We start from the raw sequence: 72,089 nt of genomic DNA on the forward strand, positions 1-72,089 counted from the left end.
AACTTGAGCTGCATCCACAAAAGACCGACCAAGAGGCCACACTTACCTCATGGTGTACGGCAGCCTTAGTAGATCAATTAGTTATTTTTTCAGATATTTTTTACTCATGGGGTATTGAATTGCGACAAGTGGACCACCCCTGTTATCCTGGACCACTGAGGGCATCAAAGCCCTGCAACAAATCAATATTAAGAGGGGCAATGGGAGCCGTAACACTAGCAACGACCCCGGACAATCTAATGGTAGTGAAGCATGTGGGCGACCCAGATTTCGGCTGTATCCTTTGGGCCTCAAAAGAGCTTCTTACCCCCAGCTCTCAAAAACATCCCTGACCATGACCAACAGCGAGGAGATTGGGACTCTCGAAGCTCATACATTAACATCAGCTCATGGAATATACATGGCATCAAGTCAATATAGCAACATCCAGAGGCCCATGCCTTTCTTCAGGATCACAATATTATCCTTCTCCAGGAAACCTGGTTTTGAGATCTGATTGTGGTATCAGGGTATACCACCTTTTACACCCCAGCCAAGAGCTCAAGCAAATATGGTCACACAACAGGAGGCATAATAACCATGATCACCTTGGCCTTCATAGGACATAAAATCGCAATTGACACAGAGTCCCACTTTATACAGGCAACTAAAGTCACACTCAGCAGTCAGCAAAACAGTCAATTATATTTAGTCCTCATAAATGTGTACATTCACCCCAAAAAGGCTCAAAGGGGAGGAAAAGTGGAAAAATTAGCTGAAATAATCAAGCTCTTACAAAGGCAACACATCAAGTCCATGTTTATTGTCAGCGCTGACTTCAATATTAACCTACTCTCAACAAAAGGAGGAACTGCGAAGACCAGATTGGCAAGTACCCATAGGAAATATCTGGATCTTTTCGGTCTAACACTATTAAACGGTAACAGTGAAAAGGATTTTCCAGCAGCAGTAACCTTTGTGAGCGGGAAAAAAGTTCAAACACCGATTTCACCTTAATAAGTAACTCCGCAATACCCCCTGTGCACTAAAATAAAATACAGAGCAGAGAGCGATCGTTTTCCTCAATCAATGGAGCTGACTGTAGGAAAGTACCATCTTGCCTGGTATGTTACCCCCATTTTTACTTAAATGTCAGTTTGTTTTTGCCTGTCTCACTGGGATCCTGCTAGCCAGGACCCCAGTGCTCATAGTTTGTGGCCTGAATGTGTGTCCCTGTGTAGTGACTAACTGTGTCACTGAGGCTCTGCTAATCAGAACCTCAGTGCCTATGCTCTCTGGGCCATATTTATACTTTTTGACGCAAAACTGCGCTGACGCAGTTTTGCGCCAAAGAAATTAGCGCCGGCTAACGCCATTCTGAAGCGCCATGCGGGCGCCGTATTTATTCAATGACGTTAGCCGGCGTTAGCCGCCGGCGCTGTCTGGTGTGCGTTGAAAAAAACGGCGTACACCAGGCAGCGCCGGCGTAGGGGGAAAATGGCGTATGGGCGTCCACAAATGGTACAAGTCAGGCTGAGGCAAAAAAATTGCCACAACCCGATTTGCGCCATTTTTTTACGACGCCCATCCCCCATTGAAATGACTCCTGTCTTAGCAAAGACAGGAGTCATGCCCCCTTGCCCAATGGCCATGCCCAGGGGACTTCTGTCCCCTGGGCATGGTCATTGGGCATAGTGGCATGTAGGGGGGCACAAATCAGGCCCCCCTATGCCACAAAAAAAATTAAAAAAAATACTTACCTGGACTTACCTTAATGTCCCTGGGGTGGGTCCCTCCATCCTTGGGTGTCCTCCTGGGGTGGGCAAGGGTGGCAGGGGGTGTCCCTGGGGGCAGGGGAGGGCACCTCTGGGCTCATTCTGAGCCCACAGGTCCCTTAACGCCTGCCCTGACCCAGGCGCTAAAATCCGGCGCTAATGCGGGTTTTTTAGACCCGCCCACTCCCGGGCGTCATTTTTGCCCGGGAGTATAAATACGACGCATATGCATCGGAGTCATTTTTTAAGACGGGAACGCCTACCTTGCATATCATTAACGCAAGGAAGGTGTTCACGCAAAAAAATGACGCTAACTCCATGAACTTTGGCGCTAGACGCGTCTAACGCCAAAGTATAAATATGGAGTTAGTTTTGCGTCAAATTTGCGTCGAAAAAAACGACGCAAATTCGGCGCAAACGGAGTATAAATATGCCCCTTTGTCTTTAAAATTGTCACTGTGGGCTAGTGACCATTTTTACCAATTCTATTTGGCTCACTGGAACACCCTTATAATTCCCTAGTATATGGTACCTAAGTACCCAGGGTATTGGGGTTCCAGGAAATCCCTATGGGCTGCAGCATTTATTTTGTCACCCATAGGGAGCTCAGACAATTCTTACACAGGACTGCCACTGCAGCCTGACTGAAATAACGTCCACGTTATTTCACAGCCATTTTACACTGCACTTAAGTAACTTATAAGTCACCGATATGTCTAACCCTCACCTGGTGAAGGTTAGGTGCAAAAATACTAAGGGGCATATTTATACTCCGTCTGCGCCGAATGTGCGTCAAAAATTTTGACGCACATTCAGCGCAAACGTTGCCCCGTATTTAAACTTTGATGCCCGAGCCCGTGGACGACAAAATTCCGCTGTGGGTGCCATTTTTGGGATGCGGCAACCCACCTTGCGTTAATGATATGCAAGGTAGGCGTTCCCGTCCAAAAAATGACTTAAACGGCCGTGCGTCGTATTTATGCTTTCTGGCAAAAATTAGGCACGGCCGGGAGGCGGAGGCGGAAAATGACGCACACCCCGATTTGTGCCAAAATTTAACGCCTGGGTCAGGGCAGGCGTTAAAATGGGGCAAACACACCTGTATTTAATCAGAACACACAGAACAAACAGCAGAGCAGCAGAGCAGCAACAGGGAGACATTGAGGTGATTCTAATCCAGCGTACACGCAGATGCAGAGCCCAGCAGCAACAACAGCAGCTACAACAACACCAGCAGGGACCCCAAAGGCAGCGCAGAAGGCAGGAGAGGATATTCCGCCCCAGAACCACCCTTCAGGGCCTCAGGGAACACAACATCATCCAGAGGTACCGGTTGAACTGGCAGGCCATTCAGCAGCTGCTGCCCAACATTTAACCGCAGTTGGCACCCACTTTGCTGACACCCCGCACCATCCCAACAGAAACCAAGCTGCTTGCCGTACTTCATATGCTGGCAAGAGGCTCTTTTCAAACAACTGGTGCCCTGGTTGCCGGAATATCACAACCATAATTCGCCACCTTTTTGCCTTTTTGCCCAGCGTTGTTTCTTAGGTCACCATTGAACCTGTCACACATCGGAAATTACTGTACAGCCTAATGTTAAGACGTCAAAGATCACAACGTGTGGAGTGGGTTGCCCAAATGTCACCTTGCAAAATGTAAGTGTCCCAGTGACCTTTACATTAATCCATTGCAGAAGTCTAAAGGAATGGGGTGTCCAGGATACATTGATATGAACGTGTTACCACCACTGTCAATTTTAACATGTGTATGGAACTATCATCTCACCCCAGTGAAGATACACGGACACCTGTATCACAAGTCACAATGCTAGGGAGGGCACACTGTACTGCAAATCCCAAGACATACTGCTGAAAACCGGTCAGCAGCCAAACACTCGTTCAGCCAAGGAAACAACACAATGCAGATGGTACATCCTACAAGCCTAGGATGCTACATTATAACACAAAAGAGTCACAGACAACAAAAGACAACAACTGCCATGAAAGGTCATTTCAATAGGGCCAGCTACATCAACATGATCCCAATCATTTCCCTTACAGCTATTCAGGGGTATGGCATACAGCCATGGATTATGACTCCATTTGGCAACCCGAATACTGCTGCAGAGCGTACCTACAACGACGCACATAGGAGGACACGGAACATTGTCGAGAGGACCTTTGGCATCCTCAAGTCAAGGTTCCGGTGCCTCGACATCACTGGTGGTAGCCTCCTATATTCGCCGGAGATGGTCTGTAGGATCATCCTAACATGTGCAATATTGCACAACATTTGCATCAAAAGGAACATTCCCCTCCTGGAACCAGAGCCACACATGCCTGAAGAGAAGGAAGAGGAGGATGCTAGCCTGCAACATGAGGGGGAACTACAGAACACAGCCGCTGGTATATGCAGGCGGCAACAGATCGTCAACAATTTCTTTTGAATATAATCACCTTCACCACTTTAGTCAACTAATTTAAATAAACACCTATAATAATCACCATATCATGGTCTGGCTATTCATTTTTGCACACCTGCATCTCTACTTATCAGAATAAGAGTGTTGCCTCATGGAGCATTGCTGAGATACTGATTAGGACACTGAACATCCCAGAGCTAATGTGATGCCTAACATACAATGGTCACATACACACACACTGTTAATGACATATATCATGTACATTTCTCCTTTGAAGGCCAATTGCAGAGGACCACAACTATTTCACACATACATGTTGAAATCAAGGTCCAACGCAGCATATGGCACACAACTAAGACACCATCACTCAATAAGGGGAAAACAAGCCTCATACATGAGGCAGTCAATGTGCTTTTGCATCAGTAACAGGAATGTCTGACCAGACACTTGACAGCAGTAAGTCCAAGTGCATCCAATATTTGCAAGGACCATCTGTGACCAGAGTTCCATAGAAGCAGAACATAGACAGCGCAAGTGCCACACATATGAGCAGCATTGCACACATGACATTCCATGTACATGTCAGCCCATTTCCTAACTCCTTACACACCCATGCACCTGGTCACAACCCACCTGTCGGAAGAGGTTCCTGGAATACTAAGATGTGTACCCTGATATTCCCTCCTCTACACACACAGACCAACATTAGCAATCCAGTGTGCTACACCCTTTTCTATGGTATGCCATTGTCATAGAACATCTGACTGCATGGACGTCAGGTTAATTTATACACTGTCTTCTAGTTTCAAAGCCCTGTTAGCACCTGTAGATTGCTTCCCGTGTGAAAATGTCTGTTGGCCCTTAGACTGCAAGTCTCACCTACAGGACTGGTGAGAAACAGATGCAGCCCACACCTGTGATCACCTCCATGCACACCACCCATTTCAAAAAGCACTGCCCCTGCTGATGCCTGGAACAGCATAGGAGTTGCCATTTAAGTCAATTACACTGTTAAGCATTGATACTAATTAAGCTGTGTAACACATCCCTTGGGTTCATTTGTCACCTTCAAAAACACAGGACATACACAGTTTGACATGTCAACTCTCTAGTTTGTCCTCCAAAGAGTCTGAGTCAGACCACTGATTATGTAACTTGTCAAATTGCTGGATCTTGAATCACCCTGCATTCTGTCAGCCTGACTGGCATCTGTCTGTGCGTCACACTAAAGTATCCCTGTGTCTACATATGTACCACACTTGCGTTAGCAAACCTCTCATTCATCAGGGGGTATTGGGCATGGGCTTCTTCAATGCATACACAAATACATTGTATAGCATCATCTGCCTTTTAACTGTACCATTTGAGTTAAATCCTCTGGGAAAAGCAAAATTCATGGCCCCTCCTTTGTCTGGGTCGCATTTAGTGTGACAGTGTCCCAGGGCCGTAGGCAGGGATTGGGTACGGGGCTTTTAGCACAACCAGCAACCTCTGATAATATCCATGAAAAATACACACGTCAGGACCATGACAGTTCACAAACAGAATCACAGTGCTCACAACATAGTGATGGGCCGTGTGTGGTGAATAGCTGCGAGAATAATCAACACAGAGGCTATGATGTTCCCAGATGCAGTGGGAATTGCAGAGGCTAACCTGTGTACAAATGTTGTAATGACACTTGCCGGAACATGACACCTGAGACATTATCTCACTCAGCACACCAAGGTTGCCCTGTTGACTGTCTCATTACACGTCTTTAGTGACAGGGTGGGACCATCCCCATGTAGGTTCACATGTCCACATCCACTTTACTCACATTGATCAACCAAGGATACTCTGTAGATACAGGAATAGCTGCCAGTGACTCATGATGAGTCCTGGACCGAACTGTGACAAATTACACCCCAAACAATATACAGGATCATCATTGGACCACACACATGAACAAGACACCTATGTGCAATTGATCACTAGAAATATATGGACAGGTGCTGTCTTGTATGCTGGTCCACCACAGCCACTTGATAGTTAGGGCTCACTTCTATGGCCTCAACTGTGGTGTCATCATACATTTGAGATTCACCCTTGTCTGCCTGTGCAAACAACATGGTACCCACTTCCTCAATGCATGTGTATGACTCACTGCGGGATTCACCAACTAGTGCCTAGGAAGCTGTTACCAATACTCTAGGACATAGGATGTAGAAAATGTGGACCATTGACATGAACAAGTGTCTGCCATCTATCTGGTGCATGCTATGTCACATGTGGTAATCTAAATGTGGGGGTGAAGTAAGAGTGATAAGGCGCTCCTGCCTCCAAGGATAAAGCAACAAATAATACTTTAGTGCACGGTGCCAAATATTGGGGTTGCACCCTCCAATCTCCCCGAAAGAGGTAGCCTAATGTTACCCGTAATGAACTATAAGGTATTCGCACACATGCATTGATTCAAAGAAAATAAACACAGGTCTGTGGATAATCACAAAAATTAATTGCATACAGTTATATATATACCGAAAACAAATTTATAGTACATCAGAAATTACGATAATCAAATAAGAATTCCATCACATTGATACTATACATTTAAAGTTCATGAAGATTATTCTTATCCAATTGTCCTGATTTCCACAATGAAATGTCATAGCTCCGCAGTTGCACAATTTGAATCCCAAATATTCATAAATGTCCAATATTAGTGCAATCCTATTCAAAGATAATCCATAAATGAATGTCCTTCACATCGTCCCGTTGTCGACACGTGTTTCATCCCGGGAGTACCCATGGATTTCCTCAGGACCTCCTACAACAATATTTACAAATATACTCTTGTAGTATATCTTGTAATTATGAATTATTACATAAGTGTCACAATAGGTGTGCTGTGAGAACCCTTAACATTCTCAAACCCCAAAATATGTGTCTAGGTAATTTTAAAACATCCAGGTGAGCAAACCATTCTCTGTGATTCAAACCACTCCTGTAAACAAACAAGTTTCTAAGTGATAGTCAAGGGTAACCATTACCTCCTACTACTAGAGTGATGCCTAGTATACCACTCATGTGAACTCAATCCATGCATCAGTCCTACCTGTAGAAAATTGCTCCACTTTTTGTATTGTGAATATATCCCTTGTCCTCTTATTGCCTTAATCTGGACCTTTGTCAAGACAAAATTCAAAATAAGTTCTCCAATTATCCGCTAATTTCATATTTCCAGATGTCTAAAGATAAGCTCCAATTCACTTCTTACCGCTATTATGTAATATTAGACCGTCAAGCGAGTACGCTAATCACTCCGTCTCCCGATAACTAGAAGCCGCGGCCCCTCGGCTGCCCGCATTATATACAGCTATATGATGCAGAAATCGAAAACGGACATTCCCGTAAAAGCGTCCGTGTGTTTGCCAACAGTAAAAATAGAAAACGGACAGCAACCTGAAAGCGTCCATGTGTATCTCTAAGTAAAAATAAAAGACGGACTCCAGAGTTCGGAAGGTTTCCACTATTGTAAACTGATATCAAAGCTCCACATCGTTCCTATAATTAGGAAAGGATTGTATCTTAGTTAATAAATAGTATATATCAAAACAACAAAGTATTATTCTTTCTCTTAGCATGAAACTATAATTAGTCCTATAATTGTTCGTATCTCAATACTTTCCATAGAGCCCTATATTATATAACCAAATTCTAATAAAGTATAATTTGATAAATCAAGTTGGACTCAAAACAAATACATTATATTATGGTGTAACCCACCCACTATCTGATATGTATTGACCTCAAACTATTCATTAAGTATCTCCCAAGAAGTACTCCATTTCACAATCTGTATTTAGACCCTGCTCTACAGCTCTTAATCTCAAAATCCAGTATGACTCCTTTCTCCTAAGGGCTAATTCCCTATTTCCACCACAGGGGTTAACTGCACACTGGTCAAAGCCAAAGAATTTAAATGTTTTGTATTTATCCTTTACTTGGCATACCTTCATATGAGAAGCTATGGGGTAGCGCTCATCCCCTAAATTTATTGCCCTCCAGTGTTCGGAGATTCTGACCTTTAACGGACGTATCGTGCTACCTATATATATCTTATCACATTTACATGTGATCATATATACCACAAACTTCGTATTACAATCTATATGTGATTTAATGGCCACTAAGTTACCATTAAAATCCACAAATTCCTTCTTGGGCTGCCAAGCCCATTTGCATACCGTACTGCAACCACATTTAAAAAAACCTAGATTGCGCTTCCCTAACCAATCTAACTGCTTTTTCTCCAACGGGTAGCTGGGGCTCAATATATTATTAAGGGTGTTGCCCCTTCTATAAACAACATCAGGTCTATTACCGATATACTTCTTGAGTATGTCATCCTGAGTTAGTATTGACCAGTATTTCTTCATACTCCTAATCAGTCTCTTAGACTTTTCCGTGTAATCTAAAATAATCCTAATCTTATGCATTTTATCTCTAACTTGGGTGTCACCCTCATGTGTATCCTGCCCTAATGTCTGTCTGCGTGAGATTTTCCTCACTTTCTGCATGGATTTTCCAATAATGTTTTCAGAATATCCCCTGGCTCGAAATCTCCGTCCCATATTCTCAATTTCCTCAAGGAAGTCACTATTTTTACTGCAATTTCTTCTTGCTCTAATAATTTCTCCAAAAGGTATTGCCTCAATCTGATGCTGTGGATGAGCACTGGTGGAATGCAGTATATTATTACAAGATGTCGGTTTACGATACAGTCTACTCTCTATTTTGTTATCATCGACGAACAGTTCCACATCCAAAAATTCCAACCGTGTCTCACTATATTTATATGGGAACTTGATATTCACATCATTGCTATTCAAATATGTACAGAATTCTTCCAGTGTACTAACATCTCCTGTCCATAACATAAAACAATCATCGATGTATCGTCCCCAATATAAAATATGGGTGTGCCATTTCGCTGCATTTGGGCCCCATATCCATATTTCCTCGAACCACCCCATAAACAAGTTGGCATACGAGGGGGAAAATTTTTGGGCAGCCCAAGAAGGAATTTGTGGATTTTAATGGTAACTTAGTGGCCATTAAATCACATATAGATTGTAATACGAAGTTTGTGGTATATATGATCACATGTAAATGTGATAAGATATATATAGGTAGCACGATACGTCCGTTAAAGGTCAGAATCTCCGAACACTGGAGGGCAATAAATTTAGGGGATGAGCGCTACCCCATAGCTTCTCATATGAAGGTATGCCAAGTACAGGATAAATACAAAACATTTAAATTCTTTGGCTTTGACCAGTGTGCAGTTAACCCCCGTGGTGGAAATAGGGAATTAGCCCTTAGGAGAAAGGAGTCATACTGGATTTTGAGATTAAGAGCTGTAGAGCAGGGTCTAAATACAGATTTTGAAATGGAGTACTTCTTGGGAGATACTTAATGAATAGTTTGAGGTCAATACATATCAGATAGTGGGTGGGTTACACCATAATATAATGTATTTGTTTTGAGTCCAACTTGATTTATCAAATTATACTTTATTAGAATTTGGTTATATAATATAGGGCTCTATGGAAAGTATTGAGATACGAACAATTATAGGACTAATTATAGTTTCATGCTAAGAGAAAGAATAATACTTTGTTGTTTTGATATATACTATTTATTAACTAAGATACAATCCTTTCCTAATTATAGGAACGATGTGGAGCTTTGATATCAGTTTACAATAGTGGAAACCTTCCGAACTCTGGAGTCCGTCTTTTATCTTTACTTAGAGATACACATGGACGCTTTCAGGTTGCTGTCCGTTTTCTATTTTTACTGTTGGCAAACACACGGACGCTTTTACGGGAATGTCCGTTTTCGATTTCTGCATCATATAGCTGTATATAATGCGGGCAGCCGAGGGGCCGCGGCTTCTAGTTATCGGGAGACGGAGTGATTAGCGTACTCGCTTGACGGTCTAATATTACATAATAGCGGTAAGAAGTGAATTGGAGCTTATCTTTAGACATCTGGAAATATGAAATTAGCGGATAATTGGAGAACTTATTTTGAATTTTGTCTTGACAAAGGTCCAGATTAAGGCAATAAGAGGACAAGGGATATATTCACAATACAAAAAGTGGAGCAATTTTTACAGGTAGGACTGATGCATGGATTGAGTTCACATGAGTGGTATACTAGGCATCACTCTAGTAGTAGGAGGTAATGGTTACCCTTGACTATCACTTAGAAACTTGTTTGTTTACAGGAGTGGTTTGAATCACAGAGAATGGTTTGCTCACCTGGATGTTTTAAAATTACCTAGACACATATTTTGGGGTTTGAGAATGTTAAGGGTTCTCACAGCACACCTATTGTGACACTTATGTAATAATTCATAATTACAAGATATACTACAAGAGTATATTTGTAAATATTGTTGTAGGAGGTCCTGAGGAAATCCATGGGTACTCCCGGGATGAAACACGTGTCGACAACGGGACGATGTGAAGGACATTCATTTATGGATTATCTTTGAATAGGATTGCACTAATATTGGACATTTATGAATATTTGGGATTCAAATTGTGCAACTGCGGAGCTATGACATTTCATTGTGGAAATCAGGACAATATGTCACATGTGGTGTCTACGTGACCCTAAATCTTGGAAGTCCACTTTACGGATGTTGCTACATGTATGACTAACACATGCCCTCTCTCATTTCCACAATGACTTGCATCTAAGGATTGGACACATGGACGTCACATACATACAAGCATATGTACAAATATGCTTCATGTGACACACACACACTTGGTCAACAAATACATTAGTTGCCAAAGCACACACTTTGAGCCAAAGGCATTTAGGTATTGTACATATGTGCATCACATTACTATCCTCTCCTTATGCCAAACATGCACAATTTGTGCAACACATATATGGAGGCCACACTTATGAACAACTATTGCGTCAGCCAACCGTACAAATACTGTGAAGGGAGTAGCGGATCATGGTCCGCTGCAGTATGATGTCACACATTTGAACATACACCATCAACACCATAGTGTCTTCAATCAGCCTATCTCTGATGTGTCCCAAATGTAACATAACAAAAAAACAAGAAAAAGTGCCCAAATCCATTTAATGCCCTGAAATTTTGACGTTCCTAGCATTATGCGTCATTTTTAGTCTACCAAAACTGTATTTGCGTCATTTTTTTTGACGCACAGGAGTGAAAATTAGCCCGCATCCAGATATTTGTACAGGCCATGTACTATTATGTGGATGCGGGCTAATTTTCACTCCTGTGCGTCAAAAAAAATAACGCAAATACAGTTTTGGAACACAAAAAATGACGCATAACGCGAAAAAGGCAGGACTTTTCATACAGAAAGTGATGTAATAGGATATCCTGTTTACAGATCATGTACAGTGGGTGTACTTTCACTTTCACTTTGCAGTCTATGATCCTTCTAGACTGTGTGGCTGTGTAGAGAGTGGTGTCCTGAGATTTTGTGCTTTTTTGTCCTGTGTGCTATCTGTAAAGTCCATTTGTGAAATAAATATTGTTGCGGTATACTGTACTACTGTGTTTTGTCTACATTTGTCCATTTATCTTGTGTTTCTGTTGTTTGTGGGAGTCTGTTGTGGGTAGTGTTAGTTTGGGGATAGTTGGGCTCTTTTAGTGGTTAAGCTTACTTTTCATCTGTATTTGTACCCCTACTTTCCCCCTTTTCCCCTTTCTATTTCTTTTAGACCTATTCCCTTTCACTTTTCAAGTATGTCTGGTAGGCCACGTCTTAGCAGGATGGGTGAAGAGGAGTTGGGGGGGTTCATCTGGCTTGTGTGCCATTTCTTGCCACTCATGATCCAGGCAGGGTGATACAGGGGTATCCAACAGAGGCGCGCAGAATCCGGTGGGGAACGGTGCTGCATCACCTGCAGCGTATGTATGCCAGCCAGAGGAGTGACCACCAGCTGAAGCACCGGTGGGCTGACCTCATCACCAGGGAGCAGGATCTCTTGGACCACCTGGGAATCATGATTGGTGGCACTGTTGGTGAGTACTAATCATGTAAATGTACACAATTATATGCTCTTTAGTGACATAAGAGGATTTGTACAATGTCTGCCAGCTAACTTGCTGACTGTGTGTAATGCTGGGGAAACATAAAGGGATAATTGATGCACTATGGCAAGGATCACAATTGCTAGCTGTCAGGTAGCACGTGCTCAGCAAACTTACAGGATTCTTTTCCATGAAGTAAATTGGTGCAGCCTTTGTGTCAGAAAACCAAACAAAATAGGAGCCAATCATGTCTATATAGGGTACTATTGACAGAGAAGTAAAGATGTACCAACATATTGGCTAACTTTGTTGAGACAATAGCTAGACTGACTTTAAAATCACTACATGATGCTGAAAATGAGTGCTGCCTTCACATCAATTGATAATAGCAAAGTGGCTCAGACATATGTCTCATGTGAGTCTGGTAAGTGTGGAAGGAAAGCGTTCACAGAAGTACTATGAATGTTTGGGATTATTGTGTTCCTTGATCTTTTTGGATACATATCAGATCTGGATCTGAAAACATTGTGAAAAGGTGTAAGGTGCCCTCAGCTAACATCTTAGAATGTTTGTTGGAGTTAGTTGTGCCACATTCCAAATATGGATGGCAGTCCAAGTGTATGAACATGGCTTCACATCTCCATGGTTGGTGCAAATCACCATAGCTGGGCCACATCAATTGAATCAAATGTAACAACAGGGGGGCTTACAAAAGTCCCTGCCCCTCCCTCTGTACATTGTACCTAAGTGTCATTAATGTGTCATGGCCACAAGGCATGTTTGACTGGTAATGCTGCAGTCCTCAAGTGACCAGGCTTTGGATGTCTCTCTTGGATGCACATGATGAGACGATTACCCTCCATATTTTTTTCTGATTACCAATTACGGGGCATGTTTACAACCACATGATAGTTAGGGCCAATGTATGTGTGCAGATATGTGTGTAACTGTCACAGGAGACGCATGCTATGTACAAGTTGGCCGTGATATATCAGATGCAGTACCATCATGTCTGAATGGCTGCCATTTCCTTATTCAGCCTACACATTGTATATGTTTATGAAATGGTTGCACTGTGCACAGATTTTGAGCACATTTCTTCCTTCCATACCTTACAGGTGGACCGGCACCCTACACTGTGGGAGAGGTGGCGACATTTGAGGACCCCGACCACTCCAGTAAGTGTTGATATGTCTGTTATGTGTTGTGTTTGCTAGTTATGGACTCGTGTGAGTTCAACGCTTAGCAAGGTGTGATGCGTTGTGCAAGCTTTTCTCTTGTTCCATGAGTGGGAATTCAGTTTCTCACATGTTTTGAGTTGGCCAATGCGTATCCAATGGTATTATGTAGGGATTGTAGGCCATTCCTGTAGCCCCGACTGTGAGCACAGGGGCTAGTCATGTGGACGACACTTGTATCAACAAGAGTGGCACTGGAAGTCAGCTCCGATTTAGTCAGCCTGTCAGACCCACATTCTCCAAGACTGGTACAGCAAATTGCTTTCCAATAGACATCTGCTTCCCTATTTACCAACGTAATTATGAAACAGTAGGTAGAGCCTCCTAGCAGCATGTACTTCCACATGTAGTGCTACAAGTATGTGGAACTTGAGTGCAATGGCCTAGGTGTGCATGCAATTCATGATCATGGGTGTTCTTGCAACAGTGTGTCTGATGTAAGTCAGGCCTTACTGGAAGTATATGTTGTGTACCAAGTTCTGCATTTCCTGACATGTGTGGCCCTATGATTGCTCTAGGGTTTGCTGACTCCTAATTGTTGATAGACCTTACCTGTGGTGTGTGTGTAGAGCCAAACACGTGTGGAGTTTTCTATACACTCCTCGGTGTACATGTTGTTGGAAATTGATACTTGTTTATCCACCCCCCCACCCTCAAACACGGACATGGGTTTGTGAATGGGGTACCTAGTACTGATGCTACCAGTATGTTACACATACATGTGAATAAGTGACGGTTTGGTTGCAACCTAGTTTACACACTCAGGTTTGGCACTTGGTGCTATACTGGCAAGTCCAGTCACAACTTGCAGACCATGTGGCTTTAGTTTTGCTTTCCGTACACTGACATTTGTAGCCCAGGTCTTGGCGGAGGATATACAGCATGATTCTTAGCTGATAATTGGTAGAACTCAGATTGCAAGTCAAAGCCAGTTGTTACCCATCTTGTAGGTTATGGATGCGCTATGTGTGATGTGACCTTTGTAGGCTGCCTTGCCATGTACTTCCTCAGGTATATTCAATAATCTGTATTGTGATATGAGCTGTTACAAGTACAGTAGATGTATTGTCTGATTACCTTCTTGTGCCATTTCACACAATGCAGTTACTAATGTAGAATATCTGCATTTGTCTTCACATCTGCAAACATGACTCCAGACCAGGTCCGTGAATTCCAGCGCCGGGCCATGAGATACCAGGACATCCTGCTGGTGGAGTCGGGGTTCAGGAGGATGGCCCGGCGATATCGCCATGAACGGGCCTCCGGGGCATGGAGAGCCTTCCCACAGGGTGGCCCTACTTTGCCCACCACCAGCACAACCACCAATCCAAGCCAGGTGGCCCCACCCACAGCTGGGACTGTTGGTCCTACATCTGCTGGACTTCCAGGCCCCAGCATTGCTACCGGTGCAGGACAGCCCACCAGGCCTGGCACCACACACACACAGACCTCCTCCACCGGTACCCAGACTGCCACAGCTCCATCTGTTGACCCTGCAGCCTTCCACAACATGGAACGTAAGATGGACCGTGTGCTGCACAACTTGAGCCAACTGAGCCGGGATGTGCGCCACATTAACCGGCGTGTTAAGTCTATTAAGAGGACCCTCCGGCGGGCCAACCTCTAGACAGTTTTTGATGGACATGATTCCCTCCCCTCCCTCCTCTTTCCTTGTTCTTATAGTTAGTGGGCTTAGGGGGCTTAGTGTTAGGTTAGTGTAGGCTGTTAGTTTAGTTAGTGTTAGTGGGTGGGGGGTCCAGATTCTTGATATTTTTACTTATTAAGTGTGTGGGTGGGTGGGTGGGGGGCTATGTTGGGGTTCCTGTGTGTTTAAATAAATAAAAAAAAAAAATATATATATATATATATATATATATATATATATATATATGTATATATATATATATATATATATATATATATATATATATATATATATATATATAAATATATATTTGAAGAAAAAAAGAAAATATATATATATATATATATTTGTTTAGGATAGTATAGTATGTGTTTAGGTTAGTATGTGTTGTCCTCCTTGTGTCCCGTCTCATAAGGGGGTTGGTTGTAGATGTTTAGAACGTTTCGTTGCATGTGATAAGTGTAGCTTAGGTTAGTTAGGGACAGTTGTGGGTAATGAGTAGTCAGGGTAGATTAGGGTAGGTAAGATTTTTCCCTCAGTTTGCTCTTCTGTGATTAGCATTTAATAAATATTTGGTTAACCCTTAATAGTATGTGTTGAATGGTACTTGATTGTGGGTTTGGATTCAGTGTACATACATTTTGTACTATTACATTTGTGCCCTATGCTACAAACAAATCCCAACTGAGCTGTACGACTGGCAGCTAGCTCAGAGCTACCTTGCAAAGTGTTGACCCTTCGTTGCAACCACCAATCACAGTTAATATGGATGACAATGTGTTTCTGTTAATAAGTGTGTTTTGAAAGTCACAAACAGTGCGTCCAGACTTGGTATTGGGGAAACAGTTTTAGGTCTGACTGCAGTGTGATGATCATGGACACCCTTATAATATGAGTTCTCATTGGCAATCTTGTATTCTTGTCTTCATGACTCTCATACATCATTTGTGACACAGTTCAGCATGATTACCTATTTGTATGTAAACTCAGACACCTTCATTTATGCAGTTTTTGTAGTGTTTGCTTAGATTAGTGTGCCATGTTATTTGTGTTATTTTTGCATGTTGACAACATTTTGCGGCCACTATTTGATGACTTAGTTATCCCCTGAGGAAGCATTCTTCTGTCCAACACAGCATGATGGTGTATGGTTTCTCACTTCATCAGATTTGTCCCTCAGGATGGGCAGAGTATGATGCAATCATGGGCACTGTGCAGATTTCTCTGACTACATATTATCAGGACAGTTGTATTGACAAGCTACGTAATTTGACAGTAGGCACATTTCAGTTATCTACTGCACAGTTAATATGTCATATTACCCAGAGACAGATTTGTTGAGTAAGTGCTATTTATTGAAAAGTGCTGTAGTGCTATCTGTACATTGTCCATGATTGTGAGTCCATTATAGTGACATCTTACATTGTGATCCAACACAAGGGTTTACCAAAATGCTTTTGTCATGCTGGGGTTGCTGTTTCAGACAGTGCGGAGGGACAGAATTTGCCAATGAGTAGGAGAGAGACAATCACTGGGCTGGGTGACAAGATATACAGTGGTTTGCAGAACAGTGCTTGAGTACAGTTGTTGCAAGACTGGCAAGTTACAAAGCGCACAACCTTGGTAAATGTTGGCCATGTGGCAGGGACTAGTGCTTCCGGGTCATTTTCCTTGTGAATGTGATCTGTTCCATGTCTTCTTCTTCTGATGTGTGTGTTGCCTCCTCTGTCCTTGTTGTTGTTGGTTGTGAAGGGGCAACACACACCTCAGTGTTAGAAGATGTGGAGTCAGACATCCCTGTCGCTGCTCCCTGTGAAGGTCTTAAGGGCAGTACTGCAGCAAGCAGTATCTGCTGGTTCTTGAGAATAGCAGCCACATCACGATGGTAGGCAGCCAGGTCGGCCCTGAGGGGTTCAATGTTGCATTCGTGCACGCGTTGACAGGATTGCTGTTGTAGGTGTTGGGTCAACTGTATTACAGCTGTGATGATTTATTTCTGGGTTTTCTGCAGTTCCTGCAAGTTAGATGTTAGGGCTTGCATAGCTGCTGCCTGATCTGCAGACGACATCATGCACGAACGCATCCCCTCAAGGCTGGCTGCCATATTTTGCATCCCCACCCGCACCTCCTTGGTAGCTCCCGCTGTACTCCAACTACAGTTCTCTCAAAGCTGGTGCCAGTGTCGTCTGAGTGCTCAGCTGTATTGGAGCTGGCAGGTCTTACAATTGGGGTGGTGGGTGGATCCTCTGTGATGGCTGCTTGTTCTGTGCTCCTCCTTGTGACTGAAGGTGGGGTCTGGAGGGTTTCAAGGACCTTTTGGATAGTCTCCTGGGGAATGTTTATCGGCTCGTCATCCATGTCATCAGGGAAATCTGGGACAGGCATATCTGCAGGAGATCCATCTTCCTCTGCAATGAAACAGGATACAATTAGTGTGTCTGTGTTGTGGCAATTTTGATGTGACGTGCCTGCCTTTTGATGAATTCACTTTGTGATCTTGTTTCGTGTTAATTGCTCCAGTCCTTCAGATGAGCATTCTTCCAGGCCTATGGCCCACCTGCATGTCACATGTATGTTATTGAGTTATTAGACTTGTCAGCATTATCTCCTCTAGGTGTTGGTTTAGGCCCAATAGAGAATTGCCACCTTCTTTTCCTACTCAAGCCTCCGTCTACATCCATTCTCATGTAGAGACCTTTCACTGGCTGTGGGTGTTCTGATGGCCCTGGCAGCACACTTAACAATCTGGACCTGCCCCAATCTCTGATCTTTCACATCCACTTAAATGTATTTGACATGTAGCACATCCTATGCATGGCAATGTTATGATCTGATATGGATGTTGACATTGGTAATGTGTACTGCTGATGTTGGGGAATGTGTGTTACATTGGATTGCCCTGATAATCGTATCAGTGTCCTATTTCCTCCTCTGACTGTGCAGGTGTATTTCAGTGACCAGTTACATGTGTCCCCCCTCTCAATGCTGTTGTCTGAGAAGTATGACATTTGGGATGTTGCATTGTTACCCAGGCACAGGATGGACCCTGACATATGCAGCATGGGTGTGTCCTTAGTGCTGTGTAGCTCCTATTGTTGTTTACATTGGCTGATGTTTGCGACAACTATGGGCATTGACATTTGAGAGTACTGGGGCCTTTGTCTTGTTTCTGGGGATTGTTGAAGTTGTCATCCTCACCCCCTAATTTAGGTGTGTATGATCCATGGGGAGGTTACTGCCATTGGCTACTTGAGCTGCACACAGAGCGGAGGTGGTAGTGGCAAATGTTGTCGCAGTTACATTCCAGTTGTCGGTATGGCTAAAGGTTGTTAAGAGGGCCCTAGTTAATGTAGGGTTATGGTGGCTGACGTGTGCCGGGATGTCAGTTTGACGTTGTGGCCTTCCCTCCTGGCGTGGCTTTCCCTTTGCTCCATCATTGGCATGGCAGCATGCCCCCATGGGACTGTTGTTGGTGTTGTGTAATGGTGTGCCCCAGGTCTTCTCAGAACGGGCCATGCCCCCCTGGCATGCCCCTTTACAAATGCCACTCCATGTATAAGATGACTTCCATGCATTTTGTGGTCAGTATCCCCCCCGGTTGTAGATGACATTAGTGCATTATAATTCCCCATGCGACTTACCCTGCATGTGCGTTGTCTTCTGGTAGTCTGCGCTGTCCTGTCCTTGAATCCCTGTGACGATCTCCTCAGGGATGATGGCTGCGACCATCTCCTCCATGTGGTCCAGGGCCTCCTCGTGTGCTGAACTCCCCCCTCCAGTCTGCAGTGCTGCCTTCCTGTTCCTGGCCATCTTTTCCTTGGTCCTGCGCTTGCAGTCATGCCAGCGTTTCTTGCACTCGATGACTGTTCTGCATACTTCAGCCACACTGTTAATCTTGTCGATAATTTGTTGCCATATAGCCTCTCTCCTACTGATTGGCAACTTTGAGGTGACAAACAGTTGGTGCTGGTGTTCCGTCACCTCTTTAACCAGAATTTCCTGCTCCTCTGCACTAAAGCGACACTTTCTTTTCTTCTTAAAAGTGTCCTGGTTCCTGTGTGGGTCATCCTGGCTGGTTCCTTGTCTGCTGTCATCTTCCTGGGGTCTGTAGCGGCATCTGGGATCCATTTTGGCTCTCCTCTGCTGAAATGGCAGTATTCGCGTTTTTTTTTTTACGCTATTGCGTCAAAAAACTGCGCATATCCAGTTTGCGGGGTCGTAAATCGAACCACAGTCATTTCCGGCGAGTTAACGTCGTTTTGCTTTACGACTTGACGCTGCGGTGTGCGTCAAAAATAATGACTCCTACCTGTGGTTTGCGCCGCCATGCGCCAAAGTATAAATATGACACCCGCACAGCGCACCAAAATGGCGTTAGCCGGCAGTAATATTTTTGACGCAAAACTGCACCGGCGCAGTTTTGCGTCAAAAAGTATAAATATGGGCCTAAGTGTGAAGGGCACCCTGGCACTAGCCAAGATGCCCCCACATAGTTCAGGGCAATTTCCCCAGACTTTGTGAGCGCGGGGACACCATTACACATGTGCACTACATATAGGTCAATACCTATATGTGGCTTCACAATGGTAACTCCGAATATGGTCATGTAACATGTCTAAGAGCATGGAATTGTCCCCCCATGCCAAATCTGGTATTGGAGTGCCAATCCCATGCATCCCCGGGGCTCCAGCATGGACCCCGGGTACTGCCAAACCAGCTCTCTGGGGTTTTCACTGCAGCTACCACTGCTGCCAACCCACAGACAGGCTTCTGCCCTCCTGGGGTCTGGGCAGAACAAAGGATTTCCTCTGAGAGAGGGTGTTACACCCTCTCCCTTTTAGAAATATGTGTTGAGGGCCTGAGAGGAGTAGCCTCTCCTGGCCTCTGGAAATGCTTTGAAGGTCACAGATGGTGCCCTCCTTGCATAAAGCAGTCTACACCGGTTCCGGGAACCCCCTGCCCTGCTCTGGCGGGAAACTGGATAAAGGATAGGAGAGTGACCACTCCCCTGTCCATCACCACCCAAGGGGTGGTGCCCAGAGCCCCTCCAGTGTGTACCAGACGTCTGCCATCTAGAGGTGTGAGGGGACAATGGAGGCCTCTGAGTGGCCAGTGGCAGCAGGTGATGTCAGAAACCCCTCCTGATAGGTGCTTACCTCACTAGGTGGCCAATCCTCCTCTGAGGGCAATTTAGTGTCTCTCCTGTGGGATTTTCCTCAGATAACAAATGCAAGAGCTCACCAGAGTTCCTCTGCATCTCCCTCATCGACTTCTGCCAAGGATCAACGCTGACTGCTCCAGGACTCCTGCAAAACTGCAACAAACTAGCAAGAAGACTACCAGTGACATTGTAGCGCCTAATCCTGACAGCTTTCTCGACTGTTTCCTGGTGGTGCATGCTCTGGGGGCTGTCTGCCTTCACCCTGCACTGGAAGCCAAGAAGAAATCTCCAGTGGGTCGACGGAATCTTCCCCCTGTTACCACAGGCACCAAACTTCTGCTTCACCGCTCCTCTGGGTCCCCTCTCATAGTGGCGAGCATGGTCTCTGGAACACAGGTGCTGGATCCAAATGACCCCGACAGTCCAGTGGTCCATCTGTCCAAATTTGGCAGAGGTAAGTCCTTTCCTTCCCTCGCCAGACAGTAATCCTGTATACCACGTGAACTGCAGCTGCTAGGGCTTCTGTGCTCTTTTGCAAGGAATCCTTTGTGCACCTCACAGCCGAGGTCTCCAGCACTCCGTCCTGCATTGCCCAACTCACTGAGTTGACCACCGGCTTCATGGGACCCTCCTTTGTAGTGTTGAGATGACCGCTGTGCTCAGTTTTCTTGAACCCATGTTCAAGTTCTTCAGCGGGTGCTGCCTTCTTCTGCATGGGCTCTCTGTATTGCTGAGGGCCCCCTCTGTCTCCTCTTCCAAGTGGTGACCTCCTGGTCCTTCCTGGGCCCGGAAAGCACCCATTTTCTTCAACTGCAAACTTTGCAGCTAGCAAGGCTTGTTTGCGGTCTTTCTGCAAGGAAACAACTCTGCATCATCCAGCACGCTGTGGGACATCTTCTGTGCAAAGTAGAAGTTCCTGGCACCTTCCGTTGTTGCAGAACCTTCAGCTTTCCACCTGGAGGCAGCCATTTTGCACCTTCGTCTGGGGTTTAGTGGGCTCCTGCCCCCCCTGGACACTTTTGTGACTCTTGGACTTGGTCCCCTTCCTTTACAGGTCCTCAGGTCCAGGAATCCGTCTTCGACGCTTTGCAGTCTGTTGGGGTCCTTGCAGAATCTCCTATCACAATTTTAGTGTGTTTCTTGGGAAGTAGGGTCACTTTACTCTTCAAGGTCTTGGGGTGGGGTATCTTGGACACCCTTAGTGTTTTCTTACACTCTCAGTGACCCTCTGTACACTACAGTAGGCCAGGGGTCCCTAAGTGGTTCACATTCAACTTTCTTAGTATATGGTTTGTGTTGCCCCTAGGTCTTTTGCATCCTATTGTACTCTACAGCATTTGCACTATTTTTCTAACTGTTTAATTACCTGATTTTGGTTTGTGTGTATATTTTGTGTATTTTGCTTACCTCCTAAGGGAGTATATCCTCTGAGATATTTTTGGCATATTGTCACTAAAATAAAGTACCTTTATTTTTAGTAACTCTGAGTATTGTGATTCTTATGATATAGTGCTATATGATATAAGTGGTATAGTTCCTAGTCTCCTAGTTCAGCCTAAGCTGCTCTGCTATAGCTACCTCTATCAGCCTAAGCTGCTAGAACACTACTAATCTACTAATAAAGGATAACTGGCCCAGGCACAAGGTGGAAGTACCATCAGGTACCCACTATAAGCCCAGCCAGCCTCCTACACTGACCTCTAAACCTGAGAAACTACAGACCTTGAAAGACCTACTCTCAGCCCCAGCAACATTCAACCTTAAGAGACTGAAATGGTGCCATACAGGGATTGTGGCAGTGATGAAGAGGTGTATCAAATGGCCGGGTCTTTAGAGAAGAGAACAAACATAGCAGTACCAAACAGACCCCACTTTCAAAGTGAAGTGGATTGATGCCTGGACCGAGCTCAGCAGCGGGCTTCTTTCAAAATTTCAAACTGTCCATAAAGATCCTTCTCAGTAGCTGGCCCTTGATTCTAAAAAGACCTGAGACAGTCAATCCTGATTTAATAAAGCCCTGCGCCTTCAGAAAACACACATCGTGCAGCAGGCCAGGAAATTGGCAAACGCCATTAGGTAGGGTGCTCAAGGCGACATAGCCTCCCTGAGGTCCTTGAAAAAAAAGTACCACACAGACTGCTGGGCCGCAAAGAAAAACTTTCTAGAAGATCACTGGTCCAAGTTACACTGGGCGAGCAAAGCGAAAAACAGCAAAGCCTTCTGGAGTATGGTGAATTACCTGGCCCTGGGAAAAAATCACCTTCTCAGTTACGGGCTCAATCCTGCCATGTGGGAAAGTCATATCTGCAGCCTGTATGGCCTGGCAAACAGGAAAGGAATCATCCCATTTAACCGGAAAGGGGAGAAATTGCCCTTGAGTCATAACAACACAGTAGGCCAACAAGCACTGACCATCACCGAGAAGGATCCCTGGGGCCCAGTCTGGAAATCGGACCAAATAGTCCGCCTGATTAGGAAGATGAAACCTGAGGGGGCCGCTGGTCCAAACGGGCTCCCAAACGCAATCTTCAAAATCCACCCAGAGTATTGAGCACAGTACTTTCTGCCCCTCTTCACCACTACCGCCTTGGCCAGCTGCTTTCCAGATACATGGAGAGGTAGCATCCTACACACCATCTTCAAAAGTGGAAACCCAGCCCTTCCCATGGACTATAGGCTAATAGCACTCATTGACATGGAAGCCAAAGTGTACGGCTCCTGCCTGTTACAACATCTGCAGGCCTGGGCCAATGAGAATATGCTCCTCCCAAGATTTCAGACGGGCTTCGGGCTGGCCTGGGAATATCAACAAACCTCATTGTGGAAAGGGCCAGTCACAAGAAATTGAGCCTTTATGCATGCTTCATTTACCTCAAATCAGCCTTCGACCGGGTCCCCAGGGAAAGACTCTGGTACAAGTTGGCCCAATGGGGCATTCCTTCCAACTTGTTAAGGGCCATTATGACAAATACACTGACACCTGGGTTCAGGTTAAAATCGGAGACGGCACAAGACTCACAAAAAATATCCCCACAAACTCTGACTTAAAGCAAGGTTGTGTCCTGGCCCCACTCCTCTTTAATTTATAACTGACTGACCTCGCCGGAGTGTTGGCAAAAGTAGACAGTCATCCTCCAGCCCTCGGCCTAGAGAAAATTGGATGCCCATAATATGTGGACAACATCTTGCTTTTGAGTTACACTCCACAAGGCCTGCAAAAGAGCTTACCCTAGGGTCGTATCTGCTTCCATCCCCTCAACGTTACCTAACTGAACAATTTTCCTCTCGAATAAAACAACAATTCTTGCTGTATCGATTGGGCCTTTTTGACACCAAAGACGCTCACCCATCCTGGAAAGAGCAGCACCTAATGCAGAACTGTCTCCTTTGTGGTTACCACTGCTGCACCTGCCCAGCTCTAGACCGTGAAAGACTGAAGCTGTTAAAACCTGCCTTTCTGACAAACCACAATCGTTCTTGCACATTAGCGGTCAATACCTGGCTTAAAGGCAACTCAATCCCATTTTGTTGCAGGGGGGTTAAGTTTTTAAAACTAGTTCAAACGAAACTGACCAAGGTTGATCTGGGACAGTAGCCATGACATTACTCACTCACATGGTTCCAGGGTTTTACCTTATTTTTTTCAAATGAACGTTCAGATTTTGTACAACATTGCAATGGTTTTAATTAATTGAGCAATAAAGATTATCTTATCTTATCTTATCTTATTATAACTTTTGAAGTGATGGAGCCAGAATGAACCATGGTTCTGGACATTTTCTGTAGGAATTGGTATGTTATGTTATGTAATGCTGTGTTCTGTTATGTTATGGTAGGAAAGTGGAGTATTATATAGTGATGCTAGTTATTCTTCACTGTGCAATACTCTCAGAATACCCCAAAGATGGTTCTTTGGATTCAAAATAATTAATCCTTAGCTCAGTCCTCAAAGTGTGGCCAAGAACAGTCAGGTTTTACTAGAGGAACATGTGCTAAGCATTTCAGAGTACCAACTTGGGGATATGTAATTGACGCGACTTGAAAGCAATCTAACACCAATTAAAAAAAATAATTTGATTTTTATAATAATTTAGACACCAAAACAAAGTAAGTCAGATACGTATAACCGGCATTATGGCTTTTCAAAGGAAAAGTAAGTCAATGCAGTTCAAGCTGTCAAACTTTTACCACAAACACTAATGACACTCCATCACTTGCAGGGTGCGTTCAAGGGAACCCACTGGTAGTTAAGGTTGTATGGGTCCCAAGACAAAGCTGCGACAGTCAAACCAATTTTATCTGACTCATGGGACCCGGGTGCAGAGGTGTCCTGACTGTCCGTGGTGCTGAACGCAGGAGCTGCGGGTGCTGAAAAATGGTACTTGTGACACTCGGTCACTAACAAGTCGAGTTTGTGGGAACCTACTGAAAATTAAGCTTGTGTGCACTTCTAGACCAGGGATCACCCGATAGAATAACTCCACCTAGCTCGAGCGTCTTGGGTACAGAGGTGTGCTTTGCTATCTGTGGTGCTGAAAGGTAGCTGTAATAACTGTTTTTACCACTGAGGCGGTGCCAGTGAGAGAACAAAAGCAAAAACTCATCAACTGAGCCAATGGTGGTATCAGAAACAGGTGTTGCGGTGTGCCATCAGGTGGCAATGTTGAGAAAAGGTGATGACTGGACTGGCCACCAACAAGCCTTGGCAGTGGTAAGGTGGAGGAGAAGCTGTATTCCCTTCTGGAGGTCCTGGGGAAAATGGTAGCCAGCTGTGATTTAGTGAAGAGATTTGGGCTCGAACACCTGCTTTTACTCGATCCATCGGAGTGCCTGATGACCAGCACCTCTTCGGCATGTGCTTTTTATCTGTGATGGGCAGGGGACTAGTGCTACTAGTCCAATGGAGTCTAGTCTTGCCTTTGGCTCACAAAGAGTTCCCTCCCGCTCAGAGCTTTGGTCTTTGGTCCAGGACAAGCCACAGTCAAACAGTTTCAGGGAGGTTGCCACACGTTCATGGTATCATGCCTGTGGCTTGTGTAGGTTCCTGTTTTCATTGATGCAGGTCTTCTCTTGTCCTTTCTTCACAAGTTATTACAGATCTGAGGTTCTGGTGCCGGGGTGCCCCTTAAATCCTAGATTTAAGAGCGTTAGGGGTGTGGGTAAAAGTAGTCAATATGCTACTAGCCCCAACGGCTACTCTGCCCCTGAGGTGACAACATCTGATGGGTTGTGGCACTTTTTCTTCCAAGAATCCTCTATTTTGCCACTTTTCAAGTTGGCAGAAGTCTTCCTTTACTGCACAGACCAGGCTGCCCACCCTGGAGCTGTGGCTAGCCTTCTGGGGATGTCTGCCTATTGACTAACTAATTTTCCCACCTGCCCACATGCAGATGTGTTTGAGGGCAGGGAAATGGCTTTATGCTCCGTTGGGGGACAGCTTGCTTGCATATTAGAGGTGGTGTGCCCTTTGAACTAGTCTTTCTGGGAGGGAGGAAGGTGTAACCTCGTTCCCATCCAGGCCATTGTCCTGACTCCTGGGAGTGTTCACACTTCTGGCCAGGGGGTCAGAATTTTGTCTTGGTGGCAGCAGCTGTTATCTGGCAGCCAGAGCATAGGAAAACTAGAGCAACTCTGTGGCCAACCTCTAAGGTTGCTCTCTCGGTCCATGCCACATCACCCTCAACACGAGATTCATGTCGGGGGTAAGAAGGCACATTGTTTGATACCAAACATGACCCATTTCAGCAGTACTATAATGTACATAGCTATCTCGAGTTTGCCGGGTGCCAGACCATTTTATCCTATGGACCGTCATTCACTTATGGTAGCCTGTAATGGAAAAGGTCACTACAAGCACATATAAGCTTGCACTTATATGTCCACGCCTTTAATATATTGCACCCTGCCTTCTGGGCTCCAGAGGCCTTCCTTAGGGGTGCCTGACATATGTTAAAGATAGTGCTTGGTCTGTGCCATAAATGGGTTGGGCACAGTCAAGTTTGAGCAATTCACACTGCTCCTGCAGTATGAAATGTCAGGCCTGCTGTCAGTAGTTTACTTGGGTCACCAAAGGTGGCAGAAACAGTGCTTCAGGCCCTGACCCCTTTTAACACCCATGCCTTGGGTACCATTGATACCATATATTAGGTACTTAAAAGGGGGTTAAAGTACTTGTCAATTGGAGACACCAATTCACATTCACCCAATTAGGAAGAGAGCACTAGCACTAGGCCTGGTTAGCAGGCTCCATTTCACTTTCAGAGTCATAACATTAACTATGGCCCTATTAACAACCCCTAGTCATACCAACAACCGTAATGTAACTGCGACAACAGTTGCCACTACCACCTCCGCTCTGTGTGCAACTCAAGTAGCCAATGGCAGTAACTTCCCCATGGATCATACACACCTAAATTAGTGGGTTGAGGATGACAACTCCAGTAATCCCCTGAAACAAGACAAAGGCCCCAGTCCTGTCAAATGTCAATGCCCATAGTTGTCGCAAACATCAGCCAATGTCATCAACAATAGGAGCTACACAGCACTAAGGACATACCCACGCGCAGACTACCAGGAGACAACACACATGCATGGTAAGTCACATGGGAAATTAAAATGCACAAATGTTAACTGTTAGCGGGGGTGGACATACCTACTACACAATGCATGTAAGTCATGATATTCAGGGAGTGGCATGGGTAAAGGGGCATGGCACGGGGGCATTGGCTGTACAGAGGAAACCAGGGGCACAGTACTACACTACACCAACAACCTTTGCATGGGGGTATGCTGCCATGCCAAGGATGTTGGACAGGTAAAGCCAGGCCAGGAGGGTAGGGTACAACGTAAAACTGGCAGCCCGTCACACGTCAGCCAATATTCTCCCTACGTGAACTAGGACCCAATTAACAACATACAGCTCAGACAACAGCATTGAGGGGGAGGACATATGTAACTGGTTACAGAAATACACCCGCACAGTCAGAGGAGGAAATGGAACACTGCTAGGGCAATCAGTGCAATCCAATGAGCTACACATTCCCCAACATCAGCAGCACACATTACCAATGCTGACATCCGCATCATGCCATACCAATGCTATACATAGTACATGCTAGATCTCAACAATGTATAGGTGGATGTGAAAGATCAGAGACTGGGGCAGTTCCAGAATGTTAAGTGTGGTGCTAATGCCATCAGAACACCCACAGCCAGTGAAAGGCCTCACCATGAGAATGGAAGTAGACAGAGGGTTGAGTAGGACAAGAAGGTGGCAATTCACAATTTGGCCTGAACCAACACCTAGAGGATGTGATGCTGACAAGTCCACAAACTGACCACAATACATGTGACATGCAGGTGGGGCATAGGCCTGGGAGAATGCTAATATGAAAGACAGGAACAATGAACAGGAACCAAGATCACAATGTGAAAATAATCAGAAGGCAGGCATGTCACATTACAAATGCCACAACACAGACAAACTAATTGTACCATATCTCATTGCAGAGGATGATGGCTCTCCTGCGGATATGCCTGTCCAGGACTACCCTGATGACATGGATGACGAGCTGACAAACATCAGCCAGCAGACCCTCCAAGATGTCCTTGGAACCCTCCAGACCCCACCTTCAGTCACAAGGAGGAGCACAGAACTAGCAGCCATCACAGAGGAGCCACCCACCACCCCAATTGTACGACTGCCAACTCCAACACAGCTAAGGACTCTGATGACCCTGGCACCAGCTTTGAGCGAACTGTAGTTGGAGTACAGTGGGAGCTGGCCAAGGAGGTGCAGGTGGGGATGCAAACTATGGCAGCCAGCCGAGAGGGGTGCGTTTGTGCATGATGTAAACTGAAGAACAGACCGCAGCTATGCAAGGGCGAACAACAATCTTGCAGGAACTTGAAAAAAGGTTGAAGGAAATCAGCACACCCGTAATAGAGTTGACCCAACACCTACAACAACAATCCTGTCAACGCATGCACAAATGCAATATTGAACCCCTCAGGGCCGACCTGGCTGCATACCACAGTGATGTGGCTGCTATTCTTAAGAACCAGCAGCTCCTCCTTGCTGCAGTACTGCCCCTAATAGCCCCACAGTTGGTAGCTACCGGGATGTCTGACTCCACGTCTTCAAACACTGAGGTGTGTGTTGCCCCTTCACAGCCACCACCACAAAGGGCAGAGGAGACAACACACACATCAGAAAATGAAGACGTGGAACAGATCACCTTCACCCGTAGGAGTACCTGGTAGCACTAGTCCCTGCCACATGGCCACCTATTACCAAAGTCCTGTGCTTTGTAACATGCCAATCTTGCAACAACTGTACTCAAAAACTGTTTTTCAGGCCACTGTTTATCTTGTCACCCTGCCCTGTGATTGTCTCTCACTACCTCATTGGCAAATCCTGTCCCTCTGCACTGTCGGACACTTCACCCCACCATGTCCAATACATGTCCTTTTGCACTTGTGTAGGATCACAATGGAAGACGTCACAATAATGGACCATGTACATATAGCACTACAGCACTTTCAAATAAATAGCACTTACACAACAACTTTGACTCTGTGTAATTTGACACATCAACCGTGATGGCCATCAGTGATGTTTACCTCAGGTCAATGATTGTCAAACACCTGACCTGAACGAATGTTGGCTGATAACTATGCTCAGTGGTCTGGATTGTACCATCATCTGCCCTTCCTGAGGGTTATTTCTGCGGAAAATAGAAACTATACACCATAATGCTGTGTTGGACAGAATAACGCTTCCTCAAGGGATGTCTAAGCCAGAAAATAGTGCCTTCAATTTTTTCTTCAAGCCAAAACCTACGTATGTGACATTTGCCCCAATTTTTACCTAACACACACCATACAGCATGAATTTTTTTTTAAACCCCAACATTGTCCGTCACTCACCCACCCAAACACATAATAAAAAACAGATATAAAAAGGATCATCCCCATCCCCCCACCCACTACTACTAACTAAACTAACAGCCTATACTAACCTAACACCAAGTCCCCCAAACCCACTAATTAAAAGAACCAGGAAAGAGGAGGGAGGGGAGGGAATCATGGCTGAGTATAATGTCTACAAGTAGGCCCTCCGCAGGATCTTTTTGATGGCACGCACCCTCCTATTTACTTGTGCCACCTCCTGCTGCAGCCTGGTCATTTTCCGCAACATACGGTCCAAGTTACATTGCATCTCTAGAAAAGCTGCTGGGTCTATGACTGCAGCACAGGTGGTCTGTGTGCCAGTGGAGGAAGTATGGGCCCTTGTTGGTGCTATGTCTGTAGGAGGAGGTGCAGGTGGTGCTGTGACAGATCCTGGAGCTGTGGATGTTGATGGTCCAGCAGAGGTGCCTGCTAATGTTGGTGCCATCTGGGTGGTAGTGGTGGTGCTGGTGGTGGTGGTGGCTGTGGTGGACACGGAAGGGCCCCCTTGGGCAAATGCCCTCCATACTCCGGAGGCTCTTTCATTGTGTGATAGGGCTCCAGAAGTAAATCAGACAATACATCTAATGTACCAGAAACAGGCCATATCATCATACAGATCACTGATTGTCCCTGAGGCAGTACATGCCAAGGCAGCCTACAAATGTCCTATCATCAAACAGCACAGCAAAACTCTAAAAGATGGGTAACAACTTGAATGACTTTGGTATAATTGTTCAGCCATTTGTCAGGTAAAAATAATGCTGCAAGTCCTCCACTACTGACAGGCCAACGAATTACTATGTTCTTGATGACAATCAAGGGCCACAAGATGTGTGAGTTGTAAATGGAATTGCCAGGATAGAATGCAGTTGCTAATCATGAGTGGGTATCCTAGGTTTGGACAAATGACTTACAGATTTACATGTCTGTGTACTAAACTTGGATCATCAGTCCTAGGTACACTATTCACAACCCTACTCCTGTGCCTGGGGGCGGGGGGTGGACAAGCAACAAATACTTTCAAACAACAAGGACACCCAGGAAGCTTTGAAAAGCTGTACGTGGGTTTGGCCAGCACACCACAGGTAAGGAGGAAGTCCAACTAGGATACACCCAAACCTTGGACAATCCCATCCACACTTATGTTTGGAAATGCAGACCATTGTCAACATCATTTCCTACCAGTAACCCATGACTTACAACAAGCAGATAGATGCAAGCACACATCTGGCCATGAGCTGCATGCACACCTAGGCCATTGTACTCAAGTTCCTCATACTCGTAGCACAACATGTGGAGCTACATGCTGCTAGGAAGACAAACATACAGTCAAACATGTTCATTAGTGAATAGGGAAGCTGAGGTCTGTGGGTAAGACTTTGGCATCCCTATTCTGGGAGAATCAGGGTCTGTCTTGCTGACTAAATCACTAATATGGTCCTCTGCTACATTTTCTGAATTTAAGTTTTATCCACATAACTCATCCCTATTCACATGGCCGTGCCTACAGGACTGACCTACAATCCCAAATTATGACAATACGCTAATGATTGGCCAACTCAAAGATGGGGAAAAAATGATACTCCACTCAAGGAACATATCCGATCATTGACCAGCGCATCACACCTTGCCATGTGTCCAAGACACAGGAGTCAATCACACATCATCAGCAAACACAACACAGAAGAGAAATATCAACACTTACTGGAGATGTCTGGGTCTGCAAATCGAGCCACCTCTCCGATAGTGTAGGGTGCAGGTCCACCTGTAATGCATGGAAGGGAGAAATGTGCTCAATGTCTGTGCACTGTACAACACTTCCAAATACAAATACTATGTGTAATATTAACTCAGAAAGTCAAGCCTCTCAGACATGATGATACAGCATCCTACATACCACTGCAAACATGTACAGATCCGGGGACTTCAGTGAGTGGTACACACATATCTGCACACATGCAGTGGCCCGAACTATCATGTGGTGGCAAACATGCTCTTTCATTAGTTATCAGACTAATTCATGGAGTGTGTTCCTCTCATCATGTGTATCCATGAAAGACATGCTAAGCCACTTTCCGGGAGGACTGCAATACCAGTCACCCAGCTATTGTGACTAAGACCAATTTAAAACACACAGGTACAATGTACAGAGGGCCAGGGACAGTTGTTAGCCCTCAATTTGTATCATTTTCTTCATTTGATGTGCCACAGCTATGGTACGTTGCACCAACCATAGAGATATGAACCCATGTGCATACCTTTTGGCATCCATCCCTAATTTAAATGTGGCACTACAAACTCCAAATATCAGTCCAAGATGTTACCTGAGGTCAGCTGTAACTTGTTACGTATGTGTCAGAATCCAGTTCAGACATGTAACACAAAACATTGAGGAACACTATATTTCCTGTAAAAATATGGATTTAAAAATGCAGGATTTATTGTATATCTCACAGGCAACTGTGGCCCATATTTATGAATTTTTTGAGCCGCATTTGTGCTGCTTTTTGACGCAAAAGCAGCGCTAACTTACAAAACACAATTGTATTTTGTAAGTTTGCGCTGCTCTTGCTTCAAAAACATGACCCAAATGCGGTGCTAATAAAGTAGAAATATGGGCCTGTATTTTTAACTTGCATTCCACATGTTCAAAAACATGGCTTGCAGCATATGAACAAATCAGCTACTGACATTACAGAGCATTTAAATGTGCACATTACTATGATTTGTACTCACCAACAGGGCCACCAATCACAATCCCCAAGTGGTCCAGCAGGTCTTGCTCCCGGGCAACCAGGTCAGCCCAACGGTGTTTCAGATGGTGTCATTGTGCGGTGTGTTCTAGATTCGCTGTAGATGGTACAACACCTTTGCCCACCGGGGCCTCCTTGTCTCCGTGTGATAGCCCTGTATCACATGACCACCTGCTTCAATCATTAACGGCAGAAAGTGGCACACCAGCCAAATAAAGCCACCCAGCTCCTCCTCTCCCATCCTGCCAAGACGAGGCCTACCCAACATGCTTGCACCAAAAAAAGGGAATAAAGGGCTACAGAGGGGAATAGAGGGAAAGTAGGACAGGGATATGCAAAATAATGAACTGAACACAGCCCAACTATCCCCTAACTAACACTACCCACAACAGACTCCCAACACTACAAAGACAAATGTTGACACCAGAAATGACCAGAAAAACACTAACACAGGATACCACATACACTTATGAAACACAAAAAGACAATTTAAAGACCACACTGAAGACGAATTCACAAAATGCACAGAGAGACAAGTCAAAACAAAGCCACACAGTCAGTAAATATCACAGACTGCAAAGTGAAAGTGAAAGTACACCCACTGTACCAATTCTGTAAACAGGATATCCTATTACATCACTTCCTGCCTCAAATGCGGTGCGTTTTTATTGTTATGCGTCAAAATATTATAACGCTTACAGTCTGTGCATCATTTTTTTTTTTTACGCACATGCTTAGAAATAACCCTGCATCCATATTTTAAAATACATTTCATACTCAACCAATTTCAGGGGGTACAGTGGTGGGAATTACCGCTCAGGGCCAAAGGATGTTTCATGGCAATGTGCGTCAGATTTTGATGCATATGCATAATTTTTTGACGCATGTGTGTCTTTTTTGACGCATATGTGTCAAAATTTCTGTCTTTAACTGGGTTTGGGTCATTTCTCATTTGTAATAGTACATGACAGTTGTGACAATACAGAGATAGGCTGATTGTACCAACATTGTGCATTCCGGTGTATGGGCACATGTGACTGATCATACTACCTCGGACCATGATCCTCTACTTGTTGTACCGGATTTGCACTCTTCAGTGACGCAATAGATGGCCAAACATGTGGAATACAATTAGGTATTACCCAGTTTGGCCATGTTTTGCATCAAGAGAGGATAGCAAGGTGACGCAACTCAATACAGTAACTCAATGCTATGGGCCAATGTGTGTGATTTGGCTCTTACTATTGTTGTTGTCCCACTGTGTGAACATCACAAGACGCATTTTTGCAAATCTGCTTGTATGCATGTGGAGTCAATGTGTCCAACCCTCAGATGCTTTTCAGTGTGGAAATGAGAGAGGACATGTGTTTGTCATACACGTAGCAACAACTGCTGTGTGCACTTCCTAGGTTTTTTGGAACATAAGCACCACCAATGACAAAGCATGCACAGGAAAGATAGCAGACGAATGATCATGGCAATGTTCCAAAACTGAGCCATCACATGTCCTCGAATGTTGGATACTACTTCCTAGGCACTTGTTTGTTTACTCACCATGAGTCAGGAATGGGATAATGCTATGTGGGTACCGTGTTTGTGACACCGAGTCCCAAATACAATCCACAAATGTCATGTCACGCCACACTTGGAGTCATATAAATGAGCCATGTCTCTCCTGTGGCAGTGGAGGAACAGCAAACCAAGCAGCACATGTTCACATATTTCCAGTGGTAAAATGCAGAAAGGTGTCTGGTTCAAGTCTGTGGGCCAATGTTTAGCCTCTATCATTATTGGGGTCCATGTTGTCACAGTTACGAGCAGGTCTAGTCATGAGTCTGTGGAGCCATTTCCTGCATCTACAAAGTATCCTTCACAGATCAATTGAAGGAAAGCCAATGAGGAATTGAGAACACACATGGGGATAGTCCAGCTATGGCACTGCAGACGTGTATGAGACTGACAACAGAGCAACCTTGGTGTGCTGACAAAGTTAATGGATCAGGATTCTTAAACGAGCAGGTGTCCTCACAACATTTGTACACAGGTTGGCCTCTAAAATTCCTACTGCATCCAGGAACATCAGTGTCTCTGTGCTGATTAATCTCACAGCTATTCACCACGCAAGCCCCATCAATATGTGGGGGGCAATGTGAATCAGCGTGTGGACTGTCAGGGTCCTCCTATGTGTTGACATTTCATGCACATTATCTGACGTTGTTGTTGTGCTGGAGGAACCATACCCAATCCATGCATACAGCCATGGTACACTGTCACTATTTGTCACTCATGCATACATGAAACCCAGACAAGGAATAGGCCATGATTCGAGTATTTGGAGAAAAGCTCCACCCCATGGTACGATAAGTAAACTGATTATGCTATACAATGTATTTGAGTATGCATTGTAGACCCACCTGACACAATACCCCAGGAGGAAAGTGAGGGCTGGGAAAGCAACTATGATACAAATGTAGCCACAGGGAACCTTTATGGTAACGCAAAGACAGGAACCAGTCAGGCTAACAGGATGCAGGGTCAATCAAGATCCAAAAATTCCACAAGGCAAATGCACAGTGAGCAGACTGAGACTGGTCAAAGGTGGAACAACACTGTGGAAAATGAAAACTGTGTTTCTCCTGTGTGTTGGAACGTAGCACAATAACCCAAGGGCTGTGTTACACAGCTGATTTATACGGCAATGCATAACAGTGTTATAGATAAAATGGCAGCTTCTCTGCTGTTACAGGCAGCTGCAAGGGCAGTGCATGTTCAAATGGCTGATCTCCATGGAGGTGCTCACAGTTGTGTGCAGCTTCAGTCTCTCGCAAGTCCTGTAGGTGAGAATCATTGTTCAAAGGGCCAACAGTACTTTTCACATGGGAAGCAATGTACAGGTGATTACAGGTCCTATAGACTACAAGGCAGTGCATTATTTAACCAGACGTCCATGCAGACAGAAGTACAATGACTATGGCATACCATACTAAAGAGGGAAGCACAATGGATTCACATTGTGAGTCTGGGTGTGTGTAGAGGAAGGATTATCTGGGTACACATATTCCCTTTCCAGGGACCTCTGAAGAAGGGTGGGGTGAGACAGGGAACATGGGTGTGGCAGGATTTAGGACATGGGCTGCCATGTGCAGGGGATGTCTTGTGAGCAATGCTAGTCATACCTGGGGCAATTGTGCTATCAATTTGCTGCTTATATGGAAATCTTGTCATACATAGTCCTTACAATGATAAGTGATGTAACACATACTGCTGTCAAGGTCCTGGTCATACCTTCTTGTCACCAATGCAATAGCACATCCACTGCCTCATGTATGAGGCATTTCTTTCCCTTATTGACTGATGGTGTCTTAGTTGTGTGCCATATGCTGCGATGAACCATGTTGCCAACATGTATGTGTGAAATAGCTGTGGTCCTCTGCTGTTGCCCTTCAAATGTGAAATGTACAGGATATATGTCATTTACAGTGTGTGTGAATTTGGCTGTACATTCATACGCATTAAATTTGCTGTGGATGTTTCTGTATCCTAATCTGTATTTCTGCAATGCTCCATGAGGCTACACTCTGATTCGGATAGCTAGGGATAATGTAATGCAAAAATGATTATCCAGACCATGATATAGTGATTAGAATAGGTGTTTATTGACATATGGTAAGACAGTGGTGATGGATGAGTAGAGTTAAAATACATTTTGGACAATATGTTGTCTCTGCCGCAATCCTGCAGCTATGTTTGGATGGTCCCCCTCATGTTGGTGGACAGCATCCTCCTCTTCCTCCTCTTCAGGCATTTGTGGGCCGGGTTCATGTAGGGCAATGTTCCTTCTTACACATATGTTGTGCAGGATGGCACAGGTCAAAATTATTTTGCACACCATTTCAGGTGAGTATAGGAGGCTGCCTCCGGTGATGTCGAGGCACCTGAATCTTGACTTCAGGATGCCAAAGGTCCTCTCGACTATGGTGCGTGTCCTCTTATGTGCCTCATTATAGGCACGGTCTGCTGCAGTGCTTGGGTTTGCAAACGGGGTCATGATCCATGGCTGGATCCCATAACCCTGATCAGCTGAAAGAGTAAAATTGTGAGAACATGTTGATGTAGCTTGCACCATAATTATCACTTTGCATGGCAGTTGTTCTATTGTGCTGTCTGTGACTCATCGGTGTTTGTGTTATTGTGTGGAATCCTAGCCTTCTAGGATGGACCATCAGCACTGGGTTGTTTCCTTAACTGAACGGGTGTTTGGCTGATTGACCGGATGTCAGCAGGATTTTTGTAGAGTTGCAGTACAGTGTGTACTCCCTTGCATTATGTCATGTGAAAGAGGTGTCCCTGTGTCTTAACTGGGGGTGAGATGATACTTCCAAACACAGAATCAATTCCACAGTGGTGGTAACACAGTTGCATCTATATACCCTGGACATCCCATCCAATTTCACATGTGCAATAGAATTAGTTGAACATCATTGAGACCCTTAGATTTGGCTAGGTGACAATGTACAACACATCTCCGTACGTTGTCAGCATTGACGTGTTGACAATTGACTATGCACTAATTTCACATGTGTGACAAGTTCACTGGAGACCTATTTCTCTGCCCTTGCCAAGTCAACTCAGGTTGTAATGTGTACCTATACTACAGAACATGTTCTAGTTCAGATGGCTAACTTGGTTGTGAGGTTGTCATTTTGAGTGTCAGAAGGTCCGTATGCCTGTATATCTGTTGTGTGTGTGTGAATTTGTCGCAATGCGTATGTGTAGCAATGTGCACTTTCAATATTGTCCCATCAATATGTGTTCTTTGCACAGTCCACTTGCTTATTGGTAGCGGGCAATGTGAAAGCAGGAGTGATGTGAGATATTGGTACAGTCTCAATGATTGCATGTCACCTTCATTGTAGTCATCATCATGCTATGTGTGTCATGGTGTTTGACCTGCAGCGAAACACATTACACACCCCTTACACAGTATGTATTAGTTGGAAGGGTGTTTGATTGAGTGTTATTGATGTGATATTGAAAGATTAAAATTGTACTGCCAGTTGAGGCCATGTCATTGTCATTGTGTTGATTTAAATTGTCTCCTTGTGTCTGGAGTGGCATCTGTTGTTCTTTCGTACTGTCATTTGTCCATAGGTGTGTATCCCATTGGGTGAGGATAAGAAACATGCCTAGTGGTGTCACAACCTCATTGTCTTCCTGGCCACGTGTCAATGTTGTGGTGTATGTATTGTGTATCCTAGAGGGTTGGTGTGCTGTGTGTATATAACTGGGTTTCTGTACTTTCCAACAAGTAGGCCATTTCCATATCGTCCATCCTGGAAGTGTTGATTGATGATGGTGCAGTGACGGAAGATGAATGAATCATGTACACTCCCAGGATACTTTGCCACAATGTTGGTGATCTTGTTGATTGATGATGGTGCAGTGACGGAAAATGAATGAATCATGTACACTCCCAGGATACTTTGCCACAATGTTGGTGATCAATCCCCGGTGATCGACAATGGCCTGCACATTGATGGAGTGTGTGTGCTTCCTGTTGCGGTATGGATGTTCGGTTTCAGCAGGTAGCACAAGGCGTACATGTGTGCAGTCAATGGCACCAAGCACGTGTGGAAAGCCATTAATTTAGTAAAACCCTTGTTTTGTCTTCTGCTGCTTCTGCTGTGTGTTGGGGAAGCTGATGTGGCGGGGTGTGAGGGAGATGATAGCATCCAGTACCTCAGGAAGGAAGGCAGAGAATGAGGGCTGTGAGATCCCAGCAACCAGGCCACCAGTGGTTTGAAAGGAGCCACTTACAAACATGTGGAGTACAGCTAGCAGCTTGGTTTCTGGTGGAATGGTGCGGGGTGTCTGCAAGCTGGGTGCCAACTGTGTCTCAATGTTGCGCAGCAGCTGCTGAATGACTTGCCAGTTGAGCCTGTACCTTTGAATGATGTCTTGTTGGCGGAGTCCCAGAAGGGTTGTCCTGGTGTGGAATATCCTCTCCTGCCTTCTGCGTCGCGTTTGGGGTCCCTGCTGGTGTTGTGGAAGCTGCTGTTGTTGGTCCTGTGCTCTGCGTCTGCGTGCATGCTGGTTGAAAAGCACCTCTATGTTTTCCTTTTGGAGCTCTGCTGTTGCTTCTGTGTGCTTTCATTAAGTACAGGTGTGTTTGCCCCATTTTAACGCCTGCCCTGACCCAGGCATTATTTTTTTACGCAAATCGGGCTGTGCACGATTTTCCGTCTCCGCCTCCCAGCCGTGCAGGATTTTTGTGCAATTGGATAAATAAGGCGCACAGGTGTTTAAGTAATTTTTTGGACGGGGACCTTGCATGTCATTAACACAAAGCAGTTTCCCGCATCCAGAAAATGACGCACGTGGCAGAATTTTGGTGTTCGCGGGCTCGGGCGTCAAAATTTAAATATGGTGCACGGTTTGCACTGAATGTGAGTCACATTTTTTGACGCACGTTCGGCGCAAACAGAGTATAAATATGCCCCTGAGTTTTGTGTGGCCTGGAGTCTTCTGGACAGTTGAGCATTGATTCCAGTATTGAGTATGTTGCCAGAATCCAGCTTGCTGGTGATGAGGGCTTCGGTGAGAGTTCTGCAAGTGTCGGCAGGGAGCCATTTAAAGATCTTCTTGAAAATCTTTAGTGTACTGAAGAGGAAGGGGAAGAGTGTATTCACCTTGCCAGTCCTGGTGAGCTGGTTGTCAATTACTGTTCCAACGTTCTTTGCATGGGTTGCCGGTAGAGGTGTGGATGCTAGTTCAGCAGGCCATCAGGTGGAGTTCCAGATGAAGATATCTTTCCATATTGTCTGTGTTGAGCATGAGGCAGTTCGTTTTCATCCATCTGGCAACTTCAGTCATGCAGGCTGTGAGGAAGGCAGTTTATTATGTGGTGTGGTTGTGAGGATCATGTTGTAATCAACAAATTCAATCCATATTAGGTCCAGTCAGGCTCCCTTGTAAAACTTTAGCTCAACCATGGGCAGCAGTGGCCTCGAGCAGTCAGACTTTAACTAAAGATCACGTGCAAAGGATTTAGAAGTGCCAAAACAATTGAATAGGAAAGGAACAGGACACAAAGGAAATCCAACACTAATTTATTACGAGCATTGGCAAAGCCAATAGGTTTAGCCTCTATGAAATCTTTTGGTTTTGTCAATGTTTTTTAGACGTGTCACACAGCAGCGCTAGTTGTGGTGCAGCATGTCTTAAAGTTTTTAAAAACTAGCGCTGCTATGTGACATGTCTAAAAAACATTGACAAACTCAATAGATTTTCTAGAGGCGAAACCTATTGACTTTGCTAATGCTTGGCGTAAAGTGGAGTGGCATATATCAGCGTTTGATTTAACTGCGCTTACGAACCGCACATTTCTCGGTCTTCTGTGTTTCCCTTGTTTGCTGTGTAACAAAGTTCCACTGCAGGAAATTAGGGGCATATTTATAATCCATTTGTGCCAAATGCCCGTCATTTTTTTTACGCAAATTCAGCTCAAACCTAACTCCATATTTATATTTAAATTTAGACTTTAGACTCATCTACTGTCAAAATATTGGTGTTTGCTCCATTTTTTAGATGTGCAACCTACCCTGTGTTAATGAGATGCAAAGTAGACGTTCCCATCTAGAAAACTGTGCTATCCCCATAGCCCGATATTTATCACCCTGTGCTAAAATGATGCATGGGTGGGAGGAGGGTCCAAATAATACTTTGCACCATTATTTAACGCCGGGGTCAGACCAGGCGTTAGGGGACCTGTGGACCCATTTCCATGGTTAAACACCATGGAATGGGTCCACGGGTGCCCTCCCCAATTTCCAGGAACTCCCCCACCCACACCAGAGGGACACCGGAGGATGGGGGACCCCATCCCAGGTAAGTAGGGTAAGTATTGGTAAGTATTCTTTTTTAAATTAAAGTGCCATCGGGGGCCCTAACTTGGGACCACCTACATGGCACAGGGTGCAATGGCCATGCCCAGAGGATACTTGTCACCTGTGCTGGCCACTGGGGTGGTGGGCAATACTCCTGTCTTTCCTAAGACAGGAGTCATGGTTTTGGTGGTTATACGCAAGGAAATGGTGCTGGTCTGGTTAGAGGCATTTTTTTGCCTCAAACCAGGCTAGCGCCATTTCCTGGCATACAACCCCCTCCTTCCCTACCACCACCCCCACCCGGCTAGTGTCTTCTTCTAAGACGCTAACCCAAGTTTAGCACTGGTTTGCCCCAGTCCATAAATACAGCGCCCAGCTTGTGCTGTGGAATGGCTCAAGCCGCCGCTATACTTTTTGCTGCAAAACTGCGTTTGCGCAGTTTCTTGGCAAAAAGTGTAAATCTGGGCCGTAGGATGATCAGGTGAAACTTGAACCAATCAGAAGTTCAGAGTTCTAGGCCAATCAAATGATTAAGCGCAGGTTGCAGTGCCTGTAGATGGATATTCCATCTTTGTGCTTTGTTTCCTTCTGCCTTGTATAATTAATCCCCACTGTTCAAAGCTTCTGGCTTGTTCTACATGCGATGGCACTTGTTTTGTAACTAAGAACACCAGTGACAACAGGATTGCAGGAACCAGGAAGTGAGAATGGTGGTAAAGAAGTTTAAGTAAGATAGAAAAGGCTACCACTAAGGAAGGTGTAAAAACTGAGAGAGAATCTGGAGACAACTGCCCTGGGGCAACACGGAGGAGAGGGCAGCAGTGAAGGAGAGCTCCTACGGGGACTGTGCCCGACCATGGAGGAGAGCACTGATGGTGGTGCCTCTGCCGTGAGACGGCCATGCTCCTCGGGCTCCGGAGCCTCTGTTCTGCCACAGCTGTCACCTGGCTAGGGCATGAGCACTGGGATGGCACGTGCGCGGGCAGCTTACAGGACGCACCTCCTCTCCCCAGCTCACCGAGGGCACAGGGGATGCACACGTTGGCATGCTCAACCCCAGCTCAGTGTTCTGTGGAGCAGTGGATGCTCAGGTGAATCGAGTCACACATGAGAGGGGCATTCAAGCCAGGCCAGGGTGGGAACACAAGCTGCTGCAGCTGGGGAACATCCACAAGGAGATTACATAAAGAGCGGAAGTCACACAAAACATGAACAGCACAAGCGATGTGCAGCAAGCAGGAAATAGTATGGTACAGCCAAAAGAAACAGAGGAAATGTAAGTGGCAAGCACCGGAACAAATGAAAAGCAAGGGTGGGATGTAAGCCCCTTTTAAGATTTATACTGAATACGAAAGATTTTCACAAGTAGAGCGCAAGCACTGTGCAGGCAAAACCTAAAACTAAATCTTATTTTTAAGAATCTTTAGACAACAAAACAAACAAAATCCACCAGGGGATTGGGATGGGGTTTTTCAGAGATATAAATGATTAAGCAATTGGTAAATCACGTCTTTTCACTCAAAATTCAAGCAAACATTGGTAACTACAACTGCTAGTGCTCACTTTGAAATTTTTTGAATACTTTTATAAAGTTTTGCTCGGCTACTCCAGCCTGCTTTGGGTGACTAACTCAGGCAGGGAGCATGTCTCAGGGGCTAGTAAGGCTTGGCAGTACATTTAACTCAGTCTCCAGTCTTGTTCCAGGCTCTATGGACAAACTGCCTTAGACATCAACGGAGTGGTCTTGATGCAAGAGATACAGGGTGCGGAAGATGCTGAAGGATGCTGATCAAGTCGAAGGGGGTCTTCCTGGGGCCACCCATCTCTCAAAGAACACAGTGGGATGACTTAGGTCACAGAGGTCAATGTCCCTCAAAGTCCAGGTGAAGTCCAGCCAAAAATCAGTTGCCACTGGTCTACTAGTCTCTGGTAACAGTAAAACCAATGGGTCCTTTTAAATGAGCCTGGAGTCTGTCGTAGGTGACCAAACTGCACTCCGATGAGTCTCCTGGGTTCAGCAGACTTAGGTGAAAGCTTTTAGTGTCATGACCCGGTATCCCAGGATGGGCTTCACCGGTCAGTGACGATCAAGCAATTGTGACTATCCACTTGCTAAGGCAGGTTTCTTCAGCTTTTGTGGCCCGAGCTTTAATAGGAAGCCAACCAGATGACCCTTGGAGTTCACCTGTTCTGTCTGGGGATCGGGGACAACTTTTCTTGAGCCTAGTACCACAGGCATAGTCCTCTTTTTTGTTAGACCAAGGAGCAACAGGTGCTGTCCACTTTTTGGTGAAACCTCTCTTTGCCATGTTGAAGGAGCAGCAAGGCCTTCTTTGGTCCCCTCTCCAGCACAGGTGTGATCTGAGTCTGGGCGTCAGGCATGCCACTTTTATGCCCACAACTTGCCCTCAGGGAATGAGATGACTACTAGCCAATGGGCTACCAGGTCCCCTCCCACCTGATGACAATTTCCTAAAAAGTGTGGCATCTAGCTATCCCAGAGTGCAATATTCTGCCTACTCCAAGATGGAAGAAACCTTTTCTCTGAGTGTGGAGCTTGGTAGCCCACCCTAGAGGTATGGCTGACTGAAGGCTGCACACCCACGGGAAAACTGGGTTGGCAACTGTTTCCCCTTTCTGTCCCCAACGCCAACCTGCCTACCAGAGCAAAAAAGCAGCCCCTCTTGTGTGTGTTCATCATTTGCCCTTCAAAGGCATCGTCTCCTTTGAAGCTCACCTTTTGGGCGCACACCCTGTTTGGCTTCCTGACACGGAGAAGTGACACTTCTTCCAAAGGCAGGCCTCTATAGTGTCCTTTCGGAGGAGTCATTCACATGTCTCCTTAGGAGGGCAGAAGGCTGTCTCATGGTCAGCAACTGTAAATACTTGCTGGAAAACTTAGACAACAGAGTGGCAAATTTCTAAAATTGCCTTTTACTGAAAAGATACAATAAATGCGGCTTGGGCATCCAGTTGTGTTTAATGCAGTGATTCTTTTGATACCTTGAAGTACCAATGTTAGTAGTCTCATACAGAAGTTAGCACAGCTCAGTTTTTAGAGTGTAACTCTGTACTTGCCAGTGGGGCTATTACCCTTTACAGAGTAAAAACAACAATTTTGGGTTTTCTACTGTAAGGAGATATAAAAATATATGTCCTATGTTTTAATATTCAGCACCCTGTCGTAGGGATCAACAAGCCTAGCTTAGGCGTGACTAATATTTAGGAACAAGGAAGGCCCGGACTCAGTGATTGGTTTCAATGGCAAAGTCCTGTTGGCAGTTTAAAACTGTTCTACCAGTCTGAAGTGGCAGGTTAGGAGACATGTTTTACTCTGTCACTCTCGTGGTGGCACAATAAGTTAACTTACAGTTCCTGGGTTCCTCTGGTGCCATATAGTAGGGACCTATAAGTAAGGTAACCTATGCTAATTGGGTATAGGTCAGTTAAATAAACACTTTTAAGAGTCTGAGCACTGGTACTGAGGTGTGGTTAGCAGGCCTCAGTACACTTTCAGAGTCAAAAAAACAACAGCATCAGTGCAAAACTTTGGGAGTATGAGCTGGGTGTCACAAGAGTAGGATATTATGTTGATTCCATGTGCACAAAAGATGCTGGTGAGTGGAGTCATATAAGCGTTGAACAGAGTTGGGCTGAGTGAGGATCCTTCTGGTACTCTGTAAATCAGGTTGAAGGTATCTGAGGTGAAGGTGGCCAGGCTGACTGACTGACTGGGTGGGACCTGCTGAGAAGGAGCAAATCCTGTGAAATGTGGGTTTGTGAGGTCGTTGTCTAATGATGGGGGAGACTGTCGATGACTGCGGAAAGGTCCATTAGGATGAGGGCCACAGCATAGCCTCTGTCCATGATCATCTGATTGTCATCCATGGCGGTGATGAGGGCGGTCTCTGTACTGTGATTAGGCCTGAATCTGGATTGTGTGTTGTCAAGGAGGTGGCTGTCTTTAAGGTGGGTGGATAGGCATTTGTTTATCATCTTTTCCATGACTTTTGCCACGTAGGGTTGCAGGGAGATAGGCCATTAGTTGGCTAGCTTTTTCTGGTCTGCTGAAGATTTCTTTACGGGACGGAGTACTGTGGCATGTTTCCAGCCATCCTTATAGGTGGATGTGATGATTTGTTCAGGATCAGGTTGAGGACTGTGCTGATAGGCTCCAGTCCAATGAGGAAGACGTGGTGAGGGCAATGATCCGAGAGTGGTCCGGAGTGAATGGGCTGCATGATCTTTGTGGTTTCTTGAGTGGTGATGGTGGGCCAGGTGTTCAGAGTAGCCCTCTGTGTGTTGGGTGAAATAAGCAGGAGGGCTACAAGGGTGGAAGAGTCCTGCAGGGGCTCAACGTTGTCATAGACACTGGTGATTTTGTTGCTGAAGAACAGGAACAGCTGAGTGCAGAGGTCCTGAGAGGGGGTTATGCTGTTGGAGGTTGCTGCAGGAGAGGTGAAATCTTTCACTATGGTGAAGGTTTCCTTGGTGCTGATAGGGTGGGCAGTGAATGTGAAGCACCTAGTGGCTCTGATTGCTGATGGTAGCATCTGAAGGCACATTTGTTGGTGTTCTTGTATGTGTGGCCATGACTTTGTCTTGATCTGTGTTCAAGTTGCTTGTAGTGGTGCTTGATGAGCCTGAGCTGTTCCATGTACCAGTGTGCTTGCAGTCTGGTTCTCATGGCTTTGTTAGTTTTGGGAGGAGCCAGGGTGTTTGCAAAGGGGATGATCCAGATGAAGTTGAAAACAGATTTGGGGAGGTTGTTTTTGTGTCAAGACCAGAGGTGTTGGAGTTCAGAAGACCAGGAGATCTTGTTCCAGACCCGTCATGAAGATTTGGCAGCGGTGTTTATGCGGTAATGTGGGATGAGTATCCTAAAGTTGATGAGGGTGTGGTCAGACCAGGTGATTGGTGTAGGCTTGTCTACTGTGATGTTGCTGAAGCTGGTGAAGCAGGGGGCCCAGCCAGTACGTGTCTAGTTGTGTGTGTGGGGCTTTCCACTCACTGGGTGAGTCCAAGGTTCAAAAGGTCCTTGAGGACGTCAGTCGTGTTGGGGTCAGTGCGGTGCTCCAGGTAGTAATTTCAGTCACCGAGCAGGATGAAGGTTCTGGAGTTGAGGATCAGCGGGTGATGAAGTCTGCAATGGTGCAGCTGAAGATGGCACGTGGTCCAGGAAGGCGGTAGGCAAGGGTGAAGCTAGGGGTGTAGCTAGTGGTGATGAGGAGTTTGAAGGTCAAGTGCTCCATGTTACCGGTGGTGCTTTCCGAAGTGGTGATGCATTGGATGGTTCTTTGAAGAGTATAGCAATTCCGCCTCCAGGTCTGTTTTCCCTGTCCTTTCTTGTGATTTTGTATCTGGTGGCAATGGTGGTGACCGATGATGGAGTCACCTCGGTTTTAGTCAGGAAGACCAGGTGCAGTCATGTAGCAGATGCCACATTTTGGTGGGGTGTTTAGTGGTGTGTTTAGGAGTACGCAGGACAGGGAGTGGTGTAATGTAGTTTGGTTCAGGTGTGTGTGGTAGTGTGAGGACTGTGTTGAGTGTGTGAGGTGTGTTGGGGGCGTGAGCTGAGTGAAGAAGGGTGCATGTGAAATAGCAGGTGTCACAGGAGAAAGCACCCTTAGTGTTGGGCAGTGTTGCAATAAACCAGCTCTGGGAGATGTGACTGAGGTTAAGAGCATGGAGGATCTTGGTGAAGTAGTGATGAGTGGAAGGTGGGTGGGAGGAGCACCAGAGGTCCTGGTGCTGAAGCCAGGTGAGGAATGGACAGAAGCAGACCACTTGTCTTCGACATGCAGAAGGCAACCTTATGTCCACCGTGGGTCCACACTGAAGCCTCCATTAAGTGAAGACAGTGTTGGTGGTAAACCAGTGATGTCTGATTGACAATGCATGTTACTTTATTATAATTTTTGAAGTGCTGGGAGCAAACTGAACCAAGGTTCTGGGCACTTTCCATAGGAATTCAAAATGCATATTTTTTATTAAAACTTTTAAAGTGCTGGAGCTATTGAGAACAATCTTTTTGAATAGTCTCTGCAGATAGACCTATACCAGTAAAATTAAAGAACATTGTTCAAGTGTGTCCTAGTTGGCAATAATATTTTTCTAAGCCAGTTTTTGAGAAAAAAAATACTATACAGAACCCTTAATAAATATTTCATAACTTGTGTTTTAAGTAGCAATTGCTGCAGTATATTTAGCAGACTTGGGGCACTACAAGCAACAAAAGTTTAGTCAATTCAGTGACACTTATTTTATCAGTTCAGACAGATGAAATGCTGAGAAGCCCCTTTTGGGAATCACACCTGAAGCGTACCTTTAGATCGCCGTACATTTCAAAATATTGTACATAAATTAGCATAGATTAGATTGAGCAACAAAACATATTATTAACATGATCCAGGAAACATTCTTAATTTTGTTCAGTTTAAATTAAATTTAGTTATTGTGAATGGCCTAGGCACAATAGGGCAGATTTATCAAGGCTTTGCGCTGGGAACGCAAATTGAGGCAGTTTCCAGTGCAAACTTTTTTTGCATTGGGTAGCTGTCTATAAATAATGCAAAAAGCAATTTTGACATACTTTGCGTTATTTTGCATCAAGGAGTCGCTTCATAGGTGGTACATGAGCATTCCCCATTGTTTTTGACGTAAACCCCTACCTACAAACAGTAGCAGGCAGTGCTAATAAATACACCACTTTGAGGCAGGCGCAAAGTTGAAGAAATTTTGTTTTCTCTACAGTTTTTAAACTTTACATGTGTACTGCACTATACACCACTCAAAGTCAGAAAAAATGTAAAGTAAGCCTAAGCATGATGTTTTGTACTCTTCCAGTACAACATATATGCTACACAACACACCTTTGCATCATGCACTATGGTGCAAATGTATGTGCATGGCGCAAGGCAGTCTGAAAGCGTGAGAGGGCTTGTAAAGAGAACATCAGCACGATATCCTAGTAGATAATGCTGTCCTGCTCTCTCACACAAGATATTGTGCATCAATATATTTAATGCCGGCTAACATAAGATCCTAAAGCCATGTATGTGCCTTTGAGAAAGTAGCCTCTTTCTAGCATGGTTACCCTCACTTTTGGCCTGTTTGTGAGTGTGTGTCAGTGTGCTTTTACTGTGTCACTGGGATCCTGCTAGCCAGGACTCCAGTGCTCATAGGTAAAAACCTATATGTCAGTGTGTTTTGCCTGTCTCACTGGGATCCTGCTAGCCAGGACCCAAGTGCTCATAGTTTATGTCCTAATGTGTGTGTTGTCAGTAGTGCTTGACCTTGTCACTGAGGCTCTGCTAACCAGAACCTCAGTGCTTATGCTCTCTCTGCTTTTAAATTTGTCACTGTAGGCTAGTGACCTAATTTACCAATTTCACTTGGCACACTGGACCCCCCTTATAAGTCCCTAGTATATGGTACCTAGGTACCCAGGGCATTGGGGTTCCAGGAGATCCATTTGGCTGCAGCATCTCTTTTGCCACCCATAGGGAGCTCAGACAAAGCCTTGCACAGGCCTGCCATTGAAGCCTGCGTGAAATAACGCACACATTATTTCACAGCCATTTTCACTGCACTTAAGTAACTTATAAGTCACCTATATGTCTAACCTTCACTTGCTGAAGGTTAGGTGCAAAGTTACCAAGTGTGAGGGCACCATTGCACTAGCTAAGGTGCCCTCACATAGTTCAAGGAGATTTCTAGGCACCTGGTGAGTGCGGGGACGCCATTACACGTGTGCACTACATATAGGTCAAAATCTTTATGTAGCTTCACAATGGTAACTCCGAATATGGCCTTGTAACATGTTTAAGATCATTGAATTGTCCCCCCATTCCAAATATGGTATTGGGGCGCCAATTCCATGCATCCTGGAGGCTCCACCATGGACCCCCAGTACTGCCAAACCAGCTCTCTGAGGCGTGCACTGCAGCTACAGCTGCTGCCACCTCACAGACAGGGTATTGCCCTCCTGGGGTCTGAGCAGCTCAGTCCCAAGAAGGCAGAACAAAGCATTTTCTCTAAGAGCAGGGTGGTAAACCCTCTCCCTTTGGAAATAGGTGTTACAAGCTGGGGAGGGTAGCCTCCCACAGCCTCTGGAAATGCTTTGAAGGGCACAGATGGTGCCCTCCTTGCATGAGCCAGTCTACTCCAGTTCAGGGACCCCTTGTTCCCTGCTCTCACGTGAAACTGGACAAAGGAAAGGGGAGTGACCACTCCCCTATCCATCACCACCCTAGGGGTGGTACCCAGAGCTCCTCCAGTGTGTCCCAGACCTCTGCCATCTTGCTTTGCAAGGTGTGGGGGCACTCTGGAGGGCTCTGAGTGGCCAGTGCCAGCAGGTAACATCAGAGACCCCTCCTGATAGGTCCTTACCTGATAAGGTAGCCTATCCCCCACGCAGGGCTATTTAGGGTCTCTCCTGTGGGTTCTCTTCAGATTCTGCTTGCAAGTTTCCTTCAAGAATCCTCCGCAACTACTAACTCATCCTCTGACCTCGGATCAACCACTGCCTGCTCCAGGAACCACTGTAACAGCAACAAAGTATCCACAAGGGATACTTTTCCTCTGGAACGTCAGCTGCAGCCAGCAACTGCAACAGTTTCTACGGTGTGCACGCTCTGAGAACTCCCTGTCTTCACCCTGCACCAGAAGGACCAAAGAAATCTCCCGTGGGGTGTTGGAGTCACTCCCCTGCTCAAGCAGGCACCTTCCAAGACGACGACCAGTACCTTTGGACTCCTCTCACAGCAACGAGCGTGCTCCTAAGGACACAGAGGTTGGACCCCATTGACATAGACTGTCCTGAGGTCCTGCTGACGCAATTTGGAGGAGGTAAGACCTTGCCTTCCCTGAGAGCCACAGTACCCCTGTGTACTGTGTCTTCTTGGCCTCCTGAGGCCTCTGTGCACTATTTGCAAAATTCCTTTGTGCACAGCCTGGCCCAGGTCGCCAGCACTCCATCCTGTGACACTCCACTCGCTGAGTTGTCTCCGTCGGCTTGGGACTTTCCTTTGTTGTGCTTCACCAACTATATTTTGCACCTTCTTTGTCCCCAGTTCCTGGGACTCTGGTGTGTACTGTCTGGCATCCTGAGGGCTCTCTAAAATGCTAAGAGCCCCTTCTTCCTCCTCACACAGAGTTGAGGCCCCCTGGTCCCTCTTGGGTCCAGCCAGTGCCATTTTGATGCAAAACGCACTTTTGTCGTAACTAAGGCTTGTTGGCAACTTCCAAAACGAAATCTCATCTGCATCCATCTTCACATTGTGGGACATCCTTTGCATCATGCAGGAACCCGCTGGCATCTTTCTAGGGTGCATTCCTGCAGTCTTTGACTAACCGGGGACTCTTCTTTTGCACCCTCTTCTGGGTTAGCAGGGGCTCCTGTACTTCCTGGAACTTCTTTTGACTTCTGGACTTAGTCCCCTTCTTTTGCAGGTCTTCAGGTCCAGGAATCCAGCAGTTTTTGTTTGCAGACTTGGTTGTTTACTGCAATAATCCATATCACGAGGGGTAGTGTGTCCTAAGGAAACTTGCAGTACTTTACTCCTGCTTTTCTGGGCTCTAGGGTGGGGTAATTTACTTACCTTTACTGTATTCTTACTCTCCCACCGATTCTGCACACACTACACTTGTCTGGGGGGAAATTCTTGATTCGCATTCCACTTTCTTAGTATATGGTTTGTGTTGCCCTTAGACCTATTTTCTCCCATTGCATTCTATAGCTTTTCATATTGTTTGCACTATCCTATGGCTATTTACTTGTCTAATTTTGGTGTGTAGTGTATATATTGTGTATAATACTTACCTCCAGAAGGAGTATTGTCTCTAAGATATTTTTGGTACTGTGTCACCCAAAGAAATACCTTTATTTTTGGTAACACTGAGTATTGTCTTTACTTGTTTATAAGTATTGTGTAACTAGAAGTGGTATTGCAAGAGCTTTGCATGTCTCCTAGTTCAGCCTAAGCTGCTCTTGCTATAGCTACATCTATCAGCCTAAGCTGCTAGAACACTACTACATTTCGCTAATAAGGAATAACTGGACCTGGTATAAGGTGTAAGTACCCAAGGTACCCAATACAAACCAGGCAGTGTCCTACAGTGTTGTATTTACAAAATGCCACACCATGGTGTTAGGATTTGGTTAGTGTAAAAAAAAATGACCTTAACCATTGCACTGCGTAGTAAAGGAAGATAACGCTAGTGTTGCAAAACTGAGGTTAGCCGCATTTTTTTATCAGCCTAGCGTCACTTTAGCGCCAAAAGTGTAAAAAGAACTGCAGCGAGACGCCATAAAGAAAAAAAAAAACACAGGAGACACAGAAAACACTGCCGGGGACCCAGAAATGGAGAACCCTTGGACCAAATAGCACAGAGGACAACCCCAACAATCCAGGTACCAGACACAGGAGAAGCAGAAGAGGAAGAAGAAGTGCAGATTTAGTGAGAGGGAAAACAGCATTTTGATCAGGGAGGTGGCGCACCATCAACAACATCTATTTGTCACCTCCAAATTGCCATTAGGAAAGCAGGAGGCAATATGGCAGTCCAAAGTTGACAAAGTCAACAATGTGGCGGAGGTCAAGAGGACATTCATCGACTGTAAAAAGTGCTGGCACGATAACAAGCGCAGACCAAAGGAGAAACTGGCCTGCAATCACAAGGCAGCACTGCAGACCAAAGGTGGAAGTCCGACACCCCAGGAGGAGGTTGATGACCTGGAGGAGATGGTAGCAGCTGTCATCCCTGAGGAGTCGTTCACAGGAGTCGAAGGACATGACAGTGCAGCATGTGAAGAAGCACAACAACCACAGGGTAAGTCGCACTGGGGACATAGTGGAAAATATGTTAAATCAAAAGGGAGAGGCAGGCACGTTTCTGCGCCAAAATTTACTGTATGCAGGCTAAAGTGTAGGATACTGGCTTGCTTATGGTTAAACAGCAAACAAATGTAGGGGCTCACCTACAAGTCCCTTGTGCTGCTCGTGCCTCACTTCACATTTAAAAAGGGAGGCTCCAGAAGCACAAGGGGCTTAGAAGGAATCCCTGTAATGTCAAAGGGCGGAAGCAGGCATGTCCCTGCACCAAAATGTACTGTATGTAGGCTACAGTGTAGGATGCTGGCATTCTTATGGTTAAACAGCAAATAGATGTAGGGGCTCACCTACAAGTCCCTTGCGCTGCTCATGTCTCACTACTTCAGATTAAAAAAGGGAGGCAACGGTGGCACTAGAGGCTTAGAAAGAAGCCCTGTCATATCAAAAGGGGAGGCAGCCTGTAGGAAAGTACCCGCTTTTTGGCATGTTACCCCCATTTTCTGCCTGATGTCAGTGTGTTTCACTGCGTTCACTGGGATCCTGCTAACCAGGACCCCAGTGATTATGCTCTCTTTCCTCTAAAGTTTGTCACTGCATACTGGTAACCCAGTGTTTCACCCAAAATTGCCATACTGGTCCCCCCTTATAAGACCCTAGTATATGGTGCATAGGTAACCGGGGCATTGGGGTTCCAGGGAATCCCTATGGGCTGCAGCAGTTATTTTGCCACCCATGGGGAGCCCATGCAAAGGCTTCTACAGAACTGTCATTGCAGCCTGCGTGAAAAGGTGCATGCACCCTTTCACTGCCATTTACACTGCACCAGGTCACATATACGTCACCCCTATTGCAGACCTTCTAGCCCTGAAAGCAGGGTGAAGAGAATCTGTGTGTCAGGGCACCCCTGCACTAACAGAGGTGCTCCCACGACCTCCAGGACCATTTTCCCAGACTTCGTGAGTTCGGGAATGCCATTTTACGCACGTACTAGACATAGGTCACCACCTATGTCCAGCTTCACAATGGTAACTCCGAATATGGCCATGTTTGGTATCAAACATGTTGGAATCATACCCCAAGGCTTTTGCAAGCATTGGTTGTATGATTCCATGCACTCTGGGGGCTCCTTAGAAGAGCCCCAATATTGCCATTACAGCCTTCTGAGGTTTCCCAGGCAGCCCCGGCTGCTGCCACCTCACAGACAGGTTTCTGCCCTCCTGTTGCTCAAGCAGCTCAAGCCCAGGAAGGCAGAACAAAGGATTTCCTTTGGGAGGGGGGTGTTACACCCTCTCCCTTTGGAAATAGGTGTTACATGCATAGGAGGGGTAGCCTACCAGAGCCTCTCGTAATGCTTTAAAGGGCACAGATGGTGCCTTCTTTGCATAATCCAGTCTACACCGGTTCAGCAACCCCCAGTCCCTGCTCTGGTGTGAATATGGACAAAGGAAAGGGTAGTGGCCACTCCCCTGTCCATCACCACCCAGGGGTGGTGCTCAGAGCTCCTCCAGAGGGTCTATGAAATTTACCATCTTGGATTCCAAGTTGGCAGGGAACTCTGGGAGCATCTGAGTGGCCAGTGCCAACAGGTGGTGTCAGAGTCCTCCCCTGATAGGTGCTTACCTGTGTAGCTGACCACTGTCCCTTTCAGGGCTATTTAGGGTCTCTCTCTTGGGTGGTTCTGCAGATTCAGATTGCAAGACTCCAGCAGGAATCCTCTGCATCCTTTACTTCACCTTCTTACCAAAGAAACTGCATCTGGACCCTCCAGGAAATCTACAAGCTGCAACAAAGAAGCAAAGATGACTTCAGCAACATTGTATCTTCAGCTCTTGCCAGCAACTGTTTCCAGGTCGGCATCCTCAGAGTACAGCCTGTCTTCAGTATGCACAAGAAGAATGAAGGAATCTCCCTTGGAGTGAAGGAGTCACTCCCCTGCTTCAGCAGGCACCCTTCTGCAGTGACGACCAGTGGCGTGGGTCCTCTCTCCTGACAAGGTGCATGGATCCAGCAACATGGGTGATGGACTGAAGTGGTCCTGATGGTCCTAACCTCCAACTGCCCAACTTTGGTGGAGGTAAGAGGTTGCCTCCCCACGCAAGACAGTACCCCCCTGCACCGCTTGTTTTGTAGTTGCCAAGGCTTGTTGGCATCCTTCCATGAAGTTCTTCATGCACCGTTGCAGCTCCACCCCCTAGCACTCTATTATGTGATGCACAGCTTCCTGAGTGGTTCTCCGGCGGCGTGGGATCCCTTTGTGTAGTGCTGCCTGGGCCTCCTTTTGCACCTTCTTTGTCCTCGTGCTGTGGGACTCTGGTGCACGCTGCCTGGTCTTCTGAGGGCTCTCTGAGTTGCTGAGAGTTCCTTCTGACTTTCCCTCCTGGATAGGGTCCCCCAGGTCCCTCCTGGTCCTTGGCAGCACCATTTTCCACTAACTGCGTGCTTTGCATGTGTCAAGGCATATTGGCGGAATCCAGCAACGCAAACCAGACTGCAATGATCCATGCGGCGTGGGGCATCATCTGCACCAACCAGGAACCCCCATCCATCTTCTTGGGTGCAGTACTGACTGTTGTTCTTTATCTGTGGTTCTTCCTTTGCACCTTCATCCGGGTTAGCAGGGGCTCCTGTTCTTCCTGGACTCTTCAGTGCTTCTTGGGCTTGATCCCCTTCTTCCACAGGTCTTCGGGTCCAGGAATCCATCATTGGTGTCTTGTAGTCTCTTCTGGCTCTTGCATAATCTTCTTTCTCATGTTCTTGTGTGTTCTAGAAAAGTTACTGTGATTTACTCCTGCTTTCCTGGGCTCTGGGATGGGTTCTATTACTTACCTTGGGTGTTTTCTAGTACTCCAGTGCCCCTCTACACACTACACTTGCCTAGATAAGAAACCGACTTTCGCATTCCACTTTCTTAGTATATTGTTCGTGTTCCCTGTAGGCCCAATTCTAACTATTGTGATTTTCACTATTTGCACTTTCTAACCATTGTTACAGCTATTTCCGCGTACTAGTGTATATACTTTGTGTATTACTTACCTCCTAATGGAGTATAATCTCTATGGTATTTTTGGCATTTATGTCACCAAAATAAAGTACCTTTATTTTTGTAACACTGAGTATTTTCTTTCATGTGTGTGAGTTCTGTGTGACTACAGTGGTATTGCAATTCCTGCACATATGGAGTTCAACAAAGGGAGTGGTTAGGGCACTCGTACATCCAGCTGGCGGTGATGGTCCAGCTCCTGTAGACCCTGCCGAGCCTTAGACCCACCTGCTGTGTGGGTGCTGGAGGCGGATAGTCCCTTGGGTGGTCCCCCTTGAGGAAAGGCCTTCCAAGAGCCCGATGATCACTCTAACTTGTACAGTCACCCCATCCTCCTGAATCCCTTCTGCACCAGACAGATGTGGTGGTAGCGTTCTGCCAGCTTATCAAATTCCTGCTTCTGGGATGGGGTCAAGTTAGCAGCTGAAACAGACGTGGGATGTGTCAGCCAAATGTATTTTATGCAAATGAACAGCCATCTGCAGTCATCACACATTGACCAACACAAACCTCAATGACATCTTGAAGGGCAAGGTTCATTCACATCTGCACACCAACCATCATATCCATATTGCTTATGTCCAAGGTATCAAGGTTAGTTAATGTTGAACAATACCATTGAACCATCTTGGAACATCTTCAAAGGACCATGTCACCATTGACTATGCTCATCATACACATCAGTTATGTGATCATGGTAGGTCACACTCATATTGTTGGATTGCTTATCCAAGTCCCTCATGTATGCACCATTGCCCTAAATCTGTTGGCATGTACCTAACTCACCTGAGCAAAGGCCGCTAGTTAAATGTAGTCTCCCAACAGATAGTGCCTGATTTGGCAAGGGCAGATGTCTGGACACACTGCTACATGGAAAATTGATGTGGCAGGTATCATATGTGAAACTGGAGGGTGGAGCACTCACCCATGTCACACATGTCACACACAGGAACATGACCCCACACCCATATCCACGCAGGTCACTACCTGTTGAGCTGTGCCATGACCTCATGCATAGTCCCAGAGTTATTTGATGTGTCCCACTATGCTGTCCATTGCCTGTATATGTTTCCAAAAATCTGGTTAGCGTGTTGCCAAACCACACCAGCACCGCCATCCCATATGTGTGTGCATGCATGCCCTGCACCTCATCTGCACAGGGATGTTGGAACAACACTGGCTAATGCTGTACTTTGTGTGAAGCTGTTTGCATCACGTCATGGACACAATCCGGACCACCACTATCTGATGATGTTTTGAGTGATGACATGTCATATCTCAGGTCAAGCACACGCCAAGATCTGTGAGGAAGACCTGGGTTGGCAATGTTGCAACATACAACACAGAGTATGGGCATTACACCACATGCGTGGGCAAATCTACAGCATTTTCAAGAATGGTATGTTGACCACTGTCCTGCCAATCTTTGGGACCTATTCACATGGTCACTAATTCCTCCATGGCCTGAGTTCTTGTGTGCTACGTGTGGCACACAGAGCAGTAACATGTTTAGAGCACAAATTTTGCCACCCTGCATACATGTGTAGGACCCTGTACTTCTGGCATCTGTCCTTACTGTCATCACTGTGTTTGCGCTCATACACCATGTCCAACATTTACAAGGCCCTTGCAGCACATGTTGCCACCAGTGCATTGTTTTCTTTGGAGATAATTCCTACACACATCAACCATACAGTCCATATCCATGTATAGCATAGGATGTCTGTAATGGCAAACATGCATTTGGTACATGGCATTGCACACAACATACAACATCACACACAAGATTGCACTACATATTACACAAACATATTGACACTCACTGGTAGCATTGCGATCTGCTAAGCTTGCCACCTCTCAATAGTATACGACTGGGGTCCACCTGAAAGAAATAACATGAGATATAGCACTGTCAATGTTGAACAATGAACACTATGAACAACCATCACACATTACACATTTGCTAATGGACGTAGAAGACCTAGTTTAGTGATTACACAAATAGGCCATTAGACATGTCTCAGTGACATACATTGGTAGACCAGGCTTACATGTACATATATGTGCTAGAACCATATATACATATCTCAGCTACATTGTTCACATTTTGTAGATTACTTCCTACTGCACCATTTCCAAGCACAGCTAATTGTTGTGGCACTCTGCACATACATGACTCACAGGACACACTCAGCCATGACACACTTTACTCCTGCGTCAGTTTTCTCATCACATGTACATGACTATGCAACATACAACAGTAGTCAGACCGTTAGTGGACATGGGCACATGTCACTGGTAACCATGTACCCTTGCACCATGGCACAGGTGTGTTGGCATTGGTGCAAATCAGAATATGTTGGCTAAACACAGGTGACAGGACATAAATATGTAATTTGTCTTGTTAATGGTGCATTGCTGACCTTGTCATGGATGTTGTTTGGTGCAGACACACAATCACTGTCCTGCCCTTTGTCATAACTTGGTAAAGGAGGCCCTATGGCCAATAGACATGTACTTGTAATTGCAAAACAGGAGTCAGCCACATAGATTGTGTATTCACCCACAGTTCCACTGACCTCGATTCCAAGGTAGTCCAGAAGGTCCCGTTCCCTGGCAATGATGTCTGCCCAGCGATGTTTCAGTTGGTGGGCTGTGCGCTCCCCTTCAAATTAACGGGTCATGTGGAACAGGACCTTCCCCCACTGCAGCTTGTGTGCCCCCGTCCTTCATCCTTGTATGGCTCTTCCACCTATGGCCACCATATTAGGGAGGTAGTGTGTTATTAGCCAGATTGATCCTCCCAACTCATTGGCACTGTGGTGACAGGCCCTTCCCTTCCCTGACATGTCCTAATCCAAACCACAGTACCCTTAACAAACAAAAAAGAACCCCAATCTACCCCAATAGACTAAACTACACTAAAGACAAACGTCCAACAATACAATCACAAATAGACAGGACAAAACAGAGGTCAGGGACACTAGAGGGACAGAAGACAGCATAAAAGACACCTGTACCAGCACTCCTCAACACAGCTACAACAACACACAAACTCCCTCCAACACAAACAGACCGTGGCCCATATTCATGTTTTTACTGCAAAACTGCGCTAATGCCATTCCTTAGGGCCATCTTAACGCAATATTTATGCAATGATGCAAGATGCTGCTAAGGAATGGCTAGCATCTGGAAAAAAGATGCTAGCTGGGCAGGGATGGTGTTAGGGAGTATGGCGCTAGTGGGTCAGAAACTATGTTAGGCTGGTTAGCAACAAAATATATGCTGCTAGCCAGCCTAGCGTCATTTTCTGATGGACAAGCAGCCACAAACATGACTTCTGTCTAAGTGTAGACAGGAGTCATGCCACCACGCCAATGGCCAGCACAGGGGATCAGTGTCCACTGGGCATTGCTATTAGACCCAGTGCCAGGCAGGGGGCACCATGCCAGGGGCCCACCTAAAAATTATATAAAATACTTACCTCTACTTACCTGGAATGGGGTCCCCAATCCTGTGGTGTCCCTCTGGTGTGGGTGTTCCTTGGGCTGGGGTGGGCATCTGTGGGCCCATTCCATGGTGTCCGACCATGGAAATGGGTCCACAGCCACTGTATTGCCTGGTCTGACCCAGGCATTAGATAATGGTACTAAGCAGGCTTAGCGCCATAATCTGGGCCTGCCTACTCCTTGCGCATGGTCTCTGCGCCGGAGTATAGACGTGCAGGTAGGAGGTTAGAGTCATTTCTAGGATGGGAACGCCTACCTTGCATCTCATTGATGCAAGGTGGGTTGGCACATACTAGAAATGGTGCTAAGCCCAATATTTTGACGATAGATTTGTCTAGCGTCAAAGTATAAATATGGCGTTAGGTTTGCGCTGTTTTAGTGTCAAAATAAATTACGCTAAATGGTGCAAGCAGAGTATAAATATGCCCCTGTGAGTGTAAGAAAAAGTGAAAGTAGCTGCAGTTTCAGATTTGCCACATTGCTGAGTCATTGCATCACTTTCTGGGCTGCTGTGGCACCTTTTTGTCCAATCCGTTGTTTTTTATATGCTTAAGGCCTATGCATGGATTTTTGAGGATGCATGACAAACAAAAAGAGGAATTTTTGGCATACACGATTTCTGGAGAATATACGCATTGGGGCAAAGCATCATTTTTTTTTTTACGCAGGGCCTGCAGGAAATGTATATGTGTATGGTGTCCATTGGGAATAATTTTCCAAGGCATATGGGTTGCTGTGAATAGTTGTGTTTCACATACTCCTCTTTTTCCATATGTCCAAAGTCTGTTTTGTTAAGTGTACATGGGTGTAAGTACATGCATTACATGGGTCCAGACCACGCATTGGCCACATTTCCTATGCTTCATGGACACCACACCTTGAGAGGGTTGTCCCTAGTGGGCCTCATTCACATGGAAATGGTGCATAGTGATCGATGTGACAATTTTCTTCCACTGCCCTGCGCCCCCCACCCAACAACACAACACCATGGTAGCACTGTATTTACAATACATGCGCACCATGGCGCTCATTAGCCCAGCTGCATCTGAATTTCTGACACCAGTCCAGCAAAGCGCAGCACCATAGAACAAAGCACAACTTCACTTTAACAAATGCCATTGAGCAGGCGTTAAAAAATGATGTTAGAATGATGCAGAGAAATCTAGTAGATTTCACTGCATAATTTTGAAGGGCCTCCTTTCAGAGGAATGTCTCCTTTCCATACATTATACCTAGCGCAGGTATGATGTGACACTAGGGTTTACAAACTGGCACAATGCCAGTTTGTAAATCCAGCACAGAGTGGGGGACAGTTCTTCACCACCGTAGCATCATAATAAATTACGCTACTGTGGCGCAAGGGGCTTGTAAATTAGCCTGCTGGGTAGGCTCTCATTATTCTAATGAGACTTCTGGATTTGGGCAGCAGAATCACTTGCACTGTGGGAGACCGGGTCCAACCCACTACAGGTCTAATCCGGGTTTTGCTCCGGCTAACTAGCAGTGCCTCATCTCTGCCCAAGAGCAAGGATGGTTGGGCAGCCAAGCGCATGACACAATTGATTCCTCAGAGAAATCGTGGTCACTCTGATCACATCAGTTTCTCTCATTTACATTAGTCTCACATATGCAAGGATAATCAGAGGCAATATATGTTTCAATAAGGTTTTAATGAAGCAACTGCATCTTAGATATTAAAGCATGTACTGCAATAACCAGGATGATAATGCATGACAGGATTAGAATTGTGACAAGGAGAGTGAAGCATAAAAATAACGCTACCATATCGTCACTAAAATCGTTAACATAATTCCTACCTAGGCTATGTTAGAGCACAGCATGTTAAGCTCTAGTTCTGCCCTTCAGGTTCCCCTGGGAAGACATCATCCCTCATACCTGAGCAAGAGACCTGTAGTCTACATAAGTAGCTGTAGTGAAGCATTCAGCAATCAGCATACAGTCGTGGTCATCTGGCTGGAATCTCCCTCTAACGTTTATGGGACAGAGAAGTGTTTTTTATAATAAAACTGCTGGTGTTCTGAGAAAATGTCCCTACGTAAGGATATGTATGTTTCTATGAACACTAGAGACAAAGCGTTACCACGTTTACCGGCAACCTATCTTACTGCAGCCTTGAGAAAAGAAAAGTGTGAAAGAAATGTCTTGTTCAAGAATGCAGTGCTGGCCTAGGCGAAGAACAGCTAGATAGAGAGAAATAAAACAATACCGCTAATGTGGCTAGTGTTAAAATTTATAAACAAAGCTGAATAAAATATATCTAGCCGAAAGTGCCCAGCGGCAGGCCTAGTTTGCTAAAATAGCGTGTATGAAGCTGTAACTAAAATGGCTACACAATAAGCCTTTATGTGTGGGCATGTGAGTCCATTGCTTAGTTTGTCCCCAGGGATTCCAAGGACTAGTGCTAGAATGTGGGCCACACACACACATTTAGGACAACACAGACATTGGACAATATGTGCTGTGTCCCGAAGGCTGTCAAGAAAGGGGGGAGTTACTGTGTCTGGTGCCAACAAGTGTTGGAATGTTTAGGGCCTCATTTACGAGACCCTTGTGCCACCAGAGCGTAACTTTTGGCAATGCTCCAGTGGCGTAGTGCCCTGCACTATATTTACTAGGCTACATGAATCCACTTTTCGTGGCTTAAAGTAGCTTTGTAAACATGGGCCATCCGAAGCAATTTTCTGTGGCAAAGGGCTGTGCAATGGGTGTTGCTGGGTGCGTACACATGCAACAGCATTTACTTATTGACACTGCCCCAGATTTCCAAAATATCATAAACCAGAGGCAGTGGCAATAACTAACATCACCTATGTTCTGCAGCACACATAGAAGGAGCAAATCACCATTAATGATTGTTTTTGTGCAGGAAGGTGCCCCTTCTTGCACAAAAACAATCACCCCCACAACGCAGGCACCCTTGCACCATTGCGTAAGGGTGGTTGCGTCGGTGCTAAGATGCTGATTTAGTGCCAGTGCAGGGAAGAACACAGGGTTGCGCTGTATTCTTGTAAATATGGCGCATCCCTGTATTCTTGAAATTACGCAGCTAGGCATTGCAGAATTACTTGCGGCACCACACTATACAGTTTCCTAATACATAAGGCCCTTAGGCCCATATTTATTTATTTTTGCGCCACATTTGTGTTATTTTTTTATGCAGAAGTGGCGCAAACTTACAAAATACAATTATATTTTGTAAGTTTGCACCACTTTTGCATAAAAAATGACGCAAATGCGGCATAAAGAAAAAGTATAAATATGGGCCTTAGTACACACAAGTGTGTGGATATGTGAATGTTGCCATATGGTCATGTCCGCCCCTATCCAGCGGCCTCCCATCAGGGGACACACAGCTAGTTTGCTACCAGATATTGTATCTGCCCGTGGCACCACATTTGACAATGTCCCTGCCCTATTATTTACTAGGGACTTATAGGTAGTTGGATTCAACATTGCCCTATCATCTACTAGGGACTCATAGATAGTTGGAGTCAACCTTGCCCTAATATCTACTAGGGACCATAGGAGTCTGTTGGTTGCAATTGTGCTGGTCCAATGTAGCGCATACCTTTTATTAAGAGTAGTGGCCCTAGGCCAGTGTAGCAGACCCAGGGTACGGCCAGGGTCAGCCCACACCATTTTCAGTAACCAAAATGTTGTGGTATGTGCAAACTGGATGACTTTCACATACTGTGACTGGGAAGGTAATTTGGCTACACACTGTTTGTGATGCTATATGTTTTCTCACATGGGTAAACTCTTTCTTGTCATCACGCTCTTCTGACATTATGTGAGTCACTTACGCATCTACCACACACTGGACTAAAAATGTTGGTCTCTGCAATGTTGCTGCTATTGATGTTACATTTTGGGTTTGCTCCCCATCTTCAGCATACTCATCGTCCAGCTGTTCCTGCTCTTAGTTGTCATTGGACCATGGCAGATTATGGCCCTCATTATGACATTGGCAGTAAATCCCACTTACCGCCACGCTGACTGCTGCCAACTTACTGCCACGGATATCCGTTCACCATATTATGACACACATACACCAATCCGTCACTCTTCGGCCGCAGACACAATTCTGCCACACCAAAGGTCAGTGATAAAGTGGTAGTATGAAAACCCACACCGTTACGCCAACAGAACAACGCCCACCACATTATGACCCACAAATCACCACAGTGGACATTCAACGGCAGTAAACCTTTGACAGTACATACTGCCGCGCTCAAAATACACACACACATATACAAAACAACATTACATTGGTCAATTTAAATAACACACACCTGACACCCCCCATACACACACCACACCCACACACTCACACCACTATAAAACCCCCCCACATTACCCACAACCCTTTACGACTACAAACCATTAGCACAAGACAGACACCAAGACCACAGACAAAACCAGAGCCACACACTACTTACACCTATACACCACCCACACACCCCACATCACCCACCCCAACACATTACCCTACACACCTCACACAACATCCATGGCACCACAAAGACACCCCCGATTCACAGAGGAGGAGCTAAGGGTCATGGTGGAGGAAATCATCAGGGTAGAGCCACAGCTAGTGAAGCACAGCATCAGATATCGATAGCTAGGAAGATCGAGCTTTGGCGGAGAATCGTGGACAGGGTCAACGCTGTGGGACAGAACCCAAGAACTAGGAATGGTGGAACGACCTACAGGGGAAGGTACGTTCCATTGCAGCAAGATACCAGCTTGCTGTACAGAGGCTGGCGGTGGACCCCCACAACTAACAGCATGGGAGGAGCAAGTCTTGGCAATCATGCATCCTGAGGGCCTGGCTGGAGTAGGAGGAGGACTGGACTCTGGGAAGTCAACTCTCTACTACTACTACCCCCTACCTGCATGCCATCACATACCCCCACCCTCCCTCCCATCACTCCACCACTTCCCACACACCCCACCATCACATCTCACTCGTCCCAATGCCAAGTCCTGCATGTCATACCAATGCATGGTCACAACTCACAGCCCTGCATGGACACCTATCACTAAAGCATGCACACTAGAGAGAATCAGCTATCCCACCATATACCAACTTACACAAGTGAAAGCTGCCAGGGCAAATACAACCAAAGAGGACAAAGCCACGGATGCACAATATGTCAGACACAGAAACAATAACACAACATTTACATCCTCACAGGTACCCCAGCCAATGTCAGCGGAGAGGAGGTGCCAGCAATATCCAGTCCCCCAACAGAAAAGGCCCACAGTGATAACAACAACTCTGATCTTCAGGATCTGGATGACCAACCGGGCCCATCAGGGACCTCTGGACAGCCGGTTACCCAGGCCCAGTCACACACTACCACAGAGCCCCCCCCACCAGGAAACACTACCACAGCACCCACTCAGCATACCCATACCTCTTTCCTCAGGACAAGTCAATCAGCAGTGTGTCCACCTCTACAGGGACTCCAGGCCACACCTCAAACCCAAGACAATCAGGGTCCTGGGGTCAGTGGAAGTGGGCAGACGGTTCAGGGGACAGAGGCACAGGACAACAAGGAAACTGGGAGGACTGCTGTGCGCCAGGGAGAGGACAGGCCCAGGGAACGACTCCCCAGGAGGCACTTGCAGTGATCCTGGGAGCATATCAACATTCCCAGGACACGATGGGCCAGATCCTGGACAATGTGCAGGAGAACAGGCAGCTGCAGGAGGGACAGTACCAGGGGATCAGGGAGGACATGCAGGCCATTAACAACACCCTGATCTCCATAGTAGGGGTGCTGGCAGACATGGCCAACATTAAGAGGGAGGCAGTCACACAACTGCCGCTAGTGGCCAGGAGGCCGCACCACAGGATCAACAGGCCACCAGCACCCATTCCCCTGCAGAAAGAGAACCACCCTGCAAACATTCCCTGACATCCAGACAGAAGCCAGAGACACTTGCCAAGACCCCACCAGGAAATGAGACTCTCCTGATTGTCACCCTTGTGCCCCACTCTGTCACCCTGTCCACCTTGAACTGCCATTGCTCCCCTTCCTATGTCCCCATGGACAATGCACCTGTGCTACAAACAGACTGGAACAATAACCTAGACTTTCCTCCATCATCACTCCATCCCATTGCACTTGTCCCTCTATATTTTAGCACTTCAATAAACACCCTTGGAAAAAAAGAAGTATGGAGTATGTCAACTTTTGTAAGTATGTATTCATTTCAACAGGTACAGACATTGCAATTCAACCGTACAGGAAATGAGCATAGGTGTATGATCTGTAGCTGGCTGCAGTTATCACACCAGGAGCATATGTGAGGTCACCAACATCCGTAAAATGAATTGCCAAAGGGTACAGTAAGTTTACATAGAAGTGGGAAATAATAGTATGCCAGTGCCACATAAATTCCCAAAAATTTCACTGAAATGTGAAGTAACACTGTCTTACATGTGTGTCATTGGAAGTATTGTCTGATGACTGATGTTCTGTTTATCGCATCCTCATCCTCTGCCTCCTCATCCTCACTGTCCACAGGATCCACTGCTGCCACATGGGCATCTCCAGCCTCCTCCTCCTGCAGAAAAGGCACATGGCGCCTCAGGGCAAAGTTGTGCAACATGCAGCATTCCACTATTATCTGGCAGATCATCTTGGGTGAGTAGCACAGGGATCCACCTGTTTGAAGGAGGCACCTGAACCTGGCCTTCAGGAGGCCGAAGGTCCTTTCTATTATCTTTCTGGTTCACCAATGGGCCTCATTATAACATTCTTCTGCCCTTGCCCTGGCACTCCTCACAGGGGTAACCGGAGTCACCTGCAATATTGAGGGACAACATTTAGCCACAAACTATACCATATGGGCCGCACCATTACCATACACCAATATATACTGGGTGGGAACCGGGGCTTACATATTAGCCACACCCTGTGCCTCTGTAGTTGGGACATCACATTTGAGATGCTGCTATTCCTCAGGACAAAGGCATCAATGCCCGACCCAGGCTACTTAGCATTGACGTGGGAGATGTACTGGTCCTTCAAGCACACCATCTGTACATTCATAGAGTACAAATTCTTTTGATTTCTGAACACCTGTTCAATATGTGTTCCATCAATCGCCCCAATTATGTTGGGGATATGTACCATTGCATAAAACGCGGCCTTCACTGGCCAAATCTTCAACCTGGGGAAATACAATGTAGCTGCACATGTGTTTAATCAGGGCAGACAACACTCTGATCAGTACTATTTAGAACATTGGCTGTGACATTCCTGCTGCCAAGCCCACTGTCACTTGGAACGAGCCAGTTGCCAGGAAATGGAGCACTGATAGAACTTGCACAAGAGGGGGGATCCCAGTGGGGTGACAGATAGCAGATATCAGGACAGGCTCCAATTGGGCACACAGCTCAACGATTGTGGCCCTATCAAATCTATAGGTAGGGATGATGTGCCTGTCCTCCATTGTTGCCAAGTCCACCAGGAGTCTGTACACAGGGGTATGTCGCCATCTCCTATTCATCTGCAGCGGTAGCAATCTATGGGCAAAAGAGTGAGGAGCTGGTCACAAACTGAACAATGGGGCTACAACAGAACTTTGCATGCGGTGAACTTGTAATGGGTAAGTGTGAATTGTCCAGTATGTCCAAATTTCACCAGTGACACAGCAAATGTCCAGGGCCTGCCCCTCACACCTGAAATGGCATCCATCAGTCCTGTATGGAGGGACAGGTTGAAGTGAGGTAATTCCACTGACGTGTGCCGTTGTGGGAGGTGGTCGGAAACCACTGTGCAACTCCTCATTGGATAACATTGGGCCCTATGGCTTACAGTGGCAAATGGTGATCTACGCCGGCGGTGACGGTATGCACCGCCGCAGACGTGACCGCCATTTTCTATATCATCCCTCACTTGCTACCTGATCTTCAACAGGAGGGGACCTACACTGCATGTGCTGCTGTGACCTGTGTCTGGAACCTACCATGGCTCGGGTGACCAGGAAAAGGGCCCCACCCTTCACTTCAGAGGATTTGGAGAGACTGGTGGATGGGGTCCTACCCCAGTACGGCCTGCTGTATGGGCCTCTAGACCAACAGGTGAGTACACTGTGGGCACGAAGCATGTGGCATGAATGCATGGAGTTGTGTGTGAAGCCTCGTGTAAGGGGGGTGGGTGGATGTCCCCTTGATGGCGTATTGGTTGTGTGCTGGGCCATGTGTGTGGAAATGCTGATGTGAAGGGGTATGATGGGCCATAAGTGTAACAGGCAGGACTGATTGACTAATACTATTTTCCTATGTGTAATTCCTCTGCAGGTCAGTGCCCATCAAAAGAAGTGTACAGTGCGTGTAATTTCCAAGGACATACGGACCTTAGGGGTCTACAGCAGGCGGAGCACACACTGTCGCAAACAGTGGGAGGACTTGAGATGCGGACGCCCAGCTGGGGATGGCCTCCCAACGAGGAAGGGGTACCTGCTGAACCCTGACCCCCCGATGGCCCGCATACTGGCGGTGGCCTATCCTGAGCTGAATGGGCTCTTGAAGGCATCACAGCAGCCACAAGAGGGTGAGTACAGTGCCCATCATTACAACTTACACATGGTAGGGTGCTGAGTGGGGGATGTGTGTCAGTGGGTGCCCCTAGGCCAGGCCTGGCATTTTAGCGTTGGTCCCCTGGTGGCTAGGGTTCTGAAGGGATAATCCTGCTACCTAGCTCTTAGGCGGCATTCACTCCTGGTCAGGGCTGCGTGGGTCCCAGATGTGCTGCATTTGCCAGTGTGTGCCCCTCCCCATGCCTTGGTGGCTAGCAATATCACTGGTAGTGCAATGCATAGTGCGTAGGCCTGTTCCCTGTGTGTGAGGGTGCTGTGTTCGCCAACGGTGGTGATGGTGCAGCCATTGACCAAATGCATCCTTTGTCTCTCCCCCCCTTATTGTTTTGTCACCCTGTCCTTATGTGCATTGGTATCAACTGGCGGAGGAGCAGTGGCACTGGCGACGGAGGGTGCTACATCCCACAGGAACCAGGAGGCAGAGTCCACCGATGCTGAGGGCACCAGTGGGGCAGAGGGCGAGGGGAGCACCACAGTGGAGACAGGAGGGGACAGTTCAGACACAGATACCTCCTCCGATGGAAGCTCCCTGGTGGTGGCGGACACCTCTGGGACCACCCCAGCTACAGGTACAGCCGCCACCCCCGTACCAGCACCGCCCTCCCAGGAGCCCCTCATTGAGTTGCCTGTGCCCACTCACCCAGGAGGGTGGGCATCTCCTTCACCCCAGGCACCTCAGGCCCTGCCCCAGTGAGTCCTGCTGCCCTGAGGGAGGAGGCTAATGACTTCCTGAGATCCATCTCTGTAGGGCAGTCAACCATTGTGAATGTCATCCAGGGGCTCGCAGCCCAGATGCAACAGGCTAATGCATTCCTGGAGGGCCTTCACACAGGCTTGGCGGCACAACAGAGACCGATCCAGGCTCTGGTCTCCTCTCTGTCCCTGTTTCCACCCTCCCCCTCCAACTTCTTCTTCCAAATCCCATTCTCCTCAACCCAACCTATCCCAAGCACACAGGCAGACGAGCATTCACAGAAGACAACACACAAGAGTGGTACAGGCAAACACAAGCACCAGACTTCATCCCACAAGCACTCACACAAACACCATCCAGATGCAGACATACCAACATCTACTATTTCCACTATCTCCCCCTCCTCCCCTCCTCCACCTCCCTCCCAGTTCCGTCTACACTCACACCTGCATGCACTACATCATCATCCACTACCAGCATCACCACCACACCAAGCTGAACACACACCTCACTGGCAGACACGTCCACAACAGCCATGCACATGTCTCCTTGTCCTCTCCCACTGTGTCTGCCCCCCCCCAAGGTACACAAACGCTAGCACTCAAACACCCAACACCCATCCACCTCGCAACAGCATCCAGGCCATGCACTGAAAATCAGTAGACAGACACCTCCAACAACCACTCCCTCTTTCTCCACTCCCATTCCTTCTCCCTCTTCCAGCCCCAGTGTCCCTAAAAAACTGTTCCTATCCACCATTGACCTCTTCCCTACCCCTCCCAACCCCGTCCTGCACATCTGGCCAGGGTGGGAAGAACCCAGCCAAGCACCTCAGCCACCCAGTCTACGGGCCCAGTCGTCACCACACCCACTCGTGGTGGAAAAGGATCCAGGGCACATGTCCTGAGTGTGAAGAAGCCTGCACCAGGCAGCCTCAAGGGAAAGGAGCTTGCTCCAGCTGCTAGAAAGAGCAAGGAGCCTGCCTAAGCTGCTGCCAGGAAGACAAAGGAGCCTGCCCCAGCTGCTGCCAGGAAGACAAAGGAGCCTGCCCCAGCTGCTGCCAGGAAGACAAAGGAGCCTGCCCCAGCTGCTGCTAAGAAGGGAAAGGAGCCTGTCCCAGCTGCTGCTAAGAAGGGAAAGGAGCCTGCTCCAGCTGGCATGAAGACAAAGGACCCTGCCCCAGCAGCCAGGAAGACTAAGGAGCCTGCCCCAGCTGCCAGGAAAACAAGGAGCCAGCACCAGCAGGCAGGAAGAGCAAGGGGCCCGGGGCAGGAACTCTGATGGAGCCCCCACCACCAACCATGGTTTTGCAGCCGTCCAAGGTTGCAGGGGGTGGGCAGGAGCCTCCCCCCACCAGCAGCAGAACCACCACCTCCAGTGAGCAGTCGTCCGAGGCTGCAGGGGATGGGCAGGAGCCTCCCCCCTCCCACCAGCAGCAGCACTACCACTTCCAGTGAGCAGCCGTCCGAGGTTGCAGGGGATGGGCAGGAGTCTCCCCCCACCAGCAGCAGCACCACCACTGAACAGCCGTCACCGCCAGCAGACGGTATGTAATCCTGCCTCCATGGGCTGCTGTGCGGCCTGCCCCTGCAAAGCCAGTGGGTATGACACCCACCTGAGAGACTGTGACCTTGCACTCCCCAGGATCAAGAGCACTGGGCACAATGCCCCCTCCAGAACCAGTGGGTAAGACACCCAGACTCCCCAGGAACAAGAGCACAGGCACGATGCCCCCTCCAGGACCAGTGGGTAAGACACCCACTTAACCCAGACTCCCCAGGATCAAGAGCACAGGGAACAAAGCCCCCTCCAGAACCAGTGGGTAAGACACCCACCTAACCCAGGCTCCCCAGGATCAAGAGCACAGGGCACGATACCCCCTCCAGAATCAGTAGGCAAGTCACCCACTCGAGAGACTGTGGCCTTCCGTTCCCAAAAACCAAGCACAGGGAATGTTGCCCCCTCCAGAGCAAGTGGGCAAGTCACCCACTTGAGAGACTGTGGCCTTGCACTCCCTAGGACCGAGCACAGGGCATGTTGCCCCCTCCAGAACTATTGGTCTTGTTACATCTGCCGGCTGAGGTGCCCCCGTCCCCTTGAGGTGCCTGCCTACTTCCCAAAAGATGCCCCTGCAGTGTTCTCTATGTGTTGATGCAGGTGTCATGTGTGGCCTTGGACTTTGGCCTGTGGCCTTGTGGACTACGTAGATTGTGGACTCGGCTGTGTCCCTTTTTGTGTACATATGTATATCTATAATCTTGCCTCACTTATGTATCTTGATGTGTTGCTCCATTACATTCCCTTTTTCAAAATCGTTTTGTCCTTGCATTATTCATCCGAGGTACAGGGCAAAAATGTTTTAGTAGTGCAGCTGATTGTGTGTATGGTGTTGGGGGGGGGTGCGTGTGTGTGTGTCACTGTCATTTTCCTCCCTCCTTCCCTCCCTTGTATGCCATTCGGCTGTACTCACCGCCGTCGTCTTTGCCGGCGTTGGTGTTCGTGGTGGAGCAGCACATAGAAAATCACAGGGAAGACATGCAGTTTTGGCTCCATGGCAGCGTGGTTTTTCCCTGTGTCTCCAATGGTGAGTCCTTTCCCTTCTGAGCTCTGTTTCCACCAGGCTTTTGATGTCATTGGTACCGCCCCGGAAAAGGTGGCGATTTGCAGGGTCATAATATGGTGGGTGGAACACTGACTTCCGCCTGGCTGTAGGCGGCTATCGCCGTGGTGGCTGTTACTTCTGCTCTGGCGGTCAGTGTGGTACATTGGCTCTATATCGGAGACCTTTCCACCATGGTCATAATTTGGCAGTAATTACCGCCGGCCTGTTGACGGTATTACTGTCACTTTAACACCAACCACCAGGGTTGCAATGAGGGCCTATGTTCTGCACATGTGTCTAGCAATATGCAGCACAGTGGCATTGTTTCAATTGCTATTGGTGGGGAGTAGGGTAAATGGTCCCACAACCTATCATGACTCAAGGAGCAATACTGGTGTACTATGGTAGCCCCCTCCACAATGTAGCAGGCCTTGTGAAGGCCATGATTTGGACTCTGCTTGGCTTCCCTGTGGGTAAGTTTGTGAGGAGCAGTCAGCCACAGCTACAGACAATATCCTTTGGCATCTGCACAGTGAGTAGGGGTGGTTTGGGGAGTGCTCTTTACAGCTAATGGCCCCACATCTATGTACAAATTATGCTTTGTCATGATGTACTCAGACCGATAGCCAACGGCTTGAGGCATGCAATGACACTGAATGGCATGCAAGCAAGATGACCACTGATTTGTTGGAAACTGTGCTACACATAAAGTTGTACTGTTCACTCTGATACACTTGCTGTATGTCATACATACAAGTGCAAAAGATGTGGATGTTGTGAGTTGTCAGCAGTGTAATGAATATTTCACCCATTGATTTGACACATATCTCACAGTGATCAACTGTTGCTGTTACTGACTAATATTTACAGACCTTGGCATACAGTGTTGCCCTAATGCATCATGTAATGATTCCTATCTGTTTGTTTTCCTTTCAGTACAGTTCAATGGCAGATATTTGTGTTTTCAGTCAAACATGTTTGTTTGGGAGGCAATGCAAACATTACACACCACACTTTTTTGAGCTCAGTGCATTGTGTCTGGTACTTAGTGGATGACAACAGTATTCACACTAGATTGATGGCTCTTGGGGCCTACTCATGGATTCCTTGATGTAGAATTTTTGGGAAATAGGACTGTGACATGCACTCCAAGTCATATGTTATATGGGATGATATATTTACATGTTTGGCAGTCATGCCTTACTCCACATGTATTTATGTGATGAAATGATGGAAATTGTGAGCAAATCGCTGTGTCTCTGCAACAGTGTTGTGTGGCATGCGTATGCATATGTGTATACATGGTCATCCTCCTCTTCTTCACTGGGAGCCTCCTGCTCCTCATCCCAAGGAACATTTTTTTTTCACCTGCAAGAATCATCTTACACACATGCCAGGATCATCTTACACACTAATGATGGTGGATAAAGCCGTTGCCCACCCGATACATCCAGACAACGGAAGCAGGATTTTAACAAGCCAAAAGTCCTCTCAACAATGGTCCGGGTGCTTATATATGCCTTGTAATAGGCCCTCTGCGCATCTGTTCGTAGGCTGTAACCTTGGTCAGCTGAAATGTTGAATTTTTGGTTTACTGCGTTTGCAAACATCATGGCCAGGTGTGTCAAGTGTATTGGTATTGTCATGCACTTCAGCCAACTATGACCACATGATATGTTAGTCATGCCAGTGTGTTTGCAGTTTCCAGGGTCCTGTTCACTCACTGTATGCTGGGTCAAATGCAGTACATGGGCAGATAGATCGTAACAGTAAACTTCCTGATTGTCATATTTGTGTAGCAGGGTTGGATGGTGTCTGATTCCAGTTGCTCTAGTCCACTCAATGTTTTGTGTTGCCAATACATGTGTGGGGCAACGGATTGTGCCTGGGAATCTTTTTTGTCAATCCAACCTACGTTGTTGGTGACATGCCAGACATGGCTGACCCAGACACATGTGTGGGTCACTGCTCCTCCTCTGATGTTGGAATTGCCCTACATTACATTTGTCCATGCCTTTGATTGGTTGACATTGTCCATGATAGTAGACATGATGCCTTCTACACAGTATGCCCTCACACATCCCAAATGGGTGGCCTGGTGTGGCAACTGACGTTTCCCAAAACATGTTTGCATGTCAAAGTGTAGTGACATTGTGTACATGTGTGAGGAAAGAGTGTCCAATTGTGCCTACAACACATGTATCCCCTAGATTTAAAGGTGTTAATCTGCAGTCTAGCTACACAAGTTCCTGCACTGTACTACATCTCTAAGAAGGGGAAATGGTACACATTACTTGCAGACTCATGCCAATTTAGGGTCCATACAAGTAGAATTACATACAAGTTGCCTAAAGAGTACACATTCACACTTGCATCAGCGGTTGAGGTGTATCTCCTAGCTTTAAGGATGAATATTGTGTATGCGTGAGCTGCCTCAGTAGCATGGCCAGTGATGTCTGTGTGTACCATTAGACTTCACACATGTGAGATGTGAGTTATTTGACATAGCACTGGACATTTGAACGGTTACATGTGACCAGGCCATGGTTGGTGGTTTGTCATCTGGCACCTAGGGCCTCAATGACGTGGCCCATCGCACAGGGCAACATGGCATATGCCTTGCTGTGCTGCAATGCGCCACCATAGAGAGCCAAGAAAGCACCTTCTTAACAAGATATGGCACCTTTCTGTCCTTTTCCCCTGCACTGAGGCACAATTAGCTGCCTAGCACCAAGGCAGACAGTCTTACAACACGGTGCAAGGGTGCATGCATTGTGAGGATGATAGTTTTTGTGCAGGAGGAAACACCTTCCTGCACAAAAAAACAATCATGAGCAGTGTATCCCTCTTTCTTTGGTGCTGAATAATGAAGCAC

This window comes from Pleurodeles waltl, chromosome 12, assembly GCF_031143425.1.
Source record: "Pleurodeles waltl isolate 20211129_DDA chromosome 12, aPleWal1.hap1.20221129, whole genome shotgun sequence".
NCBI classification, from domain to species: Eukaryota; Metazoa; Chordata; class Amphibia; order Caudata; family Salamandridae; genus Pleurodeles; species Pleurodeles waltl.